The sequence below is a fragment of the Malaclemys terrapin genome, chromosome 9 (genome assembly GCF_027887155.1).
Source record: "Malaclemys terrapin pileata isolate rMalTer1 chromosome 9, rMalTer1.hap1, whole genome shotgun sequence".
NCBI lineage: Eukaryota > Metazoa > Chordata > Testudines > Emydidae > Malaclemys > Malaclemys terrapin.
This window is the reverse complement of record NC_071513.1, coordinates 59,605,150-59,677,238: the sequence shown is the minus strand read 5'-3', so window position 1 is coordinate 59,677,238 and position 72,089 is coordinate 59,605,150. Positions and strand designations below refer to the sequence as shown.

The window sequence follows — 72,089 nt, the reverse complement described above, 5'->3', positions numbered from 1 at the left end:
ATCCAAGGGGACTGAAGTCTCTAGGAACTGAATATAGGTGAGAAACTGGCTCAGGCAAAGATCTTCCACCTGGGAAAACATGGGAAACTAGCAGCTTGTACTTCTGTGGAAGGTCCTGATTGAGAGAAGATAGCCATGGCTAGAAAGAAAAACAGGTAAGAAATCTAACTTGAACCAAGGCCGTATCTTGTTGAGTTAAGTCTTAACCACTAGAAAAGGTATTTGACTTTTATTTGCTTGTAACCATTTTGTCTTTATCCCTTCTACTAGGTATCACTTAACCTATGCCCTTTGTTAATAAACTTGCTTTATTTTTACTATATGCCAACCCAGTGCTGTGTTTGAATTGAAAGGCTTGTTACCTCCAATTAAAGTGATAAGATCTACTTTTGTCTCTTTAATGGAGCAACAACTGTTATTAATTCTGAGTGTTATAGGGGAGGTCTGGACACTTCATGGCAGATGGTTTGGGGAAAAATTGGGACTGGGTGTATGTGGGGGCACTGTGCAAGGCAGTAACCAAGGCTGATGGAGACGGTGGGGAGGGGGAGGGTGTTGTGTTGTAGGCTGGCTGCTGGGGTCACAGTGCTGAACTAGAGCTGCTCAACACACAAACTCAGTGCATGCTTGTTTGCTGGCTGGCAGCATCCAGACAGGGAGCTATACCAGTAGAGCATTTTAAGGCACGGTGGAGGCAGTGACACAACCTCTCTCCTGCCTGGATTGCATTTCAGAACATCATAAAGGGTCATCATATTGGTTGCAAGTATTTTAATGATGAGCAAAGTCAGTTCTATAGATCAGAATACAATGAGTGATGGCTTACATTGTCTTAAATCTCACTACCTCATTCATCATTTTTAAGTTATTTGGAGGTGCAGTCAAAAGGAGTGAAGAGTGTCATTAAAGCAGATGTGTTCTATATAGTCCCTTTAATATATGTTCAGTTCATTAACTTTGATTGGTGTCCTAGTATGGGTCTGTTTCAAAGATTAATAGTCTTCTAGCATGACCCATACCCTTGTTCCCTTTTTTATATTACTGTTTATCTGACTGCAAATTATGCATAGATGATTATTTTAAAAAATCCCCTCTTAACCTTCAACTATGATCTCTTAGTAAGAAAATGGCAGCATTTGCCAAAATAAGCACTATTCCATGGAATGTACCATTTCAAACTAGGCACCAGCAAGGCATTTTGATCATATTTTAAAATGAGAATTTGTCTAGAAGAATGTCCACTGGAAGTCCTAGAATGAAACTGCACCAATAAAGTCACACTGATTACTTTTTACATTGGCCCACTTGCAAAGAGAACAATAGTTTCTGACACACCCCTTCTTGCCTCATTAATTTGGATAGTCAGTGGTGCAGTCAGTGCCACCTTCTGTTAAGGCTGCCAGATCCATTCCATTATATAAGGAGTGTTCTGAGCCTGATGACTTTCTGTGACCTCTCTGACTTCTGCAGTGGCCAGTGTGGCTGACCCCAGGGCCACCCAAGCAGCTGGCCCCGGGAGCCAGCTGCTCAGACGGCCCTGGGGACAGCAACACCAGCTGCTGCTGGAGCGGCCCCAGGGCCAGCTGGCCCGGCCGCTGCTCAGGCAGCCTTGGGGTATATAGTACAAGTCGTGGACAGGTCATGGGCTGTGAACTTTTGTTTATTGCCCGTAACCTGTCCATGACTTTTATTAAAAATACCCATAACTAAATCGTAGCCTTATGGATGAGTCATGCCTGAGCCTAATTAGTCGTATGAGACAATTACCTGTGAATCCTAAGCATCCAGCTAATGCACAAGCAAGGGTCTAACCAGGTGACCCCAAGGCAGGTATATAGATTCCTAAAGAAAGCAGCCACTCTAGGGATCCACTTGTTGGGGATGCTACCTGGTAGTTCTGACAGCCTACTCCTGTTCCAGTTTGCTCCTGCTCAAGCTGTGACTGGGCACCTGGCTGTTCTGACACACTGTCACACCTCATTTTCAGTTACCTATAACTGTGACAAACTAACAATTCAGGCAGAAATTGTCCATATTGTGTCAACCTCAGGTGAAGATTTTTGGCAAGTTTTTTCAGAAAGGGCTTGGCACTCTGCAAGAATGAATTTGTTTTACCTATTTGCATTAAATAGTCCAAGCACTCTTTGAACAGCTCTAGTACCTCAGAAGGGTGGGGTCTGACCCTGAAATTTGGCAGGAAGATCGTGCTTAGGTCAGAGAAGTGTTTTTCATTGTACCTGTAAAGATCCATCCAGATTTTACCATGCTATATCTTATGGGAAAATCATCATTTGTACAAATGTAGTAGAACTTGTTACACATTTAACGATTATTTCAGAAAGTTCACATTCTTGCTATGAGTTTGTAGTCTTCTAGGTGTGGGTGAATCTCCTGCTTCATTTCCGAGTGATCACACACAATTTTTCTCCACGACTGCTGAAGTGTTTGCATTATCTTTGCAACAGCAGTGGTTGTTTGTATGTCACCAATTTTTAGTGAAAATCACTTTCAGGTTCTTTCACACTAATTATCTCTTCTGAACACCCAAACTGAGAGAATTACAAAAAATGGAACAATAGTAATATGGAAGTGTAAATTAGAGATTTAGGATCCAATTTTCAGCCCATCCTAAACAGACCCTTCGTTTTTGTGCCTGACATTTTTCAGGCCCGGTTTGTCTTTTTGAGGTGTAAGAACCTGATTCTGCTCACAAATCTCCTACTCAGACATCTAAATTACTCAATTTGTGCCCAGACAACCAAGGATTGCAGAGCAATTGCTGGCACACAGACTACCATATCTAAGCCTGGCCCTAAATTTTTTTCCAGATTTAATCATCTGAGGCGATGTAACATGAACAAGAAATGCCAGATATCACCACCGAGAGACATGATCTTTAACCTGACAGCATCCCTTTAATTTAAAATTGTGTTTATTTTTAACAAGAAGATCTGAAATGAAGGGGGAATGAATCTTGATGAGGGCAGAATGAATGTTCTCAGTAAAATAAAAGGAAGATAACAAGCCTGCTGGGCTTTTGGAAACTGGACAGAATACATTATTTCCATTCCTTGTCAACTACCCATAACAGGATGCAACGACAATGAGGTCAGGAATCAGGATCTCATCATGACTCTTCCATCTTTTATATCTTCAGTCAGCAGGTTGTTCCTTTTCTTCCCCTGGATAGTAATAGTTAGGCCACAGAGCCGCTCTATAATTACTGTGCACTCTCCTTCTCATTTTGTCCAACTACACACATAAAAATGGTTTCTGATTAGAGCTTTAGTCAAACATTCCTTGGTATGTGACTCATTTGTAGTGTGAAGACAGTGGTGTATTGAAAACTGTTGAAATTGTAAGCTGTCACTTTAAATTATCAGGGCATTTTCCTGGTTCGGTTTTCAGCCTAGGGGGCTTTTTAAGGAAGCAGCAATGAGACCTAGCAGCTGCAGTCAGTTTGCAGTCATCCAGACTACAGTAAGGTTGGCTGATTTGTGGCTTTCTGTTTTGGGGAGCAGCTTACTTTGTCTCTCTCGGTTCTGGAGTTCTTGTATGTTATCATAGAATCAGAAGATTCGGGTTGGAAGTGATCTTAAGTGGTCATCTAGTCCAACCCCCTGCTCAAAGCAGGACCAACCCCAACTAAATCATCCCAGCCAGGGCTTTGTCAAGCCGGGCCTTAACAAAGCTCCAAGGATGGAGATTCCACCACCACCCATTCCAGTGCTTCACCACCCTCCTAGTGAAATAGCATTTCCTAATATCTAACCTAGACCTCTCCAACTGCAACTTGAGACCATTGCTCCTTGTTCTGTCATCTGCCACCACTGACAACAGCTGAGCGCCATCCTCTTTGGAACCCCCCTTCAGGTAGTTGAAGGCTGCTATCAAATCCCACCTCACTCTTCTCTTCTGCAGACTAAAACAAGCCCAGTTTCCTCAGCCTCTCCTCGTAAGTCATGTGCCCCCCAGCACCCTGATCATTTTTGTTGCCCTCCGCTGGACTCTCTCCAATTTGTCCACATCCTTTCTGTTGTGGAGGACCCAAAACTGGATGCAATACTCCAGATGTGGCCTCATCAGTGCTGAATAGAGGGGAATAATCACTTCCTTCCATCTGCTGGCAATGCTCCCACTAATGCAGCCCAATATGCCGTTAACCTTTTTGACAACAAGGGCACACTGCTGACTCATATCCAGATTCTCATCCATTGTAATCCTTAGGTCTTTTTCTGCAGAACTGCTGCTTAGCCAGTCGGTCCCCAGCCTGTAGCAGTGCATGGGATTCTTTTGTCCTAAGTGCAGGACTCTGCACTTGTCTTTGTTGAACCTCATCAGATTTCTTTTGGCCCAATCCTCCAATTTGTCTAGATCACTCTGAACCCTATCCCTACCCTCCAGCATATCTACCTCCCCCCACAGCTTAATGTCATCTGTGAACTTGCTGAGGATGCAATTCATCCCATCATCCAGATCATTAATAAAGATGTTGAACAAAACCGCTTGATACTAGCTGCCAACTAGACACCGAGCTGTTGATCACTACCCCTTGAGCCTGACAATCTAGCCAGCTTCCTATTCACCTTACAGTCCATTCATCCAATCCATACTTCTTTAACTTGCTGGCAAGAATACTGTAGGAGACCGTATCCAAAGCTTTGCTAAAGTCAAGATACATCACATCCACCGCTTTCCCCATATCCATAGAGTCAGTTATTTCATCATAGAAGTCAATCAGGTTGGTCAGGCATGACTTGCCCTTGGTGAATCCATGTTGACTGTTCCTGATCACCTTCCTCTCCTCTAAGTGCTTCAAAATGGTTTCCTCGAGGACCTGCTCCATGATTTTTCCAGGGACTGAGGTGAGGCTGACCGTTTAGTTCCCCAGGTTCTTATTCTTCCCTTTTTTAAAGATGGGCCCTATATTTGCCATTCTAAAGTCTAAGACATAAAGTAGTGCTACATTGCAACCTTCCAGCAAGGGTATTTTATGCTTTTATGTAATTTCTGTTTGTATGCCGTGAACACAACAAGGAGACAATCTAATTTTCACTCTTCCAAGTCTCATAACATGGGCTACTGGAGACAATAGCAAGGGAAGCATTCTATAGATCTCATTCACTTTCCTCATTACTTTAGTAACACAATGGAGGTGAAGTCTGAACCAATACTGCTCTTTCCTAGTATCTATTCTCAAAGACCTATGGGCCACACAGTCATTTGTTTAGGGAGATGGCTCCCTCATCCAGTCATGAGTTTGCCCCATCCAAGGCTGTATTTGCTGTTCCTCTCATACACAGGTATCTGGTTAGTAATGCTACACCTTAACTAGCTACCATGGCATCATGTCACTACAACAACACTGGGTTAAAAGAGACATAGGCATTTTTTCCCCCAGAGAAAAGATATTTACCCTGAGTGGGTGCCCATGCAGGATAAAGCTGTATAAATTATTTGGAAGATAACATAGCACCTTTGATTTCTGCCTTTTTTGCCAGTTTTATAAAAAGAGATTAGAATCCTGTCTTTCTGACACGCAGTTTTAAGCAGTTTCAGCATTGTTAAATCCCTGACCACATGGAAAACCACCATAGGCCTGAGGCTTGTAGTAAATAATAGTCACATAACCCACAAGGGGCATCTAAAAATTGTCCCTCTAAGGCCTACTGGGACAAATTCAGCCTAGATCAGGAGGGTACAACAATGGAAGTATCTGGCCCAGATTCTGTGGTGATAGAAACAGCAATGTAATTTATATGCCAGGCTTAGTTTGTTAGGAAATGGGTCTGAGTGGTGAAACAGTGCAACATGCACCAAAAGTGTGCATAAATGCTGCAATCAGTTGCACAGGGGTAAAGCCAGAGTAGCTCCATTGACTGCAGTGGAGCTTTTCCAGGTTTGTGGATAGCAAAATTTGGTCCTCTTGATGTGCAAAATGAATCTGGTTTATATGCTGAGGGGACAGAACTAACAGGAGGGTGTAAGACAGATATGCCTTCCCTTTGCTTTATCTTGCCGTCTCCTGATATCTGCTTTTCTTACTACACAGTACTGCATTCCAGTTTTGTATTTCATTTAGAAGATTTACTTTTCCTTCCATCCCAAATAAATATGAAATAAATCTTTTATTAAAATGCATCTCTCTAGCCACCAGAAGAAGCATTTGAGTGTGAACACTGAATTGTAGGGCAGAAATCATCTTCGCTGCAGAGTTTTAAAAAAAGCATATTCTGATCATTTGTTAGAACTCTGTGCCAAAATTGTATGTGAAGTCAATGTATGAATTATGCAAATTGTACTAATCCTTTTCTGTAAAAATGCTGCAATACTTCTAGATGATGTATTATCGTCTATGATTGAAAAGGCAATTGATGGCTTTTATGCTTCACTTGCTAGCCTACAGGATCATGTGAGTAAATATTAATCAGCAGAAATTGGCTTCTGGTGAAGTAGGTATGAAGAGTTCTTGACTCAAGATGTAGATGGCAACTGAAATGACAACCTTGATGTTCACTGAAACTAGAATTTGTATATATAATCTCATTACAAAACAGATTACAAAACAGTATCCCCATTTCTAATGGCTGGATGAGAGTTGTATGCCTGTTTTGACTTGATGCCATCAAGGATAACATAGGTGGCATATGAAAAAAGGAGACAGGGATATTGATAGAAAAAATTACCCCAAAGAGTAAATTTAAAACGGCGCCTAAATGATTTAGGAGTTTAAGTCCCATTTTCAAAAGTGACTTGAGCACTTAGGGGTCTAACTGCCCCCCTGGATTTTCATGAGACTTAGGTGATTTTGCAAGCATTGCCTAAATGCTGTCTAAACCTCCTAGACTGCTTTGAAAGCTTAAGTACAGACAAGAAGTTCCAGCTCATAACTATTCTTTTGGGGCTAAGTGCTGAAGTCATTGCCAAGACAAGGACAGTAATGTATGTAGTGGAAGCACAAAGAGGTCTCACGTGGTGGAGACATTTCAATCAGCTTTTAGCAGGGTCTGCACTATGTCATTGAATGAGTATGTTGCAAATGCGAGTGTTTCAGATCTAGAGGATCTGTACGAGGCATGTTTGTGTCAGAACATCTCCCACTAGGGCTGCAGACTCCTGTCAGCCTCTACTTTCACACCAGTAACTAATTTGTAAGAACTGTGCTGTGGTGGAGGCTCAAACACCTGAGAATCCAGTGTCATTTGAATTTATAATTGTAAATTGAAACATCCACGTTTTAGGGCAGAATAATCCCCATAGACAATAGTCTGCACTCTACTTTCTTGTTGATTGTGTTAATAGGAAATTCCTCTTAGTGGGGAAGATTAGGCTTTGCAAAGAATACACAGTCCACATGAACAGTCTAATGTAAATACTCTAGAATGACAGTCTCTGTAGAAAAACAAGTTAAAGAAAGTTTGTTATTGACCTGAAGATGGGAGGTTCTTTTATTCCACGTCCAATTCTAAACGTAACCTTAAGCAATAACCAAACCTGGCTGCTTCACAGCACAAAACCTTCATGACGATTAAACTCAAACACAGCCTCCATGCTGGATAAGAAGATTCTTATTCACTGTATAATTGCACAGCACTTTCTAATTCAGATCCCCGAGGGGTGTAAATCACTATGACATTATTGAAGTCAGTGAAGCTAGCTGATTGAAACCTGCTGAGGACCTGGCCTGGAATGTAGTACATTCACAATGGATGCTATATTCGCCATGTGTAAACATGAAAGTAAAGAGTACGGTACTTGATATACCTGATACTTACACAAATGTTGGAAACAAATCTCATTTTTGATAAAAAAGTGAAAGTAAACAATGTCCAAATTCAGCCAAATGGCTGAATTTAAAGATAGATGAAAAAACTTGAGAATTACTTAATTAAATGGTGATTAAACTTAAAATAAACCTCTCTGTTCTGAAGACTACCTGAGCATGTGCTGATGGGGAAGTTAATTTCCTAAAATTTATGGCCCTATATATAAAACCTATAGTTGTACAGCATGACTTAATAGATTAATTTTATTTCAAAATGGTATTGTGCACAACCAAGGGATTGGAAGCCTACTAATATATTTGGGGCTTTGTGCTCAAAATTGCACAGATTTTATGGAAAGGAACGAGTAGTCAACATATTAAATGTCAAGCCACGCATCTTCCCCTCAGTGCCTGTTCTAAAACAAAATGATTTAATAATGTTTTTAAAAACCATCAACTGACAAAGAAATAAAGCCATGTGTGTTTTTTTAATTTTCTCTTCTAGCTAGAATTTATGGCAGCTACAAAATGGCAGGCTCTCCCTCATTGAGTTGAAGTCTCCTATTATTCCTACATGTCTCCCTCCTCCAGGAAATATACTGCTCTAATCTGCAATGAAAAGTCCAATCAACTTCCCACGTCTTTAGTGTTGTCTGTAAAATATGCAAAGCGCAACTTGCCACTGAGGCAGTCTCACCAGCGTTAGCATGGAAATCCCCTTTTCTGCAGCTATTGCCATTCCAGAACCCCTGGGCCTCAGTGATCCTATTTCCCCCCTCTTTTATCTATACCTGCAGATGTCATTCTGTTGACCAGCTTTGATGCATTCACCAAGTAGCGAGACATGTCCTTAGAGGTACTGAGCACCTGCAGCTCCCTTTGAAATCAGTCTCACTGAAGCCCATGGGAGAGTGGGTACTCAGCAGGTTTTTGGAACGTGGCCCAGTTATTAAATTTATACCTCACGTTCCTTTGTGGTATTTTACTCTAGACAGGCATTGTGAGACAGACACTAAATATAATATGGGCAACAGAGTTCTCTGAAATCCATATGGTCTATTTGAACTCTAATAGTCAACTGTCAGTAAAATGATTGGGAGTGAAATCTTGGCTCCATTGAATTATAGAATCATAGGAGTGGAAGGGACCTCGAAAAGTCATCTAGTCCAGTCCCCTGCACTTGTGGCAGGACTAAGTATTACTTAGAGTCTTCTAAATCATCCCTGACAGGTGTTTATCTAACCTGTTCTTAAAAATCTCCAATGATGAAGATTCCACAATCTCCATATGCTGTTTATTCCACAGCTTAACCACCCTGAGCATTAGGAAATTTTTCCTAATGTCCAAGCTAAACCACCCTTTCTGCAATTTAGGCCCATTGCTTCTTGTCTTATCCTCAGAAGTTAAGAAGAACATTTTTTCTCCCTCCTCCTTATAATAATATTTTATGTACTTGAAAACTGTTATCATGTCCCCCCTCAGTCTTCTCTTTTCCAGACTAAACCAAACCCAATTTTTTTCAATCTTCCCTTACAGGTTGTGTTTTCTAGATCTTTAATCATTTTTGTTGCTCTTCTTTGGACTTTCTCCAATTTGTCCACATCTTTCCTGAAATGTGACACCCAGAACTGGACACAATACTCCAGTTGAGGCCTAATCAGCGCAGAGTAGAGCGAAAGAATTACTTCTCGTGTCTTGCTTACAACACTCCTGCTAATACATCCCAGAATGATGTTTGCTTTTTTTGCAATAGTGTTTCACTGTTGACTCATATTTAGCTTCTGATCCACTATGACCCCCCCCAGATCCCTTTCTGCAGTACTCCTTCCAAAGCAGTCATTTCCCATTTTGTATGTGTGCAACTGATTGTTCCTTTCTAAGTGGAGTACTTTGCATTTGTCTTTATTGAATTTTATCCTACCTACTTCAGACCATTTCTCCAGTTTGTCAAGATAATTTTGAATTTTAACCCTGTCCTCCAAAGCGCTTGCAATCCCTCCCAGATTGGTATCATCCACAAACTTTGTAAGTATACTCTCTATGCCATTATCTAAATCATTGATGAAGATATTGAACAGAACCAGACCCCAAACTGATCCCTATAGCACTCCACTAGATATGCCCTTCCAACTTGACTGTGAAACACTGATAACTGCTCTCTGGGAATGGTTTTCCAACCAGTTATGCACCCACCTTTAGTAGCTCCATCTAGGTTGTATTTCCCTAGTTTGTTTATGAGGAGGTCATGCAAGACAGTATCAAAAGCCTTATTAAAGTCAAGATATACCACATCTATCACTTCCCTCCTGTCAATGGGAGTTTTGTCATTGACTTCAGTGGGGCCAAGATCTCAACCTGGATCTCCTGATAGCCACAGGTGGGTGGTGTTTATTTAGGGAGAGAAAAATATTGAAGTTAAGCCCTGCCACATGGCTTTGAAAACCCTCTTGCTGAAAAGTTGCTATACTGAGTCAGTGTGATTACTACACTGAGACTCTGGCTATTCCCTCATGCAAGGGAGTAAAGAGTCCCCTTATTCCTCTACACAGGCTGCATTTCCTATCTTCTTGGTAGATTAAAATCTCAATCCTAATATTGCTTTAATTGGCACATTTGCATTTAAGAAATTTAAGGTTATTTATGCACAGATGCGGCCAATAACCTAGGAGCACAAAATCGTGTGTAATAACTGCTTAAGACTTTTAAAAGGCTTTAAGGAAAATTGTACAAAAATACATCAAAGCGGAAAGCTTGCTAGATCGATGAAAAACCTGTCTGAGACACAATGAAGGATTTCCTAAGGAATACACTGAGGGCCATTACATTAAATTATCAGGTCCCTTTCTCCTCCACTACTGACTGGCAAGCCTAAAATACCATATAAATAAATACCATTGGCTTCTGAATGGGAATATAATGACAATATTTAACAGAATAAATACATTCAATAGCAAAATCTATTACATAGCCCATGCAATCACTTTAATTCTTTAGTAAACAAGCATGATTGCCAAATGCAGCAGTTGCATTTTTTTATATTACACCCGACCATTTTCACAATCTATGGGTGCAATGCGGAATAGAGTGGCTGCACTTCACAAGGTAATGGTATGACACAGAGTGACAGAAGCTGTAGTTATTACAGGAGTGTCTTGAAACACTTTGCTTGATTGTTTCCTAATAGAGAATAATGCTGACCATTCACTTGGCTGGTGTGGGTTGGAGTCTGGTCACAATGGGCTAGATCCTCTGCTGGTGTAAAGTACCATAGCTACACTGAAGTCAATTGAGCTTCGTAGTTTCCCCATCAGGGAAGGTGGGGCAATAGATGCATACCTCAAAGGGGTGTTGTGAGACTTAGTGCCCTGTGATCCTAAGATGGAAGATATTACAGAGGTGCAAAGTATGAAGTTGCCTTCAAGAACTAGTAGTCAGCATTAGCCACCTAACCAAACAGTTGCCTTGAAAAAAAGATGACAGCATGGTCCTACTAGTGGGTGTCCACCATTCAGAGTCAATTTTGGAGGGTGGAGGAGTTAAAAAACAGCAAAAAAGGAGCGAGACTATAAAAGAGAAGTGAGGGGGAAAATTGTCTCTCTGCATCTCTATCAGAACCCCTCCCCACAAGCCTCCATTTCAACATTATCCTCCTGCAATCCTGCATCGCTTATATCATAGCCACATTCCTTCTGGGCAAGAAGGCTCAGCTAATCTCAAGGCTGGCAGTTCTGTTTTTTCAGTTCTGAACAGAACCCCAGCATTGGAATGCTTCCAGTTCAAACTGAAGGTTCGAACCTTTCACCCAAGCAAATGTTGTATGAAGGAGGTCTGCAAAACTGAGTTGGAAAATTCTCACGTAGGATTTATGATTCTTCCTCATTTCATTTGGGCCAGAAGCACCATGAAAAAATGTCTCAATAATATGGCTTGCTTAGGGGCAAATCCACACCACAATTCCCAGCCAATTATCTCAGCCAAGCTCTACTGGGATAGGGGATGGGGAGAAGAATCTGTTCTCCAAGGCCACATAATGGCTGTAAACACTACACAGGCTACTCCAGCTTGATGCCTGGGGGAGCCATCAAGGCCCTGGTGAAACTTCACCATGGGGGAAAGCACTGGAGGTGATAAATCCTCCAGCCCTCCACACACCAGCCACTCACTTTCCCATGCACGTTGCTACACAGGGAGCCCATGCTATGCAGAGGAGAAGCCCACTTTTACCTGGTCCCTAAAAGCTTCCTTCCCCCGTTGGACAGCAGAAGATCACTGGCAAGGGACCATCCACACTTGTGGATGTGGAACAGGATTTGAGGCTTGGAGCAGACAGTTTGCTTGATGGAGAAAGCCTCAAGCATTGTTTTCCTGGAGTAATTTTAATTTTTTTATGACGGTCATAGGCATAGTTCAGTAGATAACTTTACAACGGTATACATGATACTCAATATTTAGTACAGAGAATACCTAGGGGAAACAGAACATTACAGTAATTGTAATCATGGTAATCACTTGTAAAGGGAGTTGTAAAGACTTTAATGGTGACCATTGTAGAAGGGCTGGAGAAAATGTAACATCATTTTCCTTTATGCAGCTGATTGTAATACATTCCAATTGAAAGGTGTTTCAAGATGTTAAAAAACAGAAAGGAGCACAATTCTAAGAGATGAGGTCAATGCCAAACAGAAAAACAAGATGAATCCCGAAGCACCCTTTCTCCTGACAAATAGTTCCACACCCAGCAAGAAGGAAACTAATATCCTTTTTCAAAAGTATTATGAATGTGCTGCAGGCAGACAGACGACTTCAAGTGGAGCAGGATCACTTGTAAGATTAGGCATTGTTCTGCTTTAGGGACTTTATATGCCTCATTAGCCTTCTTCTGTGTTGGATCAACACAACTCTCTCTCTCTCTCTCTCTCTCTCTCTCTCACACACACACACACACACACACACACACACACACACACACACACACACACACACACACACACACACACACACATATCCCCTTTTGATAGCTAGTTCTCTATCCATTATGGACCAGATACATACAGTATCAGTGATTCTAGCATAGGTAATGTTGTACACTTTCCACTTCCATGAAATTAGGAAGATTTAATTCATTTCCTACTAGGTGGTGCTCAGGGCGGTATGCTGTGTGTAGATCAACAGAGAAAGTTGCAAATAAAAGCAGGAATTATATTGCACTGCAAAATAAGTGCAAATCTTTTTAAGGACCAATTTGCTGCTCAGAACTTGGAGAGGCAAAGGGACCATTAGCATGTTTAAGTGTTGAAAGGTTCAGTAAAAAGCAGAGTGACAAAGGAAACCTGAGCTCGCATTTTGGTCTAACTGCGGGCTTTCAGTGAAATTTTTGATCACTATGAATAATCTTGTGCCCTCCATCCCCTTCAAAAAATAAATAACTAGTGATAAAAAAAATCCCCATTATGACATTTTGTAACTCATCTGAAACACAGGAAAAATAAAACTCCTATAAACAAATCCACTGCCATTCCAGATGCTGCTCAAAAGGTTCAATCTTAAACATACTACAGTTGTAATTTTCTCTTTCTGATGCTCACATTTATTAATATCTTTGTGTTGTCCTGGTTACTGAACCTCAGAACTGCAATCTACCATTTCTCAGCTGTTTTCTTTAAAAAAAAAATCCACTGCTTTGATGTACAACTTGTCCTAAGTTCAACGATGACAAGTTCTAAGGGATGTTTTAAACTCTGCTTTTAAAGCTCTGTTTCAAGATGCAAGCAAAGCTGTGTTTCTAGACGGTAAGGACAAGTCCTCAGCCAATGTAAATTGGTGTTGCTCTCCTGCAGTCTGCGGCGACTATGCTGATTTATGCCAGCTGAGGATCTTGCCCAATGCACTCATCTTCCTCTATAGTCTAGCTCCTTTCTAGCTGTAGTACCCGAGGAGGATCATAAAATTACAAGTGGGGGTGGACAAAGCCAGAGAGATTTGGGTTGTGCTGTTAGCCAAAGATTGTGGCAGTGCCCAAACTGGGGATGGACTCTCAAAGCAAGAGATGATTCCTTGGTCAGCTGTTTCCCCACAGATCTGGCCTTCTCATCCAATTATTTCAGCATTAGTTCTGAGGGCCAGGGAAAAGTTTTATCAGCATAGCTACATCAGTCATAGTGACGCCTGACATAATAATGCCAACAAAACCCCAGTGTAAGTGTAGCTATGGCGACAGAAGAGTGCTTCAGTGAATGCAGCTAATGTCATTTGGGAAGGTGTTGTTCTTACACTGACAGAGAAACTCCTTCTTTTGGTGTAGGCTGCGTATACATTCAGGGGCTAGGACAACGTAGCTATATCAGCCATATTCTCCGTAGCACAGACATACCCTGATTCTCAATTACACAAAGGCCCCTTTACTCCACTCTAGCAGTGCAATGGTGTCTTAGGCCTGGTCTACACTACGACTTTAATTCGGATTTAGCAGCGTTAATTCGAATTAACCCTGCACCCGTCCACACAACGACGCAATTTAATTCGAAATAAAGGGCTCATTAAATCGATTTCTGTACTCCACCCCGACGAGCGGAGTAGCGCCAAAATCGATTTTAGTATTTCGAATTAGGGTTAGTGTGGCTGCAATGCGATGGTATTGGCCTCCGGGAGCTATCCCACAGTGCACCATTGTGACCGCTCTGGACAGCGATCTGAACTCGGATGCACTGGCCAGGTAGGCAGGAAAAGCCCCGGGAACATTTGAATTTCATTTCCTGTTTGCCCAGCCTGGAGAGCACAGGTGACCACAGATAGCTCATCAGCACAGGTAGCCATGCAGGCCGATAATCGAAAAAGAGCACCAGCATGGAGCGTACGGGAGGTACTGGATCTGATCGCTATATGGGGAGAGGATTCAGTGCTAGCAGAACTTCGTTCTAAAAGACGAAATGTAAAAACTTTTGAAAAAATCTCCAAGGGCATGATGGAGAGAGGCCACAATAGGGACTCAGATCAGTGCCGCGTGAAAGTCAAGGAGCTCAGACAAGCCTATCAAAAAACAAAGGAGGCAAACGGTCACTCCGGGTCAGAGCTGCGGACATGCCGCTTCTACGCCGAGCTGCATGCAATTCTAGGGGGGGCTGCCACCACTACCCCACCTGTGACCGTGGATTCTGGGTCGGGGATAGTCTCATCAGCTACACCTGAGGATTCTGCGGACGGGGAAGAGGAGGAGGAGGAGGAGGACGAGCTTGCAGAGAGCACCCAGCACTCCTTCTCCCCAACAGCCAGGATCTTTTTCTCAGCCTGACTGAAGTACCCTCCCAAGCCAGTATCCAAGACCATGACCCCATGGAAGGGACCTCAGGTGAGTTTACCTTTTAAAATATAAAACTTGTTTTAAAAGCAAGCATTTTTAATGATTACTTTGCCCTGAGGACTTGGGATGCATTCGCGGCCAGTACAGCTACTGGAAAAGTCTGTTAACGTGTCTGGGGATGGAGCAGAAATCCTCCAGGGACATCTCCATGAAGCTCTCCTGGAGGTACTCCAAAAGCCTTGCCACAAGGTTTCTGGGCAGTGCAGCCTTATTCCGTCCTCCATGGTAGGACACTTGACCACGCCATGCCTGCAGCAAGTAATCTGGTATCATTGCCTGACAAAGCCTGGCAGCGTATGGTCCCGGTGTTTGCTGGCATTCAAGCAACATCTGTTCTTTATCTTGCTGTGTGATCCTCAGGAGAGTGATATCACTCATGGTAACCTGGTTGAAATATGGGAACTTAATTAAGGGGACAGAGGTGGCCGTTCCTACTGGGCTGTTTGCCTGTGGCTGAAAAGAAATCCTTCCCTGCAGTTAGCCAAGCGCGGGGGGGGGGGTAATTGGCCCTGAGCTTTTCGCGTTTGGCTAGCAGGGATCTTCCCTGATACCAGCCATACGGTGGGGGGAGGGGTACAGCGATCATCCCAGAGAATTCATGGCCGGAGGGGGGAGCGGGGGGGGTTAGTTTGGTTTCTGCAGGGATCTTCCCTGATACCTGCCACGCGGTGGGGGGAGGGATAAAGCTATCATCCCAGAAAATTGGATGGGGGGGGGTTAGTTTGTTTTCTGCTGCTGAAGGTTAACAGGAAAACCACAGCAGTCAACGGGCTTTGCTTGGTATGTGGGAAAGGGGGGCGCAGAAGCCGAAAGACAATGGCTTACCATGGCTGCATGCAAGCTGAATTCTATTGCCCGGACCTGCGTCTGTGATCTCTAACACCAAAGCCACAGGCACTCAATATTAAGATGGAAATTGCGACCTTGTACTGAAGTCACATGTGCTATGTAATGTGAATAGTGTTTTTCACCAAGAAAGAGTATAAGCATTGTTCTGTAAAATGTATAATTTTAAAAACTTCTCTCCTTTTTCTCAACCCTCCCTCCAGCAGCTGCAAATTTATCAAGCCTCCCTCCTCCGTCACGAAGGCTATCTCAGATAAGGCGGCGTAGAAAGAGGACAAGAGATGACATGTTCACTGAAATAATGGAATGCACCCAAAATCAAAGAGCTCATTTGAATGAGTGGAAGGACACTGTAACTAAATTTAGGAAAGATGCCAGTGAACGCGAGGTCCTGAGGGACGCTCGAGATGAGAGGTGGCAGGCTGCAACGCTGGGGCTGCTGCGTGAGCAAACGGACATGCTCCGGCGTCTGGTGGAGCTTCAGGAATGGCAGCAGGATGACAGAGTGCCGCTACAGCCCCTGTATAACCTCCCTCCCCCCTCACCATGTTTCATATCCTCCTCACCCAGACGTGTAAGAACGCGGGGGGGTAGGCTACGTGCACCTTCCCACTCCACCCCAGTGGACAGCCCAACCAAAAGGCTGTCAATTTGTTCAGTGGCCTTTTACTTCCCTCCTATCCTCCTCCCAAACCTCACCCAGATTACCTTGTTGGTTCTCTCCCTATGTTTATAATCAGTTAATAAAGAATACATGATTTTTAAATGATATTGACTTTATTTCCTTTGAAAGAAAGCTGGGGGAACGGGGAGGGTGGGTTCCTTACAGAGAATGAATGAGTCAATAAAGGGGGCGGGTTTTCATGAAGGAGAAACAAACAGAAATTTCACATTGTAGCCTGGCCAGTCATGAAACTGTTTTTCAAAGCCTCTCTGATGCACAGCGCTTCCTGGTGTGCTCTTCTAATCGCCCTGGTGTCTCGCTGTGCGTACTCAGCAGCCAGGCGATTTGCCTCAGCCTCCCACCCCGCCATAAAGGTCTCCCCCTTACTTTCACAGAGATTGTGGAGCACACAGCAAGCAGAAATAACAATGGGGAGATTTCTTTGGCGGAGGTCAGAGCGAGTCAATAGCGATCTCCAGCGACCTTTTAAATGGCCAAATGCACATTCTACCACCATTCTGCACTTGCTCAGCCTGTAGTTAAACAGCTCCTGACTCCTGTCCAGGCTGCCTGTGTATGGCTTCATGAGCCATGGCATTAAGGGGTAGGCTGGGTCCCCAAGAATAACTATTGGCATTTCAACATCCCCAATGGTTATTTTCTGGCCCGGGAAGTAAGTCCCTTGCTGCAGCCCTTTAAACAGAATAGTGTTCCTGAAGACGCGAGCATCATGAACCCTTCCCGGCCAGCCCGCGTTGATGTTGGTGAAACGTCCCTTGTGATCCACAAGTGCTTGCAGCACCATTGAAAAGTACCCCTTGCGGTTTATGTACTGGGTACCCTGGTGCTCCGGTGCCAAGATAGGGATGTGGGTTCCATCTATCGCCCCACTACAGTTAGGGAATCCCATTGCAGCAAAGCCATCCACTATGACTTGCACATCTCACAGAGTCACTAGCTTTCGTAGCAGCACCTCAGTGATTGCTTTGGCTACTTGCATCACAGCAGCCCCCACAGTAGATTTGCCCACTCCAAATTGATTCCCGACTGACCAGTAGCTGTCTGGCGTTGCAAGCTTCCACAGGGCTATCGCCACTCGCTTCTCAACTGTGAGGGCTGCTCTCATCTTCGTATTCTGGCGCTTCAGGGCAGGGGAAAGCAAGTCACAAAGTTCCAAGAAAGTGCCCTTACGCATGTGAAAGTTTCGCAGCCACTGGGAATTGTCCCACACCTGCAACACTATGCGGTCCCACCAGTCTGTGCTTGTTTCCCGGGCCCAGAATCGGCGTTCCACGGCTATAACCTGTCCCATTAACAGCATGATCTCCAAAGCACCAGGTACCGCGGTTCGATAGAATTCCATGTCCATATCCTCATCACTCTCCTCGCTGCGCTGCCGTAGCCTGCTCCTCGCCACCTGGTTTTCCAGGTTCTTGTTCAGCATAAACTGCACAATAAGGCGCGAGGTATTTACAATGTTCATGACTGCTGTCTTGAGCTGAGCGGGCTCCATGCTTGCCATGGTATGGCGTCTGCACTGTTCACCCAGGAAAAAGGCGCGAAACGCCGTTGTTTGCCGTTGCTTCCTGGAGAGGGGGGAGGATATACCCAGAACCACCCGTGACAATGTTTTTAGCCCCATCAGGCATTGCGATCTCAACCCAGAATTCCAATGGGCGGAGGAGACTGCGGGAACTATGGGATAGCTATGGGAAAGCTACCCACAGTGCAACGCTCCGGAAATCGACACTAGCCCTGGTACATGGACGCACACCGCCGAATTAATGTGCTTAGTGTGGTTGCATACAATCGAATTTATACAACCTGTTTTCCAAATTCGAATTATATAAATTTGGATTAATCCCGTAGTGTAGACATACCCTTAAAGTAGGTAAAAATACATTCCCGTGCTCTTCTCTTCTCCCTTCAGGGATGTTCTGAGACAGCTGCAGGGATGTGGTCTTCTCAGCGCCCAGCGTAGCACAATGACAGGTCACAATGCAGCATCATAATGAGTTGCTGCTGCATCACAACATTGTGTTTGAAATGTGTTTATCAATTCAGTTCATCAGAGAAAGAGATAATAGTAAATTCAGTTCATTAAATTTGAATGGTTGGTTCAAGTGGATTAGGATGTACTTTGTCTCTTTGCTCCATGCTGTTTCTTGGCGATTTGCCACTGTCGGACACAGATGACCAAAGATAACAAGAACACTGAACTGAATCTTCAGCTGTGCCCAGTAAGTGTTGGGTATCATTGACTGTGAGGGAGGAATGGGAACCACAAAGGATCCTTAAAAGGGCTGTATACTAAGCTTGCAAATGAGAAACGTAAATGAATTCTTTGCATCGGTCTTCACCGCAGAGGAGATTCCCACAGTTGAGCCCTTTTTTTAGGTGACAAATCTGAAGAACTGTCCCAGATTGAGGTGTCAATAGAGGAGTGTAATAGAGTCGTTGGAGGGCCAGTTGGTGTAGTGGATGGTGCACCCAGTTTTCAACCTCACCTTCCAGTGGGAAGGCCTTCTAGTCCAATTCCTAACCCTTGTGTGGGGCTTAGCTTCACCTCAGGGTTTGCAATGTCCTTGTCCTCTCCTTACTACATGGGGAGTGGGGTGGAATGAGACTTATGCACCTCCTGCAGCAAGGGAAGTTGAAGGGCCCAGGCTCCCCTTCAATCTCCACCAGGCTCTGACCCAGGGTCCTATGATAGCCAACAGTGTACGGCACCCTGGAGTGCCCTCAGAGTTGCCTCCCTGGGTCACTTCCTACAATCTGTCTCACCCCATGGCTCCAAGTTCAATATGAGATAACAAGAGAAAAGAAAAGACAACTAACCCTTCAGCCTCAACTGGACTCACCAGGCAGTCTTATTCCTCACAGGGAGGCTTCTTCGATACCCTTGTTCAGGAGCTCTTACGGTTGGTTTGTTTTCCTCCCCAGCCTCCCCCTTCTGAACTGAGTTGCTCCCTTTTAAACTCCAGTAGGAGCATGCTCTTCAGGTCTGGAGGGGTGGGACTACCTGGGTGCAGTATTGTCCGTTAACTTCTTTGGGTCCAGTGTGGGGTTTGTACACACCATCACAAGGAGAAGTTGGCACTGATAAATTAAACAGTAATAAATCACCAGAACCAGACTATATGCACCAGAGTTCTGAAGGAACTCAGCTATGAAATTGCAGAACTACTCATTGTGGTAAGTAACTTATTGCTTAAATCAACCTCTGTACCAGATGACTGGAGAATAGCTAATGTCATGCCAATTTTTTTAAGAAGGGTCCAGAGGCGATCCTGGCAATTATAGGTCAGTAAAGCTAACTTCAGTACCGGGCAAATTGACTGAAATTATAGAAAAGAACAGAATTATCAGACATATAGATAAATATGATTTCTGGGGGAGAGTCAACATGGCTTTTGTAAGGGGAAATCATGCCTCACCAATCCATTAGAAATCTTTGAAGGAATAAACAAGCATGTGGACAAGGGTGATCCAGTGGAAAGACCTTCGACAAAGTCCCACACGAAAGACTCTTAAGCAAAATAAGCAGTGATGAGATAAGAGGGAAATTCCTCTCATGGACCCCTAACTGGCTAAAAGATAGAAACAAAGGGTAGGAATAAACGGTCAGTTTTCACAGTGGAGAGAGGTAAGTAGCTGGGTTCCTCAGAGATCTGTACTGGAACCAGGGCTGTTCAACATATTGATAAATGATGTGGAAAAGAGGGTAAACAGTGAAGTGGCAAAGGCTGCAGATGATACAAAATTACTCAAAATAGTTAAGTCCAAAGCTGACTGTGAAGAGTTACAAAGGGATCTCACAAACTGGAGGACCGGGCAACAAAATGGCAGATGAAATTCAATGTTGACAAGTGCAAAGTAATGGAAAAAAATCCCAACTATACATACAAAATTAGGAGGTCTAAATTAGCTGTTACCACTCAAGAAAGATCTTTAAGTCATCATGGATAGTTCTCTGAAAACATCCACTCAAGGTGCAGTGGCAGTGAAAAAAGCTAACAATGTTAGGAATCATTACGAAAGGGACAGATAAGAAGACAGAAAAATATCAAAACACCATTATATAAATCCATGATATGCCCACACCTTGACTACTGCATGCAGTTCTGGTCACCCCATCTCAAACAAGATATATTAGAATTGGAAAAAGTATAGAGAAGAGCAATAAAATGATTAGGGATATGGAACAACTTCCATATGAAGAGCGATTAAAAAGACTGGGACTGTTCAGCTTAGAAAATAGACAACTAAAGGGGGATATGATAGAGGTATATAAAATCATGAATGGTATGGAGAAAGTGAATAAGGAAATGTTATTTACCCCTTCACATAACACAAGAACCAAGGGTCACCCAATTAAATTAATAGGCAGTAGGTTTAAAACAAACATAAGGACGTATTTCTTCATACAACACATAGTCAACCTGTGGAGCTCATTGCCAGGGATGCTGTGATGGCTAAAACCATAACTGGTTTTAAAAAGGAATTAGATAGGTTCATGGAGGATAGGCCCACCAATAGCTATTAGCCAAGATGGTCAGCGATGCAACTCCATATTCTCGGTGTCCCTAAACCTCTGATTGCCAGAAGCTGGGACTTGATGACAGGGGATGGATCACTCAATAATTGCCTTGTTTTGTTCATTCCCTCTGAAACACCTGGCACAGTCCACTGTCCGAAGACAGGATACTGGGCTAGACAGACCATTGGACATTCTTATGTAACAACCTGCTAGGGGCCATCACCCAACAACTACACCCTATGTTGGGGGAAGAGACCAGCAGAAGGTGGGATAGGGCTAGCTACTCTGACTCCATGCCAGCCACAGAATTTCCCTATGCTGGAGAATTCCTGAGCTGCCCACTGAGAACAGCTTGAAGTGCTCTTTGTGCCATCAGAGCAGTGCAAAGGGAACTTGGCTTGGCCAGAGCGTGGCCTATTGTATCAGGATTATAATGTATCACATATTCTGAGGGATAATGGTAAACTATTCTGCAATGACATTTTCACAGCTCTGCAGTTTGATTTCCCTTCTTCCTTGTTTACTGCCTCAAAAACCTGTAAGGGAGAGGTGAAAGCCCAGCCAATGGAAATACAGAATATTAAAGAGGTTGAAGTATATGATTATAAGTCCATTAAATGCTTATAGTTTTTCTACTGACTGCCCTGGAGATAAAAAATATGGTAGTCTTGTTCTCATGACAACAAGGAGAAAACGAGACAAAAGGAATCTGTTCTTGTAGCAAAGATTCTAATGGAAACAAAGTGTTGCACATTTAAGTCTTTCCTGTTGCAATATGCAGAACACACCTCTAGAGAGCTTTTAATTAGGAACTCAGAGCAAGAGTGTTAAACAGTCCCTTGTGACAATTCAGGTGACTGACCTTCATGCTGGTTACACACCACATTTTGTTATCTCCAGTCTGTCACAGGATACCTGTGAGTCAGACTTTTCTCAGTAGTTGACAAGGCTCGAACACCTGCTTTCATCTGATGGAGTGGATAATGTGTTCTTATCTCTGACTCTTAGATCGGTTTTTTATTTTTTATTTCGGAGGTGGTACAAAGCAGCTTTTTGAGTCTTGGAGTTCAAAAGGCATTCTATATAGCTGAGTGACTGAGGTTTGAAGAAGCACAGACCTGCAGAAAGTGCTCAGTGCAAGGGCAGAGAGTGCCCTGGTCTGTATTTTTATTATTATTATTAAATCTCTCGCATTGGAAAGGACCTTGAAGTGAATTATCTCAATTACTTCTTTAAGATACAATCCTAGAGATCCCATCAGTTAGAAATGGGAAAGTCGGTTGATTAAAATGAGAACTGCCACCCATCCTGCAAACTGAACTGAAATGGAGAATGTTGAAGTTTGGAAGAGTTCTGTTCAGATCTCAGTCACTTATCTTTGGCAATAAGAAGGAAGTATATCAGGAACAAAAGCAATCCTAATAAGAGTATGGACCCATCACAAACTAGAGATGGTAAAATTGTTTGATGCAGTTTAGGCAGAAGTGTTCAATAAAGATTTACTTGATACAGAGAAAGAAACATGATCATATATTCATATCACCAGAGGATGATTAACTGCTTTCCTGTCCATTAGTAATTAAGGAGGATGTTAAACAGCATCTACTAGGGATGCTTTCTATCAAAAAACTGAGCACCTAAAAATGAATTATTTCAGCTAAACACAAATATTTTGATGTGGCCATGCTGCTGAAGGATCGCAGGCTCCCATTCTTCTCTATGGACAGAACTCCTGGTCAGACTACATGTCCCATGGTACACAGCCTTCCCTCTGCAAGATGGGATAAAGGGGTGCATCCTGGGTGATAAAGTCCAGCATTGGAGACAGGCCTTTAGATGAAAATGGGAGCATGAGGCACCTGAACTACAACTCCCATGATGAACTGCATATGAAATATTTCAATATGCAAATTCTGGAAACAAACAACATTCCATAAAAAACATTTTTTCCCAGCTCTACCACAGTGCCTTCCTCCTGAAGAGTGCTGTGAGTTGAGAAGAATGGTGCAGATAAGGGAGAGAGGAATGGAGCTCCCACAAAGAATATTCTGGTTGGGGGAAGATGGCCAAGTTGGGACTTGAGAAGCCTCCTCATAGAAAAAGTGGGAGATGGAAGAAGGTGATTCTTAAGAAGCTCAGGGTAATTTGGACAGGGCGTAGGGCTTGTCTACATGGCAAGTAAGTGCCCAGCAAGTGAGGGTGTGACTCTATAGCACACCAGCTCGCTACGCACCAACTCACCTTGAGGACCCTGCTACAGTGCACTAAAAGTTTCCCACCCTATGACAAAGCACACTATGGAGCTGTAGCAGGGTCTGCACAGTCAGTCAGAGCACGGCAAGCTACTGTGCAATAGGTTCATACACTGGCTTGCTGCACTAGAATTCGTCATGTAGAAACAAGCCTCAGATAAGTATCTGAACCTTGGGGCGCACAAACAAACAGAACAAAACTTCTTAATCTTTTATTTATTACCCATCTTCTAGATTTGTGGTCATTAAAACTGCCATTAACCTTTAGGCTCTAGTATATATTTCCCCCCCCAGTAACACACAAACATTTAATTGGGCAAATGTCTTATGTTCTTATGTCTACACAAAAGATGTGACTCATCACAAATATGTCTCCCTAGTCATTCTGTTCACATTCTCCTCATTAAGCCAACTGCCCAGGGCAAGCCTGGGAAATTGCCCATGCCCTGTGGATAAATAAATCTGGGTCTTGTAGGTCCTGCCCTACCATTTAAACAAGGGAGATATTAGCTCACGTGTCTCTGCTGGACATAACAGCTACAGTATCAGACAAGGAGAGAGATGGTTTCCTAAGATATCCAGGACCCAAACCAGATAGGGATTCAGAGATACAAATCCGCTACCTTTAAACATTCTCAAGAAATCAACTGAAAGCCATTGTAAACCTTAATATAATGTTTCCAGAAAAGTACCTCTTCAGCTTAATAAATGGCCAGTCCCATTCTGCACCAGCTGAAGGTGAATGGTCTTTAGCTGTAGCCCCATGCAGAGCACTAGCAAGCCCTTTATGTATAATTTGCATTATATTTCTGTATTGTACTCTCACTCTCATAGCCACACTAGCACATGCTATATTTATAGTATACAAAACTAAAGACTGGCTGGTGCCTCCAAACTTGAACTCTCCAGCCCCATGTGCCCCTTTTCTCCCACCCATCTGCCCCTCAATGTTATTTTAAATGTGTAATCATTAAACCACACATTCTAGTCACATTTCTTTGCTATGTATCCAGAATATGTTTGGGCCACCGGAGCCTGAGTACTTTGGAATTGCATGGTGTTGGTGGCTTGTCTATACAGCCCTGCAGCGTGAACTTCACGGGTGTGAACTGCAGCACACATTAAAGTGTGGCACTGTAACTGCCCTGCGTAGACCCTGCTAGTGCAAACTAAAAGGTACCTATCTTGCATTAAATCCTTTTTAAAACAGCAATGTGAACTAGCTATTAGTCACAAAGGTATTTCCTTGAACCCACACAATTCTACAGCCTGAATGCAAAAACCACATTTGCATAAATTAATGTGTCATATTTAAGGTTACGTGGTTAAAACTAGCACTGAGTGGGAACCTGCTTTCCTCTCCTGGGAATATTTTAAAGATTTTGAAAGTTTTCCCATCCCAAATTGGGACAAAAACTCAAAATCTTAAATATTTTCACAAACCAGCAATCCAAAAGATTTTTCAGTTCAGGTAAATTGAAATGTTTTGTTTAGATTTCAACCTTTGTTTGTTTGTTTGACTAAAATGAGCATAAATTTCAAAACAAAAACTCACTTCGAAGCAAAAAACACAATTTTGTTTTGAACTTATCAAAATGGGACGTCAACAATTTCAAATTGTTTCCAAGATTTTTTTGAATGAGAAATTCCTCTCACCCGACCCTGTCCTATGAACAGTTTCAGTGAAAAAAATGTTTCACTGAAAAATTCCAGACAAGTTCTAGTTAAAATTGTAACTAATGGCAAGACAGGAAACAACTTCAGACACACACAGTTTCAGTGGGCCTATGTGGGGATTACTATTCAGTGTGAGTCAAGGGGACAGAATCAGGGCAATTTGTCACACTACATCATGCAGTCATGATTTCAGTGAGTAGTCTTCTTGTCATGTTCTCTTCGGGGGGGAGGGCAGATTTCTTAGGCAAATCTCGGGATGGGCCATGATGGTACAATCTATAATTAGCACAGGAAACAATATTATGTGGTTATGAAAGTATGTGGGGAAATGCCATCCACAGGTAATATTGAATGTGTCCCTACTGTAGATATATTATAACCTGAACATTAGCACAGAGATTGCAAGAGACATGTATTGAAGTTAGAGAGTTTCATTAAAACAGCTATGATAAAAGAAAAGAATGAACACCTTGGGCCAGATGCTCAGCTGGTGTAAATCAGTCACTCCATTGACTTCGTTGCCGATTTACACCAGTTGGGATCCAGCCCACTTATATTAGCAAGTTCAATCAGGGGTAGCTATTTTTCTAGTAAGACCTTTCATAAAAAGCACTGGAGCAAGAATGCTCTTATCTGCAAATATTCTCTTTAGAAACCTGATGTGATTATATCCTACTCTGCCTTTCGGAAAGTACAAATAGCTGAATCAAAAGAGAAATGAAAGCAAAGTTATTTCTGAAAGGAACAGTAATGTTCTCAGAGAACAGTGTGCCCAGAGCAGACTGCAGCAGGACTGTGTTATTAAGCTCTCTAATAATCCATGTCTCATTGTTAAGAACATTGGAAACACTCTCCTGCACATGAGACTTTCGACAGAGGGAGTCAGAGCTATGCAGAGAAGTCTTTTTGCTGGTGGTGGCTGTGGTCTGGAAGTTATGTACAAACTTGCGGGGGAGGAGGAAGATATGGGTGAGGGATAAATATGCCATACATTACATACAGATCTGCCCAATAAACAAGTTACAGAAAGACAAGTCTCACACAGTCATAAGACATTAGTACCTACTAGGGCCATGTTAGAAAGGATTAGCACTTGACGTGGTCAGGTAATCCATGATACGTTTAGGACACTCCTCTAACTCCCTCTCACAATTCCCTTATGCAGGGTTACGAGAGGAAACCTGAAAAGGTGAAAGAGCAAATAGAGGTTGGGGGGGAAAGGAGAAGGGGATTATTTTGGGTGCGATTTTCTAAAGAAGCCTAAAGAAGCTTGGTGACCAAGTCTCAATAAAAAGTAATAAGATTTAGACACCTAACTTACTTTTGCTCCTATAAAATATGCAGACATAATCCTCTTCTACTCTTTCCCTGTCCCATTTACCTCTGTCATCTTTGAATTCAAGCAGGAGACTGGAGGAGTCTCCCGAACAAAATGTATTGCGGCTATTCTACCAAGACCCCAATCCTGCAAGGCACATAAGCACTGGGTTAATTTTGAGCATGTGCTTTCTTCCCACTGAAGTCAATGGAACTTACGGACAAGCTTAAGTGCTTTGCTGGTTTAGGACTCAGCGAAGTGGAAACTTCGGATGCCAAAATCTGAACATTCTGTTGCATATATTCAATTAGAAACTACACATTCCTGTCTGCACTTCATTCCTTAATAGCAGCTGGGTAAGCATCCATTTTTATTAAGCAAGGGAGACATTTTCAAAGGCACAAAGGGGACTTAAGTGCCCAACTCCCATAGTCTCCTCCCAAATAACTAATAGCTCCTATTTTCAAATATACCAGGAAAACAGTGGATTTTCATAAAATCCTACATTGCTGATGAGTTTAGGAAGTATCAGATGGCAAACTGCACCTAAGTCTGTGGCCTGTCACAATAACTCCTTTTAACAGCTGCATCTCTTTGAAAAAATCCGCATTGTTCCCAACTAAGTATCCCTTTAAAACGTATGCCATTCCATCAAATAAAGCATGGTTCTAATTAATAACAGAACTGACTTAAATTTGCATGACTGGAAGATAGAGGGGTTTTATACAGATGAGTCCTATGTAATAATGGGTTTACAAAACCTTTAGAGCAGGATTTTCAGAGAGTCTTCGGCATACAAGTCTCACGGACTTTCACTTGGACTTATGCTGCCAAGAAATTTTTGAAAATTCCACCTGTATTTATACTCGTCAGTATTCCTAAGGAACACTTTGTAGCCTAGGCCAGAACAAGGCAGCTGGGTTGAAAACCTACTAGCTTCAGTATAAACAAACTGGTCTGGAATCTTAGCCAGTGTAAATTGGCATAGCACCATTGACTTTAATTGACACCAGCTAAGGATCAGGCTTTACTCATCATTGCTATCCTGACTTCAACAAAACATAACTCTATTTTCCTAAAATATCTATGGGATGACTCTCCTGTGAACTCCTGTATAAGGCACTTAGCTTTGCATATCACTTTGTGGTGTTCCCTAACAAAACCATACAACTGAGTTCTAAAATGCATCATTTCCCCTCGCCAGGATAATCTTCCTTAGGCTTTAGGCACCCTTCTCTACTCTAAGGACATTTATGCCTTTTGTTCTCCCCATTTAGTGGCTATCTAGCATTGGCCTGGCTTCTGCCCTCTCCCTTCCAGCACTGATGCTGTTGTGATACTCACATGCAGCTGGTTAAAACATTACCAGTGATGTCATAGAATTTCATAACTATTTGTGTGCTAAATTTAATGCTTGTAGAAAGTGTTGAGTTGACAAAGGGAATTAAAAACCATATTTATCAGCATTAAGGCCTAGAAGCTATCCACTGGCCCAGAATCACCAGAGCACAGTGCCCGCCAGCCAGTCCATCTCCTGCTCCAATACCAGTAGGGTTGTCAGCAGGTGACGTTGAATTTGCTACATGGGCATCCTGCCCACCAGGATTAGTCTATGCAAGTTGACAGTTTAAAGGGCTTCCTAACCCCTTTGCACCACTGTCAAGGATCTGACTGTGGAGAGGTTATAAAGTTCCTCATAATCCACAGTTACCAGGAAGGATCAGGATGTGTTGCAGGGGATATTCAATAAACAGAGACAATCATGACTACATTGGAGATCCGTGTGCAGATTCCAAGGGCAGAATCAGCCCCACTATCCTTAGTGGTACATACCTGTGCACAAGATACTAAAAGGTTTTGGCTCTGTCAGAAGGACGAGTATAGACCAGATGTAGGATTGGGAAAGAAACCTGGGACTGAATCTTTCCAAGTTTCCTTTGGCTGCTATGTCATTGACACTTCACCTGCTGCTAAACCAGTGCCTGTTTTTGTCACATGTAGTCTGTAACAGTGACAGATGAGCACCTATCATGAGTGTTTTAAGCTGTTCATTATGGAAGTCTGTCCCATCCTAGGCTGCACTGTGTCATTATAATTAGATTGTTCTTCTGCTTCATCAAGCATATTAAAAACATTGGGAGTAAGTTTTTCCATTTAATCTTTACTGAAAGTTTTATTGTGTATATAAGAGTGCACTGTGCATGTGTGTATGTATATGCAGATAGAGTATATAGTTTTTGTGGCAGAAGAGGGAAGGAGACAGTATAGCTGATGGCTGATATATGTTCTGTCATTTACCTTTGTGAATGAGGACATAGCTTTTTTCTACTCATGAGTTATCAAGTCTTTCATTAACTTACAACATACCAGTAACATAGGGCAGCAATCAGGTACCACAAACAGACAGCTTACCTATTTCCTCTGAATGTTCTTTATGACTAATGGACTGAGATGCCAAACATGAGAGAGGATAAGTGGAAACGTTTGATAACATAAGATAATAATTACTGCTAAACGTGTGGGGCCAGATTTTCAAGAGGACTCAGCACCAACACCTCCGATTATTGCCTTTGGAAAGTGTGGCCCCAAATGAGTGCAGAGCCCTTCTGAAAATTCTGGCCTTATCTAATGTTATTTGGGCGGGGCAAAGAGAGAATGAATGTTAGGTGCCTAATTGCAATTTGTGCCATTGTAGATCTTCCCTTTTATTGCTGGAACAGCACTATACACCTTTCCCTATTATTACCATTCCATGGCCTCCTCCAGTCGAAGGGCAACATTTGATTTTGATGGGACCCCCAATGCCCAATGAAGAGGATGGACATCCCTTTCGAACCAAACACCCCTTCAGGTGTCAATCAGGAAGTGTTTCTAGGTGGCATCTGCTATTCTGATCAAGCCTTAAGTTTTAGTTATGCCTTTCAGTTATGGCTCCCAGCTACAATTATGAAAGACTTATTCTATAACAGTTTACAAGTAGAGTATCACCATTGTCAGTATAAAGAAAAGAATTAACTACAGGGAAATATACAGAAGAGACATTTTATATACTACTGTCAATACCAATGTAGATCTAAACTGTACTCCAAGTAGGACTTATTCCTAAGGATTCCTTATCACTGTCTTGTTAAAAGGCAAAGCTAAAATGTTTTTGTTATTTACAGGCTTGCACATTTTCTTCACCACTAGGAGCCTACATTCCAGAGATTGGCTGCAGTAAAAATTAGTGCTGCCTATCAAGTCAAGGGCTTGTTGGAGTTACTCTTACACACACACACAAGAGAAACAAAACAGGCGACTGGATACAGAAACAAAGCCTCTCCCAAGAAGTCACAGCCTTTTCCAGGAAGCTATCACAGGCCTGCATCAGGGTGATGATGCAGAGAGGAGAAAAAATTGTGTTGGTAATGGTTTTGTTCTATTTAGGTTCTTACACTCAGCCTGTGACTGGTATCTGAGCACTTGTGGGTTTTTTGGTTTTGAGGGCATTTTTTGTGCCAGAAGAGGTATTTGAATCCATGCAGACATTTGTCTGCTGGAATTAAAGTCCAATGTCTTAACCATTTGGTGACTTAAAGGACTTCAGGACACAGCCAGCCTTTTAGCTGAGACATGCTGGAGACATGTCTAGAGCGGGATTTTCAATCTAATAATGGCCTTCTGAATGTTTCATGGCCAATCATTGGGGTGCAGCAGTCATTCAAAACCAAATGTGGGGGAATCCCACCAGACCTCTTTATGACTTCTTCAGACTACAATGGCAGCACAAGCTGGAACATCTAGGTAAAAGGGTAAACCCCATAATTTTTTTTTTTTTTAAATTAATGGAGATATCCCATCTCCTAGAACTGGAAGGGACCTTGAAAGGTCATTGAGTCCAGCCCCCTGCCTTCACTAGCAGGACCAAGTACTGATTTTGCCCCAGATCCCTAAGTAGCCCCCTCAAGGATTGAACTCACAACCCTGGGTTTAGCAGGCCAATGCTCAAACCACTGAGCTATCCCTCCCCCCCTAACTTCAGTATAGTGCACTTAATTCCACTGAAGTTGCTATTTATTCAACTTTTTCTACAAAGACATGATGAATGGGAAGAACAGGAGATGTGGTGATGGGGAGAAGGGACAAAGATTTAAAGGAAGTGCTAGGCAACTGAATGGCACTTTCACTGCCTGTAACATGAAGGGTAAAATTCACTGAAGTGCAGGGGATCCACACAAGATACTACGTGACACTTAAGCCCTCTGTGTGGAGCAGAAGGTGTGTGTAGAAGACTGGGTGAAGGGTGAAATTCACCTCAGCACAGAGGCACCTAAGAGCACAAAAGTCTCAGGCAGAGTGTTTCTATATCCTCACATACCGTGTGCGTGAGACACCTAAGAGTTATGTGTGCTTGCATATTCTGTGAGGAAAAAAAGAGGCTGTGTGGAGCAGTGGTTTGAGAGCTGACGTAGAAACAGAGATGAGAGTTCTGTCCCTGACTCTGCCAACGACCCGTTGTGCAACTTTGAGCAAGTCACATCACCTCAGTACTTCTCCCTCCCTTTGTCTTGTCTGCTTCTTTCATGATGGGTTTATGCAGCACCCTTACTACGCATCATATGCAAATGTTACTGCAGCTGAGAATATCACTGAAATGGTCATGCGGTATTCCAAAGCCCACTCTGCTTTACCCCCTACACCACAGCTATTAGAACACGGAGATACACAAGCATTTCCCAGCTGTCTTTCCCCCCTACCTGCAGTTTAGCTGAAAAATTTCAGAGGAAGGGGTGTTGAATGAGCAATGAAGAACATGCTGCTGTTCGCGCTGTTTCATTTCTAGATAGCCTGGGGATGGTCCTATCTCCAGCAGCCCATACATGAAACATCAGCTGCAAAAGCCAGTCCTTCAGAATTTCTATGAAGTTAGGCAGCTGCAGCAAGTAGAATTGAATCAGTGGAGGATTCAGGGTGATTTATATGGAAACATAAGTCTGCAAGGAATGGAAATTTGAGAGAAGTGACTGACACAACACAGCATTGACTGACTGTGAATTGTGAGAAATATGGCCTTGTGGATAAAGCACTGGACTAGGACTCAGGAGACCTGGGTTTAATTCCCAGTTCTGTCGCAGTCTTCATATATGACCTTGAGCAAGGCACTTCACCTCTCTGTGCCTCATTTCCCTGTCTATAAAATAGGTATTTCCCTTCCTCAGAGGTGTTTGTAGGGATAACTCCATTGATGTTTGAGAAACACTCCATTCCTGCATGGAGAGTGCCATGAAAGAGCCTATCAGCAAAATAAATTCAACCTGGTCACTTAGTAGACAAGATCGCCAATGTAACTTTAATATTAAACGTGACAACAAAATCAAATGAAAAATCTAAATGGCCCTGTCACACTGCACCCCATATTCTTCACAGTGGCATTATTAGGATACAATTATGGTATGATTATGATGCATTTTGTATGAGACAGGTCATGTGAGATGTCATTGGAAAAGATATGATTTGCTGAATATGATTATCTTATTTGTATGCATCTATCATTTTTGTATCTGAAGTTATGAATATTGACTATGTATCTGTATTTCAAATATAGTTACACTTGGGTGATGCCCACTAGGCAAGATGCTTCCAGTCTAGATTGTGGATGGGGAAGGGCCTATTCAGGGCAATGAATCATTAGGGAAAACAATAGGCCTTGGGAGAGGCTTATCCATCATCTGGTGAATTTTCCTGTAAACGTTCCAGACAGCCCATAAGTAATGGCTGCTATGACTCAACAAGGTATTCAAGGGCCTGTGACCAAGCCACTTGACTCTGGATGCCTTCCTGGGATGTCAGTGTTTTCCCACAAACTGTGTTTTAGGACAAAGGGTTCCTGCCATATGCTAAAGCTATATAAAGCAGGGAGTGACATCATCAGTTGTTCTTCACTCCCCACACAAGAAGACTCCTGGAAACAACTGAGCAACAAAGACTGAATGGGGGGAAGTGCTGGACCCAGGCTAAAGGGGTTTCTAGCCCGTGTATAAAACCTTGGGATTCCAAGCTGTAAAGCAATTGCAGATTGTACCTTGAGAATCTGCCAGCCTGCTTAGATCATCAGCCAGGATGAGAGTTTGCTAATTCATATCCTATCTTTCTAGTATCTTAGGCTTAGTTTGCATTTTTGTTTATTTACTAGGTAATCTGCTTTGATCTGTTTGCTATCACTTACAATCACTTACAATTTATCTTTTTTGTAATTAAGAAACTTATTTTATGTTTTAATCTAAACCAGTGAGTTTGGAGTGAAGTGCGTGGGAATCTTAGCTCAGCAGGCTGGTTGCATTTCCTCTCCACATTGAGGGGGAGGTGAACTGTATAATAAATTCATACTGGTTGGGGTTTGGACCAGGGGAGGATGGTACAGTTCTGGGGTCCTAGACTGGGAAGCCGGGGGTATCTTGGCTGTAGCCTCTTTACTGTTGGTTCATGCAGTGGCTGGCCAGAGCCTGCGTGTAACTGCAGCTGTGCGCGTCCCTGCCTGTATGAATGCTGGTGGAAGTGTAAGACTGGGAGCATGTCTGCAGCTTGTCACAGCAGCACAATGTGAGAGGGAGCCCAGGCTGATGGGTCAGAGGGCTCAGTGGTACCCCAGTTCCAGGTGGCACCCATGGGGGAACCCGTCACAGGGCCTAAATGGTTTTACAGGTTTTTTTAATCAGATTACTCCATAGTATCCAAGCACACTGTCTTCAGTGGAGTACTACCAGGGATTAATATAGTCCGTCATATTAAAACCCTTATATCAATAATGGCTTTTTGCTGGCAAAAGCAGTGTGATCTAGTAGAACACAGGACTGGGATGCTTCTCTTTCACATTCTTTTTTCTTATTTTTGTGATCAATCAGGCAAATAAGGTAACAGCCTGTATAATAAAAATATTTCTCTTACGCAGTAAGTATTCTAGTTTTTAAGCCAGAGTGGAAAGAAGCGTGTGAGCCTGGTGACTATACAGGTTACAAGAAATTAGACAGTGTGGTAGATCTTTGATCTTACTAGAACTGCATGGACAAAGCTGATGATGTCTCTTGATACCAGCATACCTCCTATCCAGAGAGGCCATCTGCATAGTTTGAAAACAGAGCCATAAAAGCCCTCCCTATGGTTCAAAATACCCAAATATTTCTCATAACTATGGATATTCTTCAAATGAGAAAGCCAAGGAGATATATTTGTTTTATGAACAACTGTCATTCCCAGTTGTTAGCACATATCTTCTGTTTTAAGCTTGATTAAAGATTTCACACTCTTGCCTGGGATCCTTGCCAGGTCAAGTTCTGAGAAAACTAAGGAATGGACTGAATAACAGATTTGCAAAAGCCAGGAGAACTTTAGGGGATGTGTCTTGTTAAGCTGATCCTCCAGACATAGCCTTGGAATGTGTTGTAGATTCATATGCTGAACACATAGTCAATAAAGTAAAGACATTGAGTTTTAGTCAAAATAGTAATGTAGTCCCCTACAGCTGCCATAAGTAAAGCAGCTGAGCTATAATTTGGGAAGTCAAGCACTCACCTTAAAAATTTATTTTGCACAACCTCTAACACCATAAGATCTTTCCAGCCCCAAGTTTCCACACTGTATAATAACTGGGCACGATGTTAGCCAGGGGCGGCTCTATGTTTTTTGCCGCCCCAAGCACGGCAGTCAGGTTGTCTTCGGCAGCATGCCTGTGGGAGGTCCGCTGGTCACGCGGATTGGGCGGCATTTCTGCGGGTGATCTGCCAGTCCCGTGCCTTAGGCGTACCCACTGCCGAAATGCCGCCGAACCCACGGGACCGGCGGACCTCCTGCAGGCATGCCGCCGAAGGCTGCCTGACTGCCGCCCTCACGGGGACTGGCATGCCGCCCCCTGCAGCGTGCCATCCCAGGCACGTGCTTGCTGTGCTGGTGCCTGAAGCCGCCCCTGATGTTAGCCCAGAGCTGGTGCAATAAAACTGCCCCCATGGACCCACGTGAAATTAAATTTACAGGTCTCCTCTTCACTTGCTCTCTATATTTATTCCATTGACCATTATATGTAAAACAAGTTCCCAAATAGGGAAAAACCTGACCGGTTCAATATAATGTCCATCAATCATCCACTTATGCAGCCTTGGTCTGTGGCCAAAGGAAATTACTTCAGTTTTCTGATCATTTAGAGTCAGGCACTCCTGCTGACTAAGAGAGCTAAAATCCTTTAACATATGCTTCAAGCCCTGAGGAGTTTGGGACAGCAAAACCAAGTCTTCTGTGAAAAGAAGAACCAACACAAATCGGTACAAAATTTTGGGAGGGAAATACTGTACCCCTTCTATAACCCCGTCACCACCACCTCATTAATATAAAAGTTAAAAAGGAATGGGGCCAATAAACAACCCTGAGGGACACCTTGTGATGGAAATGGAGTCAGTTGGCTCAGCTTGCTGTCTTACCCAAATCTTGCCCACCATTTAGAAAGGGTAGGGCTGGAGCATACCTATGTTGCTGTGTGTGTGATGGGTCAGGGCCGGATTAAGTCAGAGAGCTGTATAAAATACAGGGGCCTGATGCTGAGTCTCTGGCTCTCACTGACATGGGTGTTACACCAAAGTAATTAACATTGGCTCCCCTAAGTTACCTATGTTATATCAGAGTTCACTGACAGGAGCGCTATTCTAACTGTTAGCAGGTGCCAAAAACGGATCCCCTTCTATAAACATAAGCAAGCCTGAAGAGGTAGGTGTGTTGGCATGGGGGCAGACATGGAGGTCTTGAGAGCACTAATTTTTCTATCTGGAGAATTCAGAGTTTAGTGTGGGACTTTCAGAAGTGCTCAACCAGACTAACTCTGCTCCTATGAAGTTTATGGGAGTTTTACCAATGACTTCACTGGGAACAGAGTTAGGCTAATGCTGAGCGCTATGAAATCCCACACTTTAATTTTAGCATGGACCAAAGACTCCAACTTCCCCTATCACACACATCACTGACTGGGGGGTGGGGGAAGGGGTTCACACTCTGTTTCCAGTCAGCACTTGGGCCTTCCATCAATCACAGAAGGCTGGTAGAACACATTTGAATCCCATTGAGATGAGTGCATTTGCCTTTGTCCACCCCTTCTGCTGGTTGGCTCCAAAGACAGTAAAGCCACTTTCAGTTGCCCTTTTGTTTTCCCAAATAACCGTCAGTCCATTTAAGGGAGTGTTAGTCTGTCCATGCTGACTACATAACTCCTGAGTCATGAGCATCAACCTCACCAATACAGAGAGTGAATAAGAGTCCGGACATATAGCATGAAACTACAATCAGCTGCCTAGACACAGCCACAAACAGCCCGATTGAACATTTGAAATAATTATATTATTACTTACTGTGAGGAGGGGGGGAGACAAGAGATTATGTTGTATAAAATATGAAATTGTAATGCCATGTTTATTGAATTATTTGTGCACATACAATAAGAAAACAAGCCAAACGAAATAACAGTGTATAGACTCGTAGCAGAAAGGCCCCCCTGAGGGTCCCACAGCAAGTATACAGCAGATAATGAGGCATCTACCAATCAATGAGATGATCTCACTCTACTCATTATTTATGCATTAATGAAATACGTGCAGTAGTTCACTGAACCGATAAAAATTCTCACAGGGGAAAGCAGATGATCAAATGAACCAAAATGATTAGAGGAATTTAAAAAAACAACAAGAAAATATGGCTAGGAGTAAAGTCAGACCGATAGAGTCACTTCACTTCTTTCATCTCAGTGCACCACTCTGTCCACTACCCACTCATCAAAGGTTGCAAAGAAACTAAAAGAGGTTACAAAAACAAACAAACCCCTCAGGGCTTACAGACTTTAGGCTATATCTAGGAAAGCATCTTGGGGTTTGTCACAGTCATCATACTATTCTCTAAAAGTAGCAATGTCCTCCAGCAGGAATACTAATTGATGACTGCAGGGGACAGTCATCCATTCCAACAATCAATGGCCAAATACAGTTGTTCTCAACCAGGGGTATGTGTACCCCTGGGGGGGGGGATGCAGAGGTCTTCCAGGGGGTACATCACCTCATCTAGATGTTGCCTAGTTTTACAAAATCCTAGTGCCTTTCATGTAGCCAAGTCAGTACAAACTAAAATTTTATACAGACAATAACTTGTTTATACTGCTCTATATACTATATCAGCGTTTCTCAACTTGGGGGTCGTGATTTATTTTATAATTATATGGTAAAAACAAGAAAGTAAGCAATTTTTCAGTAATAGTGTGCTGAGACACTTTTGTATTTTTAATTGTGAGGTTGTGAGCTAGTAGTTTTTAAGTGAGGTGAAACTTGGGGTACACAAGACAAATCAGCCTCCTGAAAGGGGTACAGTAGTCTGAAAAGGTTGAGAACCACTAGCCAAGTACAATGCAAAGTAGAACTCTGCTCAGAGACTTATGAAACTCACAAGGCAGCAGAACCATGTTCAGTGATATGGCCATTTGGGGAATGTCAGCATCCTCTCCGACTTACTGTTTTCAGTGCCATGTGACTTCAGCCTGTTTTTTGGTCCCACACCCTTCCTCAAACATCTCCTTTGCCTCTTGGAAAACAAGCAAGTCCCCTTTGTACTTGGATGGGACACTACTATGGAAACTGTTGCTGCAGATGGTGTTTCAGTAGGTAAGATTCACTATGGGATAAATGCCGCACTGCAGTGTGTGGGGGAACCAGGCTGCTGGAGGTTCTCTCAAAGAATTTTACACTGAGGCAGAGCCTATTTGTCATTCAGGATCTCATGACTTCTCACGAGTGGGGTCAGGTCAGTGGTCCTGATAACTATCTAAATTCCAGTATGGTTAATTAACTTTTGCCTACTTAGTTTCCTCCTGCAGTTTTATCAGGACATGGTTATCACAGATCAGGGCAACTGCACCTGTATTTCCCATCAGGGTCAGCAAGGGCACCCACTCTCGGCTTCCAGCTCCCCACCCATTGCCTCAAGTCTGGCAGGCTACCTGGGTCTCTCTACCTTATGGCCAGGGTACTCCCAGGCTGCACAGTTCCCAGCCTTTATTGTATATTTCCCAGTGAAGACAGTCTGTCTAAACAGACCCACTTGTTTTCTCTTCAGAGACTAACAACAGAGTGATGGTCAACAGTTATAAATAACAGCACTTCCCATGCAAGCTTACTTTAGTCTCAAGATAAAAAACATTTCAGAGAAAACATATTAAAAATAATCAACGCCTGTGTGTGTACGACTAAGCTTACCAGAATTAACCCTAACATGGATTCTGGCAAGAAGACTGTCAGCATCCTACTCTAGGGGTTTCCTAATGGTTACAGGTCATCACAGCTTCAGCTCAGAACAAGTACCCAATCTTATGAGGTCTGAGTGGGCCAAGTCCTTCCAATCCTTTCTAAGGACTGGGGACCTCCATGGACTAGGGGTCCTGTCCATTTCCTGCACCAGGAAGAAGGTCCCAAGTCAGTTTAAAGCCCAGCCTTTTATCCAAAGGACTTTTCTTTGTCTGTTGGTCTCTGGAGAATACAGTTTGAACTAGTTTATGCGTATATCCCCAGGTGGGTAGCTTTAAAAGCTGAAAATGGAGGAAGTTTATTAGCATCCCCCCTCCCTTCTAGAGAAGGTACATACAATGCCACAGCAACACATACACAATTGTGTTTTAATACACATACCCCAAAAGTACTGACCCTAGTTCAGAAAGGCTTAGCTTCATTCAGTAACGTTATCTTAATTCCATAAGGTTTGTTCAGGAAATTACAGGATATTGTCAGTCTGTCACAATGGTATTCCCCACATCCTGTCTGAAAGGACTATGTGAAACAGCAGCTGTGTTTCACTTCAGAGGCACCTGTTTCAGCAATGGTTAGACTGATCTGTATACAAAAAAGTTGGCAAAATGCTTTGGGATTAAAAGTACTGTCAAAGTATGCAGCACTATTATATTATGTGCTTCTTTCTGAAGAGCAAGGTGTCCTGAGGTTGCACCTAGGCACATGGCAATGGAGAGTACTGCTGCTATACCCACAGGCTCGCATTAAATATATGTAATGAGGAATCATTTCCAGTGGAGCACAGAGAGGACACCAAGCTGCATCTGGAGGCTGCCGAAAGCACAATTCATTTGAAAATAAAACGAGAGGAGAGCGATGTTCTCCATCTCTACCTGATGAAGCATTTCACAGCACCATAGGTTATAAACTATCAGCATAACATTGAGGCTTGTTTTTCTTTTTCAAAAGCTGTTTAAAAAAATAACCCCAAAACAATGAGTGTACCAGATGCCAGAGAGATAACTCATTATGCTGACTTGAATAAGATTCTGTGGCTTCCTAAGCGAATGGAATGCATTTGAGGCAAGCAGAAGCTAAGCAGGCTAAAGGGACAGGGAATAGGCACTACTGGGACCAGCACAGAAAGAACTTGCCCGCAGCCTCCTAAAGCAAAGTCTTTCCCAACTAAGCAAAAGCTAAAGGAGCAGCTCTATTAGTGTTTTATAGAGTTCACAAATCAATATAAAATTCCTTATGCTTTGCAGAGGCACAGGCACAAGTGTGTGTGGGGAAATTTATGCACAGTTATACAGAGTATATAAGTGTACAGAGCGATAAGGGGAGCCCCCCTTCTCCCTAAACAGATTTGCAGGAAGTCAAAACAAAACTGATGCGATATTGGCAGGGAGTGTAGGAGGAATCACAGAGCCATAACACTGAACTTCTCAGCTAAAATATTTCATTCCACTATTGGAAATCATTATTCTCACTCTCTAGAAGTCTCCTTGTGTTTTGAGCCTTTTGTGAAACAAATGGAATGATCCGAAAGCCATTCAAAATGTAAAATGTCATGGCAAAAGGTAACATATCCTGAGAATTAAGCAGAGGTCTTGGGTTCCTTACGAGGTTAATTATTGTTATGCAAGTAGCTGCACTTCATCTTTGCAAATTCCCCTAACATCTGTTCTCATTATCACCACTCTTCAATAATTAAGTAGATTGAAGTAATAGTATTTTGGGGTGAAGGGGAACTCAGAACTTCCATTTTTAATGCACACAAGTGAATGAAGCTATTTCTTGGTTTCCCTAGTCTTTTCCTTGCCTGATTTCCTTGTTGCAAGCAAATTTTGTTGAACATTGCCCTGAAATCAGGGAGACTCACCAAGAAGGAAAGTTTTACACAATATGAGCAAGAGGGGTGGAGGGCGGCATCTAGCCCAGACTCAGCTGACAGCTGCAATAAAGGCCTCTATCTATTTTAACAACCATTGATGATCAAACTGAAAATGTGAGATGTTTTCACAGAATGATTCTGAATCTTTCAAATATAACCCTATCTTCAGTCACTCAGCCAGGCCTCCTCAGATGCACCTCAGAACCCTCTGAGCCAATTTCCATGATCCTTCAAAAAGGGGGAGTGGTGGAGCGTCAGGACTCAGTGCAATGATTTATGGGGCACTACTGCTCTTTGAAGATGGCTGGCTGCATATGACTGAGCAAATCTGCTTCAGCAAATGAGCAGAGAAAGAGAATTCGATCAGGATGAGAAACCACAGTCAACTGCTTGTGATCGCATCGTGGATCACCACCCATAAAGTTGAGAACCTCGGGCTTGATTTTCAGAGGTTCTGAGCACACACAGCGCCAACTGATTGGAACTGCACTTCTGAAAGTCAGGGCCATGTCTTTTAGTGGAATGCATAGTGCAGTGGGGGCATATGCCACTTCAAAACCCATCAGAAAAAGACTGAAGTTTAGTTGGAGCCAATAATCCTGCGGAATTTAACTCAAAAAGCAATATATTATTTATCAGTGTTGCTAGTTCAGACCACACAACCTTTATTTAATTTAATTGTTCCTGCAAACAACATCACTTCACAAAAAACAGATCACTCAAATGAAAATAAAGTTTAAAAATTCTACATTTCTATTTCTTTCTAATAAAGGCCGGGCTCAACTAACAATGTGGTGTAGCTCAATGGAAATTTCTCATTTGTAAAATAATGTAAAACCTATCTGGTGTGTTGGAAGTCGATAAGGGTTGTTTATCAACAGGAATAAAATGATTGAAATTGAAAATAAGATCCTGCATATCCTTCATTTGCAGACTGCACAACTGCAATTAGTGACACAAAGGAGGTATTCATTAAAAAACTTAACGCACTGATATTTTCTGCTCAGTCTATTTGTAATGGAAGAGTTTTCATTAGAATCCAATTAATTTTAATCCCAGACATTTTTAAATATACCTATTTGTGTAACTATATTTGTGTCCTATGTATTATATACTACACATTATGTGCAATGTGTACATATATATGTACACACACAAAAATATATATATAAGTTGAACATGATTAAAGTTAAGTGGATTCCAATGAGAAATTTTCCACTACAAATCTCTGCATTTTCTTTATATTTATAGATAAATTGTATTCTCATTTTGTGGAGTGTGTTTGTATATCTATAAATCTGAAAACACACGTACTAAAAATGACAAACTCCAAAGGGAAGATTTTTCTTAATATGTGAATTTGAAAACACTCTACACTATATATGAAAAAATTGCATTCTACCAGATTCACATTTACCATGGCTTCAGCTAGACTATCCTCTCCAAAAACCTCCACCTTTGGGGAAATTTCCTCATTTCAAGTCACTCTATCCCCCATTTAGCATTTTTCAATTAAATCTCCTCTAGATGAATCCAGTGTATTGTTTAACAGTTATTGACATTTATAAACATGTTTGAACTTTTCTTAGTGCCATTAACTCTTATGATTACTCCCTTTAAGTCTTTTGTTTTGTAGCCATCACTTTACTGCCACTATATTGCATGTATTCCGCCGATAACACCTGTCTCTGTTCTTATAGTAAACAGGGTGTACATGTCTGAAGCAGATTCTTTAGCCAACCATATTATGCCCTCTCATGATTTTTCCACACCACAGTGAGCACAAGCTGTCCCTTGGTGAGTGGCAGGCATATAGACTGTATGGGCAGTGTAGCCCAAAGCCAGCAGACTTGGCTGGTGGCTTTGAATCAGGGCTGTCTGGCATAAAAGGCCCACTGGGGAAAAATACCCTCCCTACACAGGGCTCCTGAGAAAAGAAAGTTCACTATTTCCCTCTCTGAGCCAGCACAAATGTTATATTTCCTCCGCCATTCCTAGTCTCTTCTCCCTTCTCGGCAACTGCTCTGCTTGGGTCACTGCAGTCCAAGGGAAGCAGTAATCTCCACTGAGTGCACCTAGGGGGTTTGAAGAGGCAGGCTCCATGATGGTCTATTTGGGGGGAAAGGAGGTCTCGTTTGCATGAGCTCCCCACAAAGCTGCTTACCATACTAAACAACACAGATCAATACTCAGCAATTACAATGGCACTGCAGCTGCTTTTTCCACATCTAACTAGCCTCAGAGGCACTGGTGTAAGAAGCTTTTAAGTGATGCTGGGTATTCTCCCAGAAGATCATTCAGTTGGCTGCTCCACCCCAACCACTGGATCTTCTGTAAAACTGCCAGAGCCATATGTTAGTCTATGGCAAGATATAGCATAGCATCCAGGCCTTTACTGATGTACATTCTCCCTTGAGTCATACAGAACCCTAGGGTCTTTGCACCAAATACTGACACATCACAGGCAGGAGCATGGGATCTGACTTAACCAAACAATACAAGGGTCTGTGCACCCTGAAGATACAAAGAGAAGGCTTTTCTGCTTCATCATCTGAGATCTGCTACCCTCATCAACTTAGTTGTCAGAAACTGGTATTTCCTGTTGAATGTGGGGAAATTACCTCTATTTAGTGGTGCTAACTGGGGAGGAATCATGCCATGGGAAGGGGTCTGTCAGGGAGATGCTTGCCAGATGAAAATCCGTGCATTTCCCTCATTGCTGAGTTATTCTTGTAGATGGGGTAATGACATGATAAAAGCCTCCAAGTGGCAGGTTTCTTCAGGATCCGGCAGAAAGAGTGAACCTAGCAAATTTTGTGTTCCAACAACGTAGTGAGAGATGGTCATGACTGATTCCCACTATCTCAGGGCTAGAGGAGGAAGGGAGGAACTCCAGAAATCTGGATTCTATTCCCGATGTGCAACAGATTTTATGAATTAACCGAGGTCACCCATAATCTTTCCAGGCCTTATTTCTCCATCTATAAAATGAAGAGAATACTTCTTTCCTCTCACCCTGTGCTCATCTATTTCCATGGTAAACTTCTTCAGGGCAGGGACTCTCTTTCTATGGGTATGTACAGCACCTTGCACAATGTGCTGATAGGCATTACTACAACACAAACAATGAATGACTACATATATTTGGAATTTAAACATTTGTGGCCTCTGGCAAAGAAAGCTTGAAATCCAATGCAAGGACTACATACAATTTCATAGTGACTATTTGTTAATTTATGTTTAAGTACCAAGCAAAGACATTGAGAATAGATGCAATTCATTAATTCCTGTCTTAAACAGATGACACTACAGTTGGTGGGTGGCAGTGGCACATCTTTAGGAACTAGCCTCCAAAGAACTTTAAAGCTCATTTTTGTGCACATCTGCATACTTTATTTTTCTACACTTAAAATTAATTTAAATTCTCAGAAGATGCTTTTAAAATGATAATCATACATCTCAGCAGTAACAGACCAGACAAGAAACTCATTACCATTCCATCTGTTTGCTTATAGCATATATCACTGGAAGTCAAACAGGTGGTGGTAAAGCAAAGCTTACAAATGTGAGGGATAATAGCAACAAAAAGTCGTAATTCTATTTATCGCTTGCTTCTATTAACCCTTTTGCTCCTAACTCTACACTGTACCTAACTGTGTGCAATCTTCCAAGGTGCACCTGATGCATTTAGCCACACAGTAGGTGTTCTCTGCGTGGATGTATCTGGAACATTTGACAGATATGGCAGTGCCTAATAGTAAATTCTAGAAGACTTGCCTTTCTGTAAAATTTGCTCTCTGTCAGCTTATTGCAACTCTAACTAGACATGAGTTAAACACCAGTTCAGTAACCTCTGAATCACGCAAACTGGAATCAGAACCTAAAAAAAACTGAGTACAGTTTCCAAGTAGGGCCATTTATATTTCAATGCCTACTTTTACTTATAAGTGAAGAGAAAGTATTTGAAAGTGTTTTTGCATATGATATATACATCACTTCCTCCAGCCCCATTATCTGCTACTTTATAAATCCTTGTTAATTTTAGTGTGTTATTCCACACTGCCAGAATCAAGGCTGATCAAACTAAACACATACTTTAGTTTATTAAAAATGCATGACTGCATATTGAGGATTAATGTTAAAATGACTGTTTGTCCCAGTTTTACCAGGACAGTCCCTGTTTTTCATATTATGTCCCAGGATCTTGTACAAAGACACCAGAAATGTCCAGATTTTTCATTAAATAAATCACAACATGTTTTTAGAACTACAAAATCTTTGTTCAAGACATATTGCTATGCTGAGTAGAAGCCACTCTGTGTTGTCCAGGAACAGCCCAGTGGAATGAGCATTCAGTGCACTCAACAGTGCTTGCAGTGAAGAGAAAAGTCAACTGTGCGACAAAATCAAAGCTGCTCATTTGCTCAGAGTAAATGTTAATGACCCTTGTTCAGTAGGTCACAATAATCTCATTTAGAATACCAAGCACCTGGAGAAGTTGGAAATACGCATGAGCAAATGTTGAGTCAAAAGCTGGCAGTAATCACACCAGCACACTTATTTTCCACATGTGCTTTTGCCTCCTGAATGGCCAATTCTCAACTGCTAAAATAAAAAAAAAAAAAAAAAACTACAAAAATATTTTGGATTTTGAAATTATGGTCATCTTGATGTACTATGATTAAAGGACCTACAATGACATAACTCTCAGTTGATGTGGTATATACGTGTGACTTGTTTGATGTGGGCTGGACCAAGCTGATTGGATAGGTTTTTTGTCTATTTCCCATAGGCTGACATTTTGCAAATTTTCCACTACGGAAAATTCTGTTCATTCAGACAGTAGCTTCACCCCAGCACATCACAAGAAAGAAATATCAACAGCCTGAGTATCTCAATAGATCCTCTAGCACCACCCCTCACCTCCAATTAATTTTAACTAAGAGCTCCAAGGCTAGAAATAAAGCCATTCTGATTTTCATAGTCATATTAGTTTCTGTAATGAAGCTTAAGAAAACCCAGAGGAATATCTGGGCAAGCTTGAGAGAATAATAATAATAATAATAATAATAATAAAAGAATACCAAACAAGATACACAGTAACCTAATTCTGAGATCAGTGCTGCTTGGTTCATAGCTACCCCTGATAGAAAAGGATAAATCAGCATTACAATACATTCCATGTATCCTTCTCATCACAGCTTTGTAATTCACTACCAGTCATGTTCCAAGAACAGCCATTAATGAAATAGCTTAAATATAGGTTAACACAATGCACAAGATTAAATAGACGCTGTGCTTCTGTGAGATCTCTCCTGATGTCAAACCGTAAGAGCATAGAAAAAAGGACAGGATGGTGAATGTGTGCCAATGAAATGATACATCAGCCAAACCGGATACCGCCTCAGTGATGTTGGTAAGACTGAAGTAATGCTATTCAGATGTACATACAACATACATCAGCGTTGGTTTCATTTTGTAATAAAATATTATTTGTGGGTTATCACAATAGTAACTAATAAGTACCTGGGTGGAGCTGGTTTAAAATCATGAAAATGTATCCATTTGGGGGGGCTTTCCCCCTCAATCAAAACCTGATTTTGACAATAAGTGTTTGATCCTGAACACTAGATTTGGTGTACTCACTGCATGGAAGAAGGTAAGGACATGTGGTGGTGGGTTTCAGCAGCTTTAGTCATCAAATTACAGTCAAAGCTCCTGTCAGGATAGCCCAGCGCAGTCACTTGCACCCCTTTGATCCTTTGTCAATTCACTGGGGCTCCTACCGCAGGGTGAGCCAATCATCACACTGGGAGGATCTCTGGGTGTGTCCACTCACCCACTAGCGTGCCTCCCCCTTTTGGGGGTTAAGGTGAGACAGTACCTCAACATCCAGCCAGGACCGCTGTCAAGCACATTGGCAGGGCAGCTCCTCTGAGGTAATGCCAGAGCCCCTGGTTTGCACTTGCCCCTAGGGGGTCAGACACGTTGCTCCCATCTTGTAATGAAATGCCCCTGGGATGCGTGCTATGTTACCTTTTTGGATTTGGAGCCTAACTCAGTGAGTTCTTGCACTGGGCACCTGTCGCAAGGAGACACCAGCATCAGCTTGGCTGCCTCCACCCTACCCTCCAGAGCCTACCAGAAGTTCAGCTGTCCCAATACTGATATCATCCAGAAACAAATCGGCACCTACATCAGAGCGGTGCACTCCAGCCACACTCTGGGCTGATAACTGAGCCACCTCAGGACTCCAGCCATTTCAATATTTTCCAGTTGGCCTTCCTCTGGGCCCTGTCCACCATTTTCGTGAGTGGACAGCAGTCCACCAAACTCTAGGGTCTAGTATCTCCAACCAAATATCTCCATGCCAGGAAACATGTTGACCAGTAATCAAGTATCCTACTTAGTCAAATCAACTGGCGCCCAGAGTATATTCCCAGGGCATTCTTCCCTAGGTGGATAACAATGGCATCCAGCACGTCCTCATGGGGCACCAGCCCATGCAAAAGAGGCATGAGCTGATCCCAGCACATGCCTCATCTACTGTGCCAAGAATAACATCTCATCCAGCTCAAGGCCCAGCTGTGAGCCTCTCTCTGAACTACACACTGTTTTGTATGCCTAGTACACAATGCTGGGCTTGCAAATCCATCCATCCACCCATCCATATCCCCAGCCGTAGGCAAGTGCTGATATATTCTCTAGGAAAGATATGGGGAAGGAAGCAGATCTGGTGAAAACCTGTAGTGCTTATGGCCCACCACCTGTGTTGGCTCCCCCTCAGGCAGCTGCATGTAGGATCACCCATGCCTGGACCTCTGATGCCACCAGACTCAACCAGGCAACCACTGTTGAAGACCCTTTATGGAATGAGTGGGAGCTGTGCTCTCGAACTGGCAAGCCCAAGAATGACAGCCCCTTCCTAAACAGTCCCACAATCTGGAACAAGGGGACTCTTACTGGGGGGGTCATTGAGGAAGATATACCTGCAGTGTCTTCACAGGACAGAGTGGTGCAGCACAACAGCCTCACTTACCCCTATTTGATCTGTGGACCTTGAGCCCTAGAGAATCACCTTCCCACTGCACATCCTGTAGTTCAAGAACCCACCCTAAAGAGTCTCCCCTGGCTGAAGGGAACAATTCACTTGCCCGGAAAGCCCAAAAGAAAGCCAAGAGCCTCAGCCCCTGAATGGTAGACCTGAGGAAGAACCTCAACTAATTGCCTAAGGACCCGCAAGGTCACCCGCTTCCTGACATTGCTCCACATCCCAGTAGCCTGGGCCCAACCTTCTTGCATCCGGCAGATCGTGAATCCCCAGTAATGGTACGGATGACCAGCAGACTGCAGTAAAAGGCCACCCCAGATTACCAGTTAGCTATAGCATGACCATGAACCACCATATTTGGTGTCCTGGTACAGGCCAGGCCCTGGGTAGACATTTAGCCCTCTGAAACTCATCAAACTCCACTGGGTAAGTTAAAAAGGTGCGGGTTGCATGTGCTCCCTTGGCCGCAGACATTGCTTCTAGAAACAAGATTCCATAGGGCTACCGGCATCTGTTCTGGCACTTTCTCTGCCTCCAGTGCTAGTGCTTGGAGTCTGTTGACCTGCAATTGAGAGAGCATCGACTGTGCCGTTGTGAAGCCCAAGCACATGCTCGACTGAAATGAATACTGCATGAACATTTCTGTTTGACAGTGTTGATTGTTAGATACCTCTAGCATTTGCCCAGGGTGAAGCCAGTCAAGTGCACATCCAACAGCAGCCACTGCCACCAATTCAAGTCCCACATGGCTGCAAGCAGCCCCTTATGGGCATGGCCCACAGCCAGAGGCAGACAGGATTCCCCACCAGGGCTCTGCCTGGGTCATGAGGCTCAGTCCTGTCCGCCCTACAAAGGGAGGTAGAATCCAGGGAGGATGCTCCGCTGCAGCCTCATCCAGGCAGGCAGAGGACTGGAAACCAGCAAACAGGAAGTGGCCTTGAGCACATGGCTCTTATCCTGGCTCCAAATCTCATGCCAATTCCTGCAACCCCCTAACTGGAAGTCCTGTGGAGGCCAGAAATCTCATGTTCTTTTGCCCTCTCTCATTGCAGGAGCCACCAACATACATCACTCACTAGACTTGGGGCCCTTGTTGCAATAGATACAGATCAACTAACTGTGCAGGTTTAACTGACAAGACGATGTCGCCAATTCACCATTAGCTACAGTGAGTGATTCCAATATATTTTCAGAGTTTAAAGCAAAGCAAATATATATTTTATATAATATAAAAAATATATCACACATTTCCCGTTTAAGATAGAACATTTACTCAAATCAGGAAAGAAACAAGATCTACTTTACCATGTCAATCACAAACTATAATTCAGTGCATGACTGTTTGACTTTCCAAGTTACTACAATTACCTAGCGCTGCTCCTAAATGCAATTTAAGGCAGGTATCAAAAAAATATATATATCCGCACATCCTGATTCATTGGTATGCCATGCAGCTGAAGACTTGTAGAAGCCATTAATGACACATGAATTATGTATGCTACAGCTCAATAGAACATTTGGTGTGATTTAAACAGCATGAACTTTTAGTGAAAGTCATTTTGATTCCATGATGTATTACACTTCGAAAACCCTTAGCAGGAGGTAAGAATTGAATGATGTTCTCTGAAAGCTTTTATTTGTTAAGCATACACAATGCAGCTGCAACTAGATCCTAAATAATGGCGAGCTGTGAAATCAAATACTTGATATAAAATTAAGTTGTTGCACAGCTCCATTCTGAAAATGTTAGATTTCCAGGGGTGAAAAAAGAAATCAGCCCTTTCCCCCTAAATCTGCTGAATCTTCAAACGAATTTAACAGTAATTCTGATTTTTAAACTGTATTTTAAACATGGCTGTTCAAACAAACATTTCACTGTGCTACACAGAACAGTTGGCTTTCAACAGTCCTGTGATCAGGGTGCCATTTAAATAGCGCAGCTATGAATCATGCTTACAGAAAGAGCCGTCTTGTTCCTTAGAAAGGGAGTTCTTTATGAGTGGAGCTTACCTTTACGTATAACTCATTCATATTCTAAAATGGCTAAGGTAAAGAGGGGAAGAAACGTTAAGACAACATATGTTGATCATTTGATGTTTATATTTTACTTTTGCCTTGGGATGCTTAACTCATTTGGAAGAATTTAAATATAAGAGGACATAAGGCACCAACCTTAAATAGAGACCCATCTCCTGTTTTATGAATATTCACAAGCAGTGCTGCAAAGGAAGAGCGTTAATGAATTCCCAAATTGGTTCCAGGACAAAAAACATTCCCTTTTGGATTTGTCAGGCTATTGCAAAACAAGATCATTTATTTATTATTGTTGTACTACAGTAATACCTACACTGCTAAGCACTGAGCAGCCCTATAGTTAGGGGCAGCCTCAAAGAGCTTGCTTTCTAAAGGTGAGATTGTCAGAAGCACTCAGCATTGGCCTAACTCTGCTAACATTGAAATCTACAAAAAAGAACAGGAGTACTTGTGGCACCTTAGAGACTAACAAATTTATTTGAGCATAAGCTTTCGTGGGCTACAGCCCACTTCTTCAGATGCAACGAAAGCTTATGCTCAAATAAATTTGTTAGTCTCTAAGGTGCCACAAGTACTCCTGTTCTTTTTGCAGATACAGACTAACACGGCTGCTACTCTGAAACCTGTCATTGAAATCTACGGGAGCTTTACCACCTACTTCAATGGGAACAGAATTAGGCCAGTGCTAAGTACTTTTGAAAAGCACAACCTAAATAGACAAGGTGAACAATCGGAGAAAGGAAGTATCATCCCCATTTTACAGATGGAGGACTGAGGTACAGCGAGATTAAGTGACTTGCCCAAGGGCATCCAAGCAGTCTGTAGCAGAGCAGGAAACAGACCCCAGCTCTCCTGAGTCCCAAGTCAGAACTTTAAATCACAAGAACATCCTTCTCATAAGAGCATGTGGTTTTCAGTCAAAATTGTTCCACCCTTTTAGGGCTGAGTTTGTACATGTACCTATACCACAGGAGTTTTGATTGATCATCACAAGGGAATATTACATTACAGTCAAGCACTGCTTTATTTTTTCTCTGTGTCTGAGGCAAGCAGGTGTCAGTACTCCCCAGGTCTGCTTTAGAACTTGAGAAAACCAATGGTGAAGATGGGGGTGTGAATGCTGTGATGTAAGTACCAGCTATTTATAACCTGTCACAAAGTATCATGCCTAAGAATATCAGCTATCCTCTTGCATCATCCCCACAAAACACAACATGCCTTAAGACATAGTCCTAAATGCAAACCAGTCAGGGAACTACTAGAATATTCAAATGAAGGATAAAATGGAAGCTGGAGTTGAAACTATTAGGACTTGGCCACTAAATACAATCTGATACAAATTATAATACCTACAGTCAATAGTGTAACAGAGATATGGTTATAGTCCCAAAAGGGAGATGAGCTCAGATCCTTTGCTTGATGAATATGAAATTAAATGCAACTCAACTGTGTTCAAACTCCACAGACCTATGAATGTTGGAGATTGCATTTCTGAAACATTAGAAACTCTAAAGCATTAGATATGTATTGTATTTCAGGTTTAAAAATTGTCACTGTTAATAGCCACTGCTTTTGTCAAAGAATTAAAGTTAACTAATTTCTGATCTCTACTGTGTGTGAAAAGGAATTCTAGTTGTAAAGGTGGCTTTTAAAATCAAGCCAGTATGAGGGCATGTTCAGGTCAGAAAGAATCAGAGAGGAGCTTCTATTGTTCAGGAAAATAGGGTGTGCGTGTGATGGAGTCCACCCCAACTCAAAATCCTTGATAAGGATGTTTTACTGTATATGCAATCTTAGGAAATATGTGCCAGAAGTGATACTCCCAGGAGAGATGTGGCCATGATCTAAACACTGAAATACTGTCTTCTATAGATACTACTTCAAGCAATGCCACTACTGACTATAGCTTAGCAAATGACAGGTACATTTTGGGAGCAGTGGAATCTACAGATGTTAATCTACATAGACATTTTTTCTGGTGCACTCATCTATCCGGATTTCAAGCTTTCTGATCTACAGTGATAGCCCTCAAAAGATGTTAAAACAAACAGAACTCATTCAAAGGAAATTAAAATAGACAGAGCTAACTATGATTTCTTTGTCCCCCTTAAACAAAAGTGATCGAGTAGCAATGATCTTCAACTGCAGTAGATCATTATAGAGTATGCTACGCTTGTAATTCTGAAAATCATGGATATTTGGTTCCTAACTTCATGAAGATCTTTTCTATTCTGACCATCAACAAACATGAAGCACCAATGAAACATGGGATAGCACAGCGAACTCACTTGATATTACACTTGATATTCATAAAGTGTTCATGAATCATGTGCTGGGCGCTGCATTATTTAAACACATTCATTGCATCTATTGTGTACTTGTAGCACTTTTTTAATTCAACTTGCATTGTACGTACTGGCCAAGATTTGTCAAAAATGGGTGCCTGAAGTTATGTTCCTGACACCTCAATGTGGCCTGATTTTTTTTTTTTTAAAAACTGTATACCCAGCAGCACCCAGTAAAGTCAATCAGAGCTGCTGGGTTATCAACATATTTTGAAGACTGGCCACTTTTTTAGGTGCCTAAATATGGATTTAAAAGCTTAATTTGGGGGCTCCCATTTTTTAAAGTTTTGGCCACTGCTGTGACTAAAACTAAAGAGCAAACCCAGAATTAGGCACATATTAGTACATGGTCCCTTTTTTTACTACATTCATCACAAAATTCTGTTGCAACTGCAACTAAAAATGGTTCTATTTTGTTTTGACTACTGAGTTCATTTAATTTCTCTAACTGTAAGTCCTTGATGTGAAGAGCATGGGAGATATCTGTATAAATATCAGTGGATTTGGTGATTGTGATGTAGCTGGCTCTATGGAACTCTAATGGTTAATTCCAGCTGGAGCATCCTGAGATATCCAGGAACCTGGCAACGACTAATCCAATTGCTGGGTGCTCGAATGGACAATGCAGGGAGCCCACTGCTTGAAGACTATCTCCTATGTCTCTTGAGAAACAAACCAGTTTGACCAGTTCCAGGAAGATTTTCAGGTGGGATGCCTTGAACAAAGGGAGGATAAAAGACAGCCTGTGACCTGAGGGACACACACAAACAGGTGGGGGACAGGCTGCCAGAGGTGGAAGTTGCTATCTGTCTCATCCATCCCCAATGCTGGGAATACCTGAGTCAAGTGGGACCTACTTAAACTGTCTTACCTAAACATAGCCTTCCCTTGCCAAAGTGCATTTAGGCTTGTGTTATTTTAACCCTCCTAACCATTTGTTATGTCCCTATGGACAAATAAATGCTACTTGTTTGGAAGACACTGTCCTAGGTCACTGCAATTTCATACTGGTCACAAGCTCCTGGAGAGAAGTCCATAGCAGGAGCCCAAACCAGTTTGACCTGTTGAGATCATAGAATATCAGGGTTGGAAGGAACCCCAGGAGGTCATCTAGTCCAACCCCCTGCTCAAAGCAGGACCAATCCCCAGATATATTTTTGCCCCAGATCCCTAAATGACCCCCTCAAAGATTGAGCTCACAACCCTGGGGGTTTAGCAGGCCAATGCTCAAACCACTGAACTATCCCTCCCCAAGATAATATGCTTGGTAAGCAAGGGGTAATGTAGTTTGGTCAGACCAGTATAAAAGTTGGGTGAATTGTGGGATTCCACTCAGAGTGCAGGTCTGTGACTTGGAAAAAATGCCCCTAGAGAGAGGGCAAAGTTATAGCTTCAGCCCTGAACCATAACACTTGATATATTGGTTCATTTGAATATAGTTATCAACATCAGGAGTGTGTCACTGAATTAGTTTTTTTTAAACCATAGAAACCATCCAGGGCCTGGCATTGGAGTACCTGGAAAAGGAAGACTGCAACAAAGTGACTCAAATGCTAAAGCAAAATACAAAACCCAATATGACTACACTAATGCAATATATCTCCCGCAAAAGAGTCAGAGCCTCTTGCGCTAACTGCTCTCATGAAAGAGAAAAACATGCCATATTTGTCACAGTGAATCTGGTGAAACCCTTAAGAGTGGAGCACAATATAGGAATAAATATGCCGCTAATGGACTAAGCGAATAAGAAGTGTCTCGCTTGACATAACTAGCCTGTGACTGCCAGTGCAGGCTCTGAAAAAATGAGCTCAGTTACTGCAGTCAACATTCCATGCACCGTGTCAGCTAGTCACAGCTTGCCTGGGATGCTAGAATAGGATTGTCCTTGATGTAATTAACCTCCACGGCAAAGCTCACAAACACTCTAGGCACACTCCACATGACTGACGGCTGCGCAGCTTACAGTGACTTTTGTCGAACCTTCCCTCCTGCTCTCTTGAAGCCATCACTCCCCACAGCAAGGCAGGCTCCTCCCTCAATAGTTCCTCTGGGAAATTTGAAAGCTAAGACAGTTGGCCGAGTTACTGCAGGAAAATGAGCTGTGGCAGTTTCAGAGTATAAGCTCTTCGGGGCAGGGACAGTGCCTTGTATGATTGGAAGGAGCCTAGCACCTTTCAGGCACTTCCAGAGAGTTATCTATATTGCGGTAGCACCTAGAGGCCTCAATCAGGGCTAATAGACACTGTATGAAACTACAGCAAAAAGATGGTCCCTTCCCCACAACGCTTGTAATCTGCTAGCAACTGCTCTGATCCTGCAACTGGATCTGCTAGCACCAGGGACTAAAATAAGGGGGAGCAGTGCAAGGGATCTAGAAAAAAAGTTGATGGGAGTTCCCCCTTTTCCCTGGCTTCAGGCAGCACCACTCCCCTACAGCCCCCACTTCTTGGCTGGTGCCATGAAGGCAGCTGGGATTGTGCTCCTAAATTTCCTTAGGTGGCTTTGAAAGTCCCGCTTGTAATTTACATTTATATTCCCATGCTTTGAAAAATTACAGGAGGGGGCATAACTAGCTGTATATTTAGGAGGAAACTTCATCCTAGAGATAATCTTGAATTATACCTAGAAAAAATCCAACCACATAAACATCCCCTAGTGGCAGTTGTTGCTGTATCTAAATTAAACACAAAGGCATGATTGCATGTCCATCACATCTCCGTATATTCCAGTCATTGATGTCAAACTAATTTCCTCCGAAAAATCCCAAAGCCCTTTTTGGCTCCAACTATTGTATTGGTGGTAAATATTGAGGTAACAACAAAGCTTTTCTGAGCTGTGGGGTACTTTTAAACGAGGTTGATTTTGCATTGTTAACTCTTGTTTTTAAAGCCATCTCACAACCAGGTTAGGCTACAAAATGCCATTTGTTTTATTCAGTACGTGGATGAAATCTAGTGCACAGGGCAGTTGCTGAGAAAAAATGGGTGCACAGCAGTTTCAACCAAGGAGCTTTCATATTACAAATGGGAACACCAAAGTGCCAGACAATTTTTGCAGGTGTGAAAAACATACATGTCAGATTCGTTGCCCTGCATCTCAAAAAGGCTTCATTGCTTTGTTACATTTAAAAAAAAAATCCCAAATGTGCAAACATTCTCCTCTTACATCAGAGTGATTTTGAGCAACCTTTTGTTCAAGTCAACAAAGCTGAGATCTAGGGCGTCACACACCAATAGGGAACAAGCTTCCTGATAATCAAAGGAAAGTTTTCCCCAGCACCAGAGATAATGAATCTTGATCACAAATGCTGTTCCCATTGCATGGGAGCGAATGCAATACTTAAAAAAGTGAGGAATAAATAGCCCTTAGCCAGAGCTGGTTATAAGCACAGGCAAGCACACTGCAAGCTTCACAGCTCTGCTCTGTCAATGCACTTTACTCCCGATCAGCCGTAACTCCTATATTTTTGAGCACAGCATGCCATTTGCAGCAAATTTGATAGTGGTTTCATGATGTGCACAAATGGCAACTAGGCTGAGAACAGTAAACCTGCTCCCACTTCTAAGTATTTAGGGGCGGGAGGGGGGGGAGGTGGATGAAGACATGTAGCACCTTTTTATGCTGCTGAAGGTGCTGTGATTCCACTCCAGGCGCACAACACAACACCTTGCTGGGGAAGCATCTGTTCTGTAAAAAGGTTTTCCTGAAGGGGCCAATGGCACCCCTACAATAGGTAATAGCTTGGGGATTGTTTTTTAGTAACTGTTCAGTGAAAGGGTTTTGTCTTTTGGGTTTTTGTTTGAATGCTAATGATTTAAGGCAGGTTCAAATTTCCAGAAGCAAAAGGATAAGTGCACGGATGGAATAACATTCCTAGCTTCTGAAATCAAATACATTGTCAAGTAGAAGGGCAGTATTTTCCAGCACTGATTCTGGGCTACTTCTTCCTTTTAATAGGAGGGAGGCAGCCTGGGACACAGGCTCAGGAGACCTGGGTTTTACGCCCACCTCAGCTACAAGGCTGTTATGTGACCATGGATTCTCTTCCCTCTTTATGCTTCAATTTCCTCACCTATAAAATGAGGACAATACAAACTCTCCTTCGTGAAAATGTAGGGGTAAAAGTGCTAATTATCTTTTCAAGACCAGATTCACAGATCTGGGCCCTGAGATAAGAGGGCATCTAGTGACCCTCAAAATTTAGATCTATTGGAGCAGGGAGGCACTAAAAGATCTGAGGCCCACTATGGGTACTGAAGAGCAGGAGGCCACATTAGTGAGGATGGGAACCAGAAAGGCCATAAAAACTTGTGTAGCAAGGGGGCACCTTTTATTTGCTGGTGGTTCTTTGGCTGGCTTAGATGCACAGTTCATTTGATCTTAATCCATTACTGTTTTTGAGGTCACCATTTCTCAGGACTCAGAGCTGAGTCACTTGGAATTACTTGAAGACTGTGTCTATACCACCTTTTGACAGGTCTGGGGAGGTAGGGTGCAGATAATAAATGGGCTGCTCTGGGGTATTTGTGATAAACCTATGAAGAAGTGGATCAGTATTGCAACTAAAAGTGTCCACCCTGTGTTATGTCTAGGGTTTCCTCTCCTCCTTTATGGTTGATCATTCAAACTGGGAGGCCACCTCCAGGTTCAAGTTGTTTAGAGCTACACGCTTCCAGGGCATAACAATTTTATTGACCCTATTAATTTAGGAATACTATTTCATAATCTAATGCCAATGGATGGCACTCTTTATATTATCGACATATATTACAGGCAGGGCTGATAGTACTGTCTGTTAGTAAAGTTATCCCACACTTCCCATTAGAAGATCCTGGCTTCAGTTACTTATTACTTTGCCGAACTAATCATCTGGACTGAAGTTTTCCATGCTGGGTGTTTCCCACCGGCTGAATATTTTGGGGAAAAGTAGACTGAGGCAAGGAGTTAGGAGGAAGGGGAGGAAAACCAGGGACAGGATGCTAGCAGACTGGGGACCAGGAGGAGACCTGGGGCTGGGGCTGAGAGGAGGAAGGGAAAGCTGGGACAGGTTGGGGAAGGAGGCTGGGATGGGGAGCCATTGAAGGAAGCAGGAGTACTGGGCGTCAGTTGGCAAGAACACAGAGACCAGACGAGGAGTTAGTGGGAGAGTGAGACTAGGAACCAGTGTGGGGGCAATCGGGGCAGGGGTTCTGTGGAAAAAACAGTATGTGATCAGGCAATTAAAGACATCATGCATATGCACAAGAGGGGCTGAAATAAGGTTGCACAGGAAACCTCAATTCTGTCACTTCCTAACTTTTGAGTGCTTGACTTCATAGAATCATAGAATCATAGAATATCAGAGTTGGAAGGGACCTCAAGAGGTCATCTAGTCCAACCCCCTGCTCAAAGCAGGACCAATTCCCAGCTAAATCATCCCAGCCAGGGCTTTGTCAAGCCGGGCCTTAAAAACCTCCAAGGAAGGAGACTCCACCACCTCCCTAGGTAACGCATTCCAGTGTTTCACCACCCTCCTAGTGAAATAGTTTTTCCTGATATCCAACCTGGACTTCCCCCACTGCAACTTGAGACCATTGCTCCTTGTTCTGTCATCTGCCACCACTGAGAACAGCCGAGCTCCATCCTCTTTGGAACCCCCCTTCAGGTAGTTGAAGGCTGCTATCAAATCCCCCCTCATTCTTCTCTTCTGGAGACTAAACAATCCCAGTTCTCTCAGCCTCTCCTCATAAGTCATGTGCTCCAGACCCCTAATCATTTTTGTTGCCCTCCGCTGGACTCTTTCCAATTTTTCCACATCCTTCTTGTAGTGTGGGGACCAAAACTGGACACAGTATTCCAGATGAGGCCTCACCAATGTCGAATAAAGGGGAACGATCACGTTCCTCGATCTGCTGGCAATGCCCCTACTTATACAGCCCAAAATGCCGTTAGCCTTCTTGGCAACAAGAGCACACTGTTGACTCATATCCAGCTTCTCGTCCACTGTGACCCCTAGGTCCTTTTCAGCAGAACTGCTACCTAGCCATTCGGTCCCTAGTCTGTAGCAGTGCATGGGATTCTTCCGTCCTAAGTGCAGGACTCTGCACTTGTCCTTGTTGAACCTCATCAGGTTTTTTTCTGCCCAATCCTCTAATTTGTCTAGGTCCCTCTGTATCCGATCCCTACCCTCTAGTGTATCTACCACGCCTCCTAGTTTAGTGTCATCTGCAAACTTGCTGAGAGTGCAGTCCACACCATCCTCCAGATCATTAATAAAGATATTAAACAAAACCGGCCCCAGGACCGACCCTTGGGGCACTCCACTTGAAACCGGCTGCCAACTAGACATGGAGCCATTGATCACTACCCGTTGAGCCCGACGATCTAGCCAGCTTTCTATCCACCTTACAGTCCATTCATCCAGCCCATACTTCTTTAACTTGGTGGCAAGAATACTGTGGGAGACAGTATCAAAAGCTTTGCTAAAGTCAAGAAATAACACATCCACTGCTTTCCCCTCATCCACAGAGCCAGTTATCTCATCATAGAAGGCAATTAGGTTAGTCAGGCACGACTTCCCCTTCGTGAATCCATGCTGACTGTTCCTGATCACTTTCCTCTCCTCTAAATGTTTCATAATTGATTCCTTGAGGACCTGCTCCATGATTTTTCCAGGGACTGAGGTGAGGCTGACTGGCCTGTAGTTCCCCGGATCCTCCTTCTTCCCTTTTTTAAAGATGGGCACTACATTAGCCTTTTTCCAGTCATCTGGGACCTCCCCCGATCGCCATGAGTTTTCAAAAATAATGGCTAATGGCTCTGCAATCTCACCCGCCAACTCCTTTAGCACCCTCGGATGCAGCGCATCCGGCCCCATGGACTTGTGCACGTCCAGTTTTTCTAAATAGTCCCGAACCACTTCTTTCTCCACAGAGCGTTGGCCACCTTCTCCCCATGCTGTACTGCCCAGTGCAGCAATCTGGGAGCTGACCTTGTGCGTGAAGACAGAGGCAAAAAAATCATTGAGTACATTAGCTTTTTCCACATCCTCGGTCACTAGGTTGCCTCCCTCATTCAGTAAGGGGCCCACACTTTCCTTGATTTTCTTCTTGTTGCTAACATACCTGAAGAAACCCTTCTTGTTACTCTTAACATCTCTTGCTAACTGCAACTCCAAGTGTGATTTGGCCTTCCTGATTTCACTCCTGCACGCCTGAGCAATATTTTTATACTCCTCCCTGGTCATTTGTCCAATCTTCCACTCCTTATAAGCCTCTTTTTTGCGTTTAAGATCAGCAAGGATTTCACTGTTTAGCCAAGCTGGTCGCCTGCCATATTTACTATTCTTTCTACACATCGGGATGGTTTGTTCCTGCAACCTCAATAAGGATTCTTTAAAATACAGCCAGCTCTCCTGGACCCCTTTGCCCTTCATGTTATTCTCCCAGGGGATCCTGCCCATCTGTTCCCTGAGGGAGTCAAAGTCTGCTTTTCTGAAGTCCAGGGTCCGTATTCTGCTGCTCTCCTTTCTTCCTTGTGTCAGGATCCTGAACTCGACCATCTCATGGTCACTGCCTCCCAGGTTCCCATCCACTTTTGCTTCCCCTACTAGTTCTTCCCTGTTTGTGAGCAGCAGGTCAAGAAAAGCTTTGCCCCTAGTTGGTTCCTCCAGCACTTGCACCAGGAAATTGTCCCCTACACTTTCCAAAAATTTCCTGGATTGCCTGTGCACCGCTGTATTGCTCTCCCAGCAGATATCAGGGTGATTAAAGTCTCCCATGAGAACCAGGGCCTGTGATCTAGCAACTTCTGCTAGTTGCCAGAAGAAAGCCTCGTCCACCTTGTCCCCCTGGTCTGGTGGTCTATAGCAGACTCCAACCACGACATCACCCTTGTTGCTCACACTTCTCAACTTTATCCAGAGACTCTCAGGTTTTTCTGCAGTATCATACCGGAGCTCTGAGCAGTCATACTCCTCTCTTACATACAACGCAACTCCCCCACCTTTTCTGCCCTGCCTGTCCTTCCTGAACAGTTTATATCCATCCATGACAGTACTCCAGTCATGTGAGTTATCCCACCAAGTCTCTGTTATTCCAATCACATCATAGTTCCCTGACTGTGCCAGGACTTCCAGTTCTCCCTGCTTGTTTCCCAGGCTTTGCATCCTTAATGTCCTGGGTAAAGGGTATTTGTGGGGGGGAGGGGACCACAGCTTCCAAAGCAAACTTAGCAGGCTATTAGTTTCCAGTGATCCACCTGCCACCTGCTGTGCAACCCAGGATTGGCACTAGGACTTTGAGAAAACAGATTCATGAGGAATTTGCGAGTCACAAAGGGATGAAAGAAGGGATGATGCCACAGGCCTGTAATGCAGCTAAACAATTAATGTACCTCAATGACAATTTCACTGTTGCTTTGTTCACTTCCGTTGAAATCAAATCCAGAAACAAAGATACTAATATGAATCTTAAATATGATGGCATCACTGAGGTACGCACAAGAAACTACCTCATTTTTCAGTCCCTGAGCATGCCCAATTGCATGCCCTGGGCTGGCAGTAACTCTGCATTTAGACAGCATATGTGCTATTTGCTTACAGTACTGGCTTCATCAAAAAATGCCCCACTTCTGTGTTATGAAAAGCCTCCAACGGCTGTAATGGGATCTAGAGGCCCTTAGGAAGCCCTTTGACTTTGCTGGCAGCTGGGTCAGGTCCTAATGGCACATACGACTGGGCAGAGACAATGGCTCAAGCAGAAGTAGAAGGTGCATTTTGAAAGTTGGGACTGCAGAGTTTTGTAGCTGCATGTGATTCTCTAGGGAAGATCAATGAAATCTGGGTGTATTTTTCATTTAATCTGCCTTTAGGAAAGTAGCATGAATGAAAGAAGGTGGGGGTTGTCTGCAGATAGTAATTTTTTTGAATAAACACTTTTGAAATCTTTCATTAACATTTTCACAAATTTCATTTACTCTTTCTGACCTTATTTCCAGGAAAGCATCCCTATTCAGCAAAATACTTACACGTGTGCTTAAATCCCATTCAAGGGATCTAAACACATGCTTAAATGCTCTGCTGAATTGGGGCCTCTATTGTACTGCTCAATATTCAAAATCCAGATGAGTTGTCCAACTGCAATGGATCACATGATACTTGCTCTTCCCTGGCTAATTAGAATTCTGGTGCAAGTGCTCTCAGAAACTGAATTTAAGCATGCTGTGCAGGTATTCAAGAGTACAAGTACAAGATTCACATGTTGATACTAATTTTTACTAGTAAAACTCAGTCATGTTATTTATATTGCAGTAGCATCTAGGAATCCCAATCATGAACCCTAGGCACCATACAAACAGAACAAGAGATGATCCTTGTCCAAAAGAGCGTGCAGTGAATGGTACATGGAAAGGGAACACAAAAAAGCACGAGAAAGCTCTTAAATAGTACTGTTGACTTATTTCTGTTCTCCTCCTTTTCTGCTTTTGAGGCCCAATCCAGTGCCTATTGACATGGGCTCTTAGAAACTAGTGATCAAGTCACAGTGATGCACAAGAATGCATTTCCACTATGCCAGTCATGAGGATAGCAACAGCCTCTTACATGTGAACTTCTACACAGCCAGAGGGTGCTTCAGACAAGCTGGTGTTACCCTCTGCAAAGCAGATTTATAAGGCACAAAATAATTGCATTTTGATTTAAACTCTGGAGTTCTAAGAGTGTATCTCAGCTACTACAATTCAAGCAAACCTATTTTTGGATTTCACAGAGCTTGTACCATGGTATAGATTTTTGTGTGTGTTTGAGAATCTATGATCATTAATATAACAACCAATGCCAAGTACTGTATAAGAGTATTTAACTCCAAGGTGCTGTTGGGAATAGTATACAGCACCTCATCTTAAGAAAAACCCTTCTATAAACCCTGGAACTAGTTTCTATAATTGTGGGTTTAGATTGTTCTAGGCTACCAATGCACCTTTGCTAAAAGCAAAAGAAAAGCAGGCAGAGATGAAGGGTGACTGAAAACACATGGAAACCCTATCGACTTTGGCTGAAATTTCAGAGAAGACTCAGGGTACATCTACACTACAGCGGGGAGTCGATTTAAGATACGCAAATTCAGCTACGTGAATAGCATAGCTGAATTCGACATATTGCAGCCGATTTACCCCGTTGTGAGGACGGCGGCAAAATCGACTTCTGCCGCTTTTTGTCGGCGGCGCTTACTACCACCTCTGCTGGTGGAGTTAGAGCGCCGATTCGGGGATCGATTGTCGCGTCCCGACGGGACGCGATAAATCGATCCCCGAGAGGTCGATTTCTACCCGCCGATTCAGGCGGGTAGTATAGACCAGACCTAAGAGAATGAGGTGCCCAACTCCTATTGAATTTCAATGAGATTTGTGCATCTAACTCCTTTAGGCACTTTGAAAATGCCAGCCTTTAGCAATATGCTGAATTCCTCAACTCATTAGACTAAGAGGAGAATTCAGGGAGTTAATACCTTCAGATAGGAAGGATGATCTTGTGGTTAAAGCACTAAATTCTGGCTCAGAAGACCTGGGTTCGTCTGCCAGAATTCCTATTTGAAAACTCATTTAACTGTGTTCCAAATAGCAGACAGCTCTTGTTAGGGGGATCCCTGGAAAAGAAAACATTATGAGAGTAAGTACACCTCTACCCCGATATAACGCGGCTCGATATAACATGAATTTGGATATAACGTGGTAAAGCAGGGCTCTGGGGGGATGGGGCTGCGCACTCCGGTGGATCAAAGCAAGTTTGATATAACGCGGTTTTGCCTAAAACACGGTAAGATTTTTTGGCTCCCGAGGACAGCGTTATATCGGGGTAGAGGTGTAATTCAATTTAAAAATGCAGTCAGTTAAGAGAAGAGCTATGTAAAAAGGCAACACTGGCCTTCCTCAGTCTCACTCTATAGCTTCACATCAGATTTGCTCAGCTTAGTGGAACAGAACCCTTTTTTTCCTCTTCTGTACAAAGTAATGAGTTGTGTTTTTTAACTGCAACCTCCGTCTGGGATCTGAAAGTCAATCCAGGTCCTTTTTAGCTCCTGAATTATTACCAATAATTCAACACAGCTAATATGTTATAGATATAGGGTCAGATCCACAGCTAGTGTAAATCAGCAGAGTACCTTTGTCTTCTATTGAAATATGCCAATTTACTCTAGCTGAAGATAAGACCACAGGTACACCCAGGTTGCTTTATGCTGCTTTGGCAGTGCAAGGTAGCCCTACACCTAGCATAACTGGCCAAAGTTAAACTGGGTCACTTTTGCAGCCATTGTACTGGTAAATCAGGCCTTAGACTCACAGTTGGTGTGCAACTGAGGTGTGAAGCTGTGTATGCCTTAGGATAAAGATTCCACAACTGCAAAATTAAATATGTTGATGTGTGAGCCACAACAGAAAGCAGCTCACTCTCCTATGGCTGTCTGCCTCTACAGTACCAACGAGTTGTACAAATATCCATCACCAAAGCAGGTATGATTCCAAATAGATCCCAGGGGCTAAATTCTGCTCCTGTTTACCCAAATGTAAAGCCTGAGTAATGCCACTAAATTTCAGTGCTTGATTTGAATTACACTGCTGTAAGGGAGCAGCGTTTGGCTCATAGAGCACATCTGTTGAGCAAGAGGTTGCTATTGTCATTTTCTTGACCCCAGCTAGCTTAATGTGTTATTATCCCAGGAATACAGTACATGATTGGATTTCAATCTAGGGCCAGATTCACTGGTATGTTACTAGCCATTAAACTGATTTTACAGTTGCGCTGGAGCAGCACAACTCAGCCAGAGTATGCTGAAAAACTTGGCCCATAGTTTTTAAATTAAAAATTAGCAAAATCTCTCTCTCTCCCTCTCTCTCTCTCTCTCTCTCTCACACACACACACACACACACGATCTTTCAATTTTTAGCAAATGCATGTCATTCCCTTGCTTGGTTCTAACTTTCTATTTCGTTTCTTGTCAGCCCTGCAGGAGAGACAAAGCAAAAGAACATCTGTTAGATAGCTGTGAATGCACCTCCTCACTGCTGCTGATACAATTCATGCCAATTCTTTCCCTCTTGCTACTCAGCTGGCTCTCCCTCTCAGAAAGTGTTTAGCAGGCTGTTTGACAGAGATTTAGCAACTTGCAAGTCTGAATTTATGCAGTCTCTGTCTTGAAGGAAATTAAGGACTCTAAAACTGAAAGAAGTCCTGCTTATCACAAGGTGCTGTTCTGGCAGCACAAAGACATGCCGGAGGTGATTTCTGCTGCTTCAAATTGCCTTGATAGGCATCTAAAAATAGCCAGCTACCTAATCCCTGTGACATTAAGTCTTCCTCAGCAAACAGGGAGTGAGCAATAGCTGTGCTCTAATGTTTTTTTCCTTCCTCCCGCTTCCAATATGCTTGACATATGAATCAGAGCTCTTCTATTCCTTTAGTGATGGCTTTAAGTATCTAAAAATGAATACTTGACCCACCTACATACTCACAGGTACTAGAATCCTCTGGCAGGCTGGGTTACCTAGTATTTCCTTACACATAGTAAAAGACATCCAGGTGTTAAGCCTGATAAATACTATTTGCTCTCCTTGTACAAATAGACTTTTGTTGACCCAGAGATGATTCTGCATTCAGCAGACAACCCAAGAGCCCTGTTCTGAGCCAGGCAGTGCTTTGCAACACAGTTCAGACCAGCACCCCACAAAAGGGTGGCTATTGGGGCAGGATGGGATACTTAAGTTTGTCAGCGTGTCCTCCCAGGCTACACATATCTGATATCTCAGTGCTGATGGTAGAGTTTTCCCTGAATGACTAAAAAAAAATATAAGGGCTGCACCTTAAAAATAGCTTTTTCCTTAAACAGCTATTTCAGCAAAGGAGATAAAGCAAGGCCAGACATGTGGGTCCAAAGAGCTCCCCCCCTTCTCTGTAGAGCTTGGATGGGTGGGAGAGAAGGAGTCTCCCATTAGGCAGCTGGTGGGCAGAAAGCCGTTTAGCTACAGCAGCAAACAAAGGGAGAGCCCACCAATCACCCAGCAGGGAACAGAATTGCCCTCCTGTACCTCAATTCCTAGATTAGTGCAAGAGGCCAGTCCTTTGTCCATTGGAGGAAGGAAACTCTGAATGAAGTCCCATGAACAGTTCACTCACACTAAGAAAAAGGACCAAATTTGGCATAGGAAATTATATAGTGCCCAGCACCTCACCTTCAACTATTCTGCAGTTCCCCAGTGTTCAACTGGAAGGGAAAGAGGGAGTTTTGGCCTTCAGCAGTATGCAGGCCTTTTTCCTGGCTAGGATCACCTGCAACAGAACAAGCATCCATTGCAGAGTGCCAAGAATATTTTCTGCAGCTATAAGACAAAGTACCTATTGTGCTTCTCTAGTAGCTTCTCTTTGCTGCACTATGTCTCACAGCAAATTCCTTGGAAATCTATTCCACTGTGACATACTTAGGGCCTTTTATTACAATAGAATGCTAGCTGCAAATGAAAGCAATTCTTTTCATCTCCTTGCTGCCTCTGCTTCCCCACCCAGCTCCAATCCCAAGAGGGCTAGTCTTCATGTTGTCTGTAGGATTCAACAAAAAATAATTCACTTGATGTACTGCAACCTGCTGAAGCCTGGAGTGAAGTCCTAAGGGCAAAGTCTAGGGCCAGTGAATGACGCATCAGGATATAGATCCCAAAAGGATTAAAAAAAAATACTGCAGTTTTAATCACACCTACACATAAAAGTACTTGCTTAATTTCCTCTTTCTGCATAAATGATAGTCACATTTTCATATTCATTGCTGAGGAAGCTTCCAGTGTTTCATTTGCAAGGCTGACATCCATTGCATATCAAATTGAGTACTGGCTGCTTTTTATAGCACACAAGATTATACTTGTCTTAGAAGATTTTCTAGTTCCTTTATTGGCCCCCTTTAATAACATTCCATCCCACTTTGCCTATGGCCCCTGTGTTTACCATATCAGCCAAGGATAGCTCCTGAATTACTGACGGATCACTTAACATTACGAATGCATATGAAACACTTAGTTGTCTACAGCTGATTAATAACCCCAACAACTATGTTATTTGTTTTATTCTATGTGTCCAAGGTGTCTAGATGCAGAATATTTTATTACATTACCCAAATAGCTCTAGTGACACACTTTACAGGATTCATACTGTGCTCAAACAACTCCCACCACCAAAATAAGGCCCTTAAAATACACCAATTTGTATTTAATTTTATTAATAAATGATATATGAAATGTCCCTCACAGCAGAGAAGTGGCAGAACTGCAGTGTGACAGTGCATCTCTTGCTCACCACAGAACACAGTTCAGTGAGAGTTCCCTGTATGCTATCCTACAGTTACACAAGGGGGTTGGAATCACAGGGGGTTCATTGCACCCACCCGTGTACAGACCCACCAATCACTTCTCCTCTAGACTAATGCCTATGGAGGCTACTCCATTCCTAAGGAGAAAGTAAAGGCTAATGAGTAACAGTGTTGCAGTTCCTTGAGTCATCTGACTCTACAGAGACACTGCATCCATACTGGCTATATGTGAGAAAGTCACCGGAAACAGTTTTTGGGGCATCATGATGATATTTGTGATGTAAACATCTGTTCATTAGGGGCATTGACTTGTTTTACGTCAGTACCAGTGCAGCCGGCTGTAATGTTTTGACCAGAAGGGTTTTTTTTTTTATTTAAAAATGATTTCTTAAATTAAGTATGTTCATTACAAAATTGTTGATTTATTGTTATGTCATGCTTTTGGGGGAATTTTTTATTGAACACAATGAGAACTTCATTGAACTATTCCATTAGCTGAAACATTAGGTAATCTAAAGATGTTAACCATATTTTCTATAATGACTTCTTAAAAATATTGAAGAAATATGCAAGAAAAATAATGAACATTTTTGAACAAATAAGGCATAGGTCTGTTTCAAACTTCAGAATGCAAACAACTTCAAAAATTTGAAATTTTGGATTTTTGACTCTCAATTGATGACTATTAATCACTGCTGACCTACACATCTTCAACTCAAATATTATTTCCACCTTAACATATAGATATGAAAGCTGTAAATCCACCAAAGATAGACAGACATCTAAATGTCTTCAAAAGCAATAGCCTTAGGGTACCTGACTCAACTGACTCAGGCTTCCAGGGTTTGGGCTAAGGGGCTGTTTAATCATGCTGTAGACATTTGGGTCAGGCTCTAGGACCCTTTCCTGTCACAGCGTCCCAGAACCCGGGCTCCAGCCCAAGCCTCAGCACCACAATTAAACAGCCCCAGAGCCAGATGATATGCAGGCCCGGCTCCAGGCACCAGCCCACCAAGCATCTGCTTGGGGCGACGCCTGGAGAGGGGTGGCACGGCGGGGCGCTCCGGCCCGAGAGCGGGGCCGCAACTGGGCTCGCCACCCTCTCCCCGGCGCTCTGGCCGCCAGGGGCTCTCCACCCTCCCCCCAGCGCTCTGGCCGCTGAGGAGAGCAGAGAGTCCCGGCCGGGCTTGCCGCCCTGCTCCCGCGCTCTGGCCGCCGGGGAGAGCAGAGAGCCCCGGCCAGGCTCTCAGCCCTGCTCCCGGCGTTCTGGCCACCGGGGGCTCTCCACCCTCCCCCCAGCGCTCTGGCCGCTGAGGAGAGCAGAGAGTCCCGGCCGGGCTTGCCGCCCTGCTCCCGCGCTCTGGCCGCCGGGGAGAGCAGAGAGCCCCGGCCAGGCTCTCCGCCCTGCTCCCGGTGCTCTGGCCACCGGGGGCTCTCCACCCTCCCCCCCCAGCGCTCTGGCCGCCGGGGAGAGCGGAGAGCCCCGGCCGGGCTCGCCGCCCTCCCCCCGGCGCTCCGGCCAGTCGGGGATTGCGGGCCCGCGGCTGTGCTCGGCGCCCTCCCCTGCCGCGCTGGGGGGGCGGCGGGTGGCTTTTTTGCCTAGAGCGGCCAAAAAAACAGAGCTGGCCCTGATGATATGGGCTCATGCTGCGGGGCTAAAAATAGCAGTGTAAGCCTTCATACATGGGCTGGAGTCCAGGCTCTGAAACCCGGTGGAGCCCAGGCTCCAGGCCAACCCCAAACGTCTACTTTGCTATTTTTAGCCCTGCAGTGCGAGCCCAAGTCAGTTGACCTGGACTTTGGGACTCATTGCCGTGGATATTATGTTTGTGGAAGGATACATAAAAAGAGGCCAACTAAATGAGTCCCTCCATCAAACACTGGTCAGAAAGAGGAAACTTACAGGACTTCATATTAGAGGACATGCAAAGGGGGCCCCCAAGATGGAAGGGGATGGCAGAGGCCTCTTCCGGCCCTAAGTGATGACTGCTAGCATGAGGAAGACTGCAGTAACCTGGGCTGACTTTTCAGCAGTGACCCAGAGGTGGAATGCCTTGTATTCCATTAACAACTCTCTCTGCACCACCCCAGCCAGTTTTCTTTATACGGTGATTTAAGGGAATATTTTCAGTTTTTAAAATGTGTTCAAAAACAAAAGGCAAGTTGAATGTGTGTGAAAAATGGGGATCAGATCAAGTTTCTGCTAGATCTGTACTCAGTAGGAAAGAATTAAATTCTTTATCAACTTGCAGCACACTGAAATCTTTCCTAACATTAATTATATTTGCCAATATTAATTACATTAACATTTTATACCATGTTCTCTTTGCGCTTCAGAACACTGAAATAAAAATGTGCATGCTCCCGTGTCTTGTAAAATTGCTGACAGAGTAATCAAGCAAGTTCTTAGCTTAAAAGGAGAGGAATTATGACAAATTTAAGAGCAGTGAACATTTTCACCTGAAATGCTCTCTACTATTACATTTATTTAAGAACAGATGTAGACAGGCATAACGGATTACTGATCAGAAGATTTATCAGAGTCATTAATGAATCATTAAAGTCTGGACTGTTTGACAGAAAGTGTATTATGAGTCATCAATTTATAGATTCCAAGGCCCAATGGGACCATTGTGTGTAACACAGGCCATAGAACTTCCCCAAAATAATTCCTAGAGCAGATCATTTACAAAAACATCCAATTTTGGATGTCAGATGACCCAAGAGCTCAAACACACTGTACCGATCTAGCCAAAACAACCCATATACTTTAAAGGGTTTTTGTTTGTTTGTTTTTTATTTTAAACTTGAAATGCAAACACATATTAAAGTCTAACATTAAAAAAAGGGGGGGGGGTAGTATCCAAAGGAGTTGACTAAGGGAACTAGACAAAAGCATAATAGATAAAGACAATTCATCATAAGAGTGGAAAGGAAAATGTTGACTGGAAAAAAATGGTTATTATAATGCACAAAAAGTGTAAATGTAAAGCCTACGTAGTTAGAGAATAAACAGTAGGAGAAAGACTAACAAAGTGAACTAAGAACTGCTTTATATGAAAACAACAAGGAGTCTGGTGGCACCTTAAAGACTAACAGATTTATTTGGGCATAAGCTTTCGTGAGTAAAAACCTCACTTCTTCGGATGCATCCGAAGAAGTGAGGTTTTTACTCACGAAAGCTTATGCCCAAATAAATCTGTTAGTCTTTAAGGTGCCACCAGACTCCTTGTTGTTTTTGTAGATACAGACTAACACGGCTACCCCCTGATGCTTTATATGAAATACTTTCCTTAAAATAAGTTTCTCCATGCACATGAAAAAGGAAAAAAAGAACAAAACAGAAGTACCTCTATGAGGAGACATTGAAAACATACTAGCTCCTCAGGGACAAAACTAAAATACATAACCAGAATTAAGAAACACTTACTAGCTAGAAGAGAGGAAGATGCAGCAAGCAAGTAGTAGTCAGCTACAAAATGGCAGCCTTAAGGCTGGAGCAGCTTGGTTCTGCCCCATTTAAAAGGTCAGCAATGCATGCTGGGAAAAAGTTCCTGTAAGATGGCATCCCAGCAGTACCAGTTTCTTTCACTGGCTGCTGCTGCTGGAGACTTAACACTAGATCAGCATAAAATGCTACTTTAATTGAGTTGCTGGAGTACAGGAATTACCATGCTTTATCAGGGCCATGACTTAGCTACACTGACCACAAATCTGAAATGTTTAGTCTTGTAAAAATCCAGCACTCCTAATTTTTTCCAGCAATTAGCTACACAATGGAACTCCACAACATTTTAGGGGAAGGGCTGGATTTCAAAAGCATTCAGCACTGGCCTAATTTTGCTACTGTTGAAGCTGATGAGAGCTTTTCCATTGGCTTTAGTAGCAGCAGAATTAGGCTTCTGCACACCCCTGGAGATGGGGTTCATTAGTAGGCATCATAAGTCCTGTAAGACCTCTCTACAACCAGAGCTTTATCACAAGTTTCTGAGAATAAAAGGGCATGATTCGTAGAAAGTAATTTCACAATACCTTGTGCTACCCCTGTCCAGAAAAAGGTAATTCAAGAATGTGAAAGCAGCACATCTGGAGGCATTGCTGAATTAGGTGACCATATATCTGATCTCTAACTGTTGACTTTTTAGCAGATTGTGCTGAAAACCTGTTTTATGTCTGAAAATAAGGCCTCTGGAAAATGGAAAAACCTTAAATTATTGAGGACCTGGCACATACTCTGCAGCTCCTGTTCCTTTCGTTACCATCTGAAGTATGCAGAGATGTTTATTGTACTCTAAAGCTGTTTGAGGTCTCATGCTAGAGGATCAAATGAAATGAAATTTAGCCCACTAGTTCAGTTACATTAATCCCCACACTGCTGTGAATGAGATCTAAACGCAGCAGATGTAATAGCCGCTATATACCATGCATGGTTTACTGTTTGAATTGAACAGCTTTAATGGTGTTTTTCCCTGATACACACAGGTAACTCTCACTGTTGCTAATGGGAATTACAGGTGCATATTGAGAGCGAATACCAATTGTTTATGAGGGGCTACTTTTTCCTTTCTAAAGCTACAGGGACTGAGTCTCCAGTGCCTCATGCCTTGTTTAGTAACTTATACATAGGCAAAGCAAGTGTAAACTGGGTGTATAAAGCTCCTGTTCTGATTCGGACTCAATTTATGCTCACAGTGCACTCTTTTTGTGAAGGTGCAGATGACGAGGTAGTGAGGAATCAATCCCTTGTTAGTTGTGTTTGAAGGTCAGCTCTCTCAGTTCTGCCAGCAAAGTGAGTGTTATCAAACTGGAAACATTTTCTTGGCATGTTAAGTACTTTTTTTTATCCTAGAAGGTCATTTGCAGCAATTTAAAGGTGAGCTAGTTTCCTACCTAACTTTGACAACTGTTAAGAAAAACAAGGACTAGATGTGTTAGTGCATTTTCTTTTGGTTGATGAAAAATTAGTATGGTAACTTAAATCCCTTGAATACATATGTATTGGCCATTGGATTATTTGAAAGGACATAAGATCATCAGTAGTACTATCTTACTAGTCACTAATAGCTATCAGTGGAGAAGTCAGTGTTTGCAGCTCAGTGGTCCCAACAGCAACTCTCAAAGATGACTACTCAGCAGAGAATTCTAACAACATTCCCAGGACACTTGCTCTATTTACATATGTGTACATGTGGAACAAAATTTCACAAAGTACAGCAAAAGACTAGCACACCCAGAACATTTACAGATGCAAAGCAATTATCTGCACACGCAAAATACCACTTGCTCACACAATTTAAGGATTCTGAATGCTTTCTAGGAACAAGGGCGAGTAATATTCTTTAGGATTAGCTGCTTGTATTACAGCCAAACATTGATTTATCAAATAGTATTATTTACAGCTAGTGAGAAGGTCAGTTCCCAGACAAGTAAGAGGATTTGGACACCTGTTCTGTGTTTAAATGCTGTGCCATGTATACTGAAGGAACAAAAGCACAATGGTAAATATTCATAGAGGGGCAAATATCAAAGTTAAAAAATCAGCATACTAGTTCTAGGTAGCAAACTGTATGAAGATTAAATATAGGGCCACTGGCTTTCTGTAGTAGCTGAGGAAGGGGCCATTTTCTTCAATATTTGGATTATGGCCTTGAAAATGAGCAGCCCTGCTGCTCACCTTGACCCTATCAAGCTCTCACTTGTTGATAGTACTTTGTTTATATGTAGGCTTGGCAGAATTTGATTTTTTAAATAATTTCAATGGATAATGTCAATGTTTATTTTTACACATTTTTCTCTATTTGTAATCAATTTACATTTTCATAGCTGTGCAAAATTATTGGGGGGGGGGCAACATTGCATGTGAAATATACAAAGTAAATATCCTTAAATTAAACTCTAAAGTTCTCAACAAATGTTTATCTTACTTTGCCTATGAATTTTATTATCACTGGAAACATTTTTTCATTAGTTTGTGTGTGTACTGTTAAATCCACATTTACCAATGAAAAGCTAATCCTTCCAAGTTTATCTGTACAAATAGAACAGTCCATATGAGGTGTCAATAGGTGGCGCTCAAGAATATGTAGAGTAGTTCCTAAGTTACGGGTTTTTCCCAATGAAACTTGTTGTACTGCAAATGGTTTTCTTTGTGCAGCCTTTTACCTTTATGAAGAATATAGAAAGGGCAATGTTGTTTATTGCTGTGGGTCCCCAGCCCAACTGCTTTTGCTGCTGAAGGACATCACATGACCATATAAATCCCCACATCCTTATGGTCAACTCTGGAGCTAGATTGAATCTTCTGTAGAGAAAACCCCTGGGTTTTGCATTCCCCTACTGACCTAAAAGTCAGACTAAGCTCTCAAGCCTTAATTCTGAGCCAACCTGGATTTTGTTTCAAGTGAAACTTATTCTGTGATTGCTTCTGTGATGATGATTTCTAGCACATACTTACAGTATGATGCAGAGAGATCTGCAAATTTTACATTGTTTCACTGTGGCTGAACTTTGAGAAATAACTGATATTTTGTGTGTAATAACAGTGAGTGAATGAGTAGAAATACTAAGTCTCCTCTTGAAAGCTGCTATGCAGCAAAACAGCTTTATATGTTCCAAACACAAACGGAACATGAGGACTGGCTGTCACTGATGTTGTCCCCATGTCAATAAATTTCTAGTAAATTCAGGAGTGACCTATAACCTTATAATTCTATTATCCTTTTTTCTGTAACTCTCACTT

General features: G+C 42.8%; 1 protein-coding gene across 1 annotated transcript; it reads left to right on the top strand.

Moving 5' to 3' along the window:
- The first annotated feature begins 15,071 nt into the window (after positions 1–15,071).
- On the top strand, positions 15,072–46,655 carry LOC128843758 (uncharacterized). Its single transcript, XM_054040865.1, has 3 exons — positions 15,072–15,110; positions 16,172–16,590; positions 46,380–46,655. The coding sequence occupies exons 1-3, from the start codon at positions 15,095–15,097 to the stop codon at positions 46,653–46,655; spliced, it is 711 nt and encodes a 236-aa protein (XP_053896840.1). The 5' UTR covers positions 15,072–15,094.
- The last annotated feature ends 25,434 nt before the right edge of the window (positions 46,656–72,089 follow it).

Coding starts and splice junctions, on each gene's coding strand:
- LOC128843758 (XM_054040865.1), top strand. Junction 16,591..46,379: donor CACCTTCCCACTCCACCCCA/GTGGACAGCCCA, acceptor GCTCCCCCTCAG/GCAGCTGCATGTAGGATCAC.